This window comes from Protopterus annectens, chromosome 1.part0, assembly GCF_019279795.1.
Source record: "Protopterus annectens isolate FY-2018-M chromosome 1.part0, PAN1.0, whole genome shotgun sequence".
NCBI lineage: Eukaryota > Metazoa > Chordata > Ceratodontiformes > Protopteridae > Protopterus > Protopterus annectens.
In genome coordinates, this window is record NC_056725.1 from 1,036,568,200 (window position 1) to 1,036,640,288 (window position 72,089).

Consider the following 72,089-nt stretch of genomic DNA (forward strand, 5'->3'; position numbering starts at 1 on the left):
CAGAGGTTCACAAGTAATATCAAGTTATAACAGTGCAGTAAATGACCCCACACAAGAGTGCTAGGTCAAAGACAGAAAATATGCAAGTTTTGAGAAAAAACGATTTTAAAATTAAGTGCAAACAGGAAATTTAGTAAACAGCTTTTGGTTGTGCTCTAAATACAGCTACTAATGCAGAAATCAAGCCAGAAAATGCTCAAACGAGGCAGCTATGCAGAAAAACTTATCAAATAAACAGAGGAAAAATACTTAAAATCTCAAAAGTGGCTCCTTTCTTCTCTCAGCATTTTCTCCTCTTGGTGGGTGCTTCACCAACAGCCAACAAGCCTGAAAAGATGCCAAAACCATGAGGCAACTAGGTTTTAAGAGAGGAAGATGAAGGAGTTTTGGAAATGACCCCTTTTGGCCAATAAAACTACAGTTTCAAGTCAGTAACCACTCTATTCAGCCAATATTCATGCCCAATCAAACCCGCCCAATGGGGAATGTTGGTATACAGGGAGGTAACATCAAGGGTACATAATAACCAGTCTGACTCCAATTGTAGATCTGATATAATGCCCAAAAACTGGGTTGTATCCTGAATTTGAGCCTGTATGTGTGACAACAACAACTTTAAATGTTCAGTAAGAAATTCAGAGAGGGGTTCAGTAAGTGAACCCCTCCCAGAAACTATAGGTCTACCTGGAGGGTTGTTGGGGTCCTTGTGGATTTTAGGCAATAGATAGAGATATTGTTGTTTGGGATAGTCCACTTTAAGTTGGTATCCAATATCTTTAGAAATGATCCCTTCCTCAACTGCCTTATCCAAAAAATTGTCAATTTCCACCTTAAATTTATTGGTAGGGTCTAGGTGCATCAGTATATAGTACCTATGGTCAAGCAGTTGGTTAAGTGCTTCCTTTTGATATTTGGTCCAATCTTGGACCACAACAGCTCCTTCTTTGTCTGCCGGTAAAATTACAATGTTTTTATTAGATTTGAGTTCATCAATACTTTGCCTTTCTGCCCTAGTAATATTATCTCTCATCACATGGTCTTTGCCAAGATGCATATGTAAATCCTTTAACACCTTACTCTGAAAAGCAGAAACTACTGGAAACATAGATAGTTTAAAGATGGAGTCACGGAACTGAAATGGCCTGATATCTTCATTATTATGACCACCCTGAAAAAACAAACATAAATTAAGTAAATGACAAAAGTCAATCACATCTTGTGTAATGTTTTGTTCAGGCACAAAAAAGACTGGGCACAAAACTCAAACCTTTATTAAGAATTTTTATTTGTAGATCTAACAGCACCAATGCGGATATGTTGTGTACATTGTTGCTGCAAGTTATCTCTGAACTATCATCTTCAAGATGCCCTCTAAATCTGGAATGACCTTTGTGTTTCCTCCCCCCTCTTCTGGACCTAAATCTAAAGGGCGACCCAGATTATCTGCAGAATTATTCCTCTTAGAGATCGGTGACCTATCCACATGGCTATCTTTCCCCTCAGTATTACCTGACATAACTGAGTCTCTATTTCTTTTTTTAAGAATAGATTTTGATCTTCTAGATTTGGGATAGCCAAATTTCAGATTTGGGGTCACAAACTTAACATTCTTGTGAATGTCAAAGGGTCTCTGCCTGTCAAAATCCTCAACGTCCACAGACAAGACAAACAAGACACATACAGGGGCAGTATATGACACATGTGGGGGATAAACATCTTGATGGGGAGGGGTGTTGGGAAATCGGAAGCCCACAAGCCCCCTAGTGGTAACAGTGGGACTGAGGTCCCCACCCATGGGCAGCCACCACTGCACCTTCACAGCCCTGAAGGTGGCTGTGCTGGGGGCTGAGTTGCAGAGCCAGGCTGACTCTCTAATCATGACACATGGCCCTTGAGATGGCGTAGAACATTACCAAACTGCTCACTGATCGCTCTACACACTACGACCCTGACCTGGCGATGGGTGACAGGTGCCTGTCTGCGCCCACTCCCAGGGGGGACGAGCCCCATCCCCTGAGGCAGTACCACCCATAGATGGTGCAGGACCAATGGACAGGGAGGTCCCGGGTTGGGGCCCAGACATGCTGGTGCCTGGTGTCATGGCCAGGTGAGGTGGGGCAGATGGGTCCGCTGGGACCGGCCTTCCAAAGTGTGCTACAGTGTTTAGATTTCATCATCATTGTGGGTTAGTAATAGTCAGCACATTCCAGGGTTAGGTATGACAGCATACATAGATATCCAATTAATGCAGACACCAGATATGGAACAGTTGCATAGCAAACAGAACACATGCATATATGGGACCACAGTGGTAATAAGAACAGCATGCAGGTACATTGATGGCACTATGCCACCAATGTTGGAATAATTCAATAAAGCACATGCATGGGAATCATGAAAATATTTATAAAACAATTGGACATTATCAGAGTCATTACATACCAGTTGGGGTGGGTATGTTGATTATTGTTGGAGATAAGGTGTGGGGGAGAAAGATGCCAATTAACAAGTAGTATACTCCTGTAGTCCACATTACTTTCCTAGTCAGTGCTGTTATCTGTACCTTACAAGTCTTACTACACTACCCTATAGCCTTATTTTGGACAGTGATATGGCTGTCATCATCATTACACATGAACCAGTTTTACCTGCAGTATACACCTCTTACCTGGTATACCTGTGGAGGGAATGTTTGTTAACACTGGCTAACTGTTTGCACACATGTGCCTGGATTCTGGGTTGATGTTTTGTACTATGCTATCCAACTCTTTCTGCACAGACTCTGGCCATGTATTGACCACATGCTGGTGTGCTGGGACATATCTAGAATATTGCCCTCTTCCACCTTTATTGACCTGACACACACATATACATGCTTTCCTACACAGTTATATTATGTAGCACAGTGTGAGTGACAGTGACCAGTGATTCTTTATTATTCAGAGAAACTGCAACACTCACAATTCCTTACAATACCAGAGTGAACAGTACCAGTACAGGTTATAATGGTCTGCATTTCTCAGCACAGTGTTCGTATCCAACGTACCTGTGGCAGCAATGTTTGTTAGCACTACCTGACTGTTGCCACACAAGGTCCCTGATTACACATTAGTATTATGCACATAATCTCACTCTGTTACTGTACACACTCTGGTCACAGCTTGACAGCATGGGAGCGTAGACAGGACATACTTGAATTATTACTCTACTAACAGTTTGAGGGGTTGCTACAGTGACAGGTGTGTTCTCATGATGTTTGACAATCACTTGTATTCCCTGTTTGCTGGCTAAACATTTAGGATCATCCCACAGACTTACCAGGGGGGACAGGGGAACAGGCAGGAGATATGGGCACATATACTGGACATTCTGACCTCATGTGTACAGTTATGGTTTATGAATCTGTATGTAGTCTAATTCCACCCCCAGGATTCAGATCATGGCTGTGTCTGCTACAAATTAGACACTGTCCATCACAGTTGTGTCTGCTATATAGATATTGATGTATATCTCCTACTCCTATCTGCTTTCTGTCTTATTAATCCCCTGTCCTTTTGCATTCTGACCTTGTAGTACTACACTCCTATACAGATTTACTAGACAGTTTTATGTTGTAGGACAGTGTGGGTGACAGTGATGTGTAATACCTCATTATTCAGAGCAACTGCATATCATTCTTGTATTTCTGGCCACAGTGTTGGTATCTGACAGACCTGTGGGAGGAATGTTTATTAGCACCACCTGAATGTTCCCACACACAGTACCAGAACCCACATTAATATTATGCACATACATCTCACTCTGTTACTGTACACACTCTGACCACAGCTTGACAAGTTGGGGTGTAAATGGGACATACATGGCTTGTTAGTCACATAAGGTATTGGGGAGTTGCTTGTGTGCCAGCTTTGTTCTCATAGCTGTGTGTCAATCAGTTGTATTTCCTGTTTGCTGCCTATATGTCTGGGATCATCCCACTGATTTCCCAGGGGGACAGGTTGATAGGCAACAGATATGGGCCACTTTAATTGACATTCTGGACATACCTGTACAGTTGTGGGGTATGATTCTGTATGCAGACTACTACCACTGGCAGGATTCAAACAGTGACTGTGTGTGCTAAAAAAACAACAGTTCATATCTCAGTTGTATGTGCTGTTTGGTTTTTGTTATCTGAATTTTCCCTGTTTACTATCTATGTTTCTCTCAGTTGCACTAAATGGCCTCTGGGGTTTACACCTGTCATATACAGACATTCCCACACATTCAATATATGGTGCACGGTGTGGGTAACAGTGCTTAATACTACAGTACTATTACATGATTGCATATCTAGATTACCATATGATACCAGGATATACATGCAGTACAACAGTTAAACCTGTTTTGTCAGGCTATTACACTTTTATTGACTTACAAACAATATGAGACTCTTCCTGCCATATTCTCTAGTGTATGCAGTACTTGCCTTGAACAATACAGGTTTTATACAAGCAATTAATTTACTACTACTTTTATTTTTATTTCCTATGACAGTAAATGTATGACCATTACTGACCTGCCTCACGTTACAACCTCGCCAGGCGACTGATGTGGGCTCCTGGTTCACGGCCTGCTCCATTGCAGTTGTGGGGGACATAAGAGGAATATTTAGCCATACATATCCATGATATACCTGAGCTGGTAGTTATTACACACATACTGGGGTGATAATTACACATGGCTGGAACATCCCTTAGCATTCTAGCCTCTTGGAGCCAGTCCTCCAAGAGGTCCCCCTTACATCTCTTCAGGTCGGCATAGTGGTGCCTGACCTGCTCACCAGTTCAGGCTATGCCAGTGGCACTGTTGATGTCATGGGCGAGATGGTCCGAGGCCTCCACCTTATATTGGGAGCCCTGGTACTGGCCCTGCAGCAGTCTCTGAGCATAGTTTTTAACTAGGAGTCCTGCCATGACCTTGGACTCCTGAATGTACAAGCGCTGCGCCCGGAAGTGCTCACCTTCTCCCCTTACTGCCATACTGCCTGCAAGGGGAAGCTACAGCCAGTTATGAGATGTATTCCCACCTCTTCGGTTTAAGTAGGTCTGATTTCCTGCACTTTTCCATGATTGGCTGGTTTTGAAAAGGCTAAGCTATGGGCAAACCTGCTTACCTAGTGTTAGCATTGTTTAAAGGGGTATACCACTGGGCACAATGAGTTAGCTGGTCTACGCAGTGCTCACACCTCCTAAGCTGGCTTGTGGAATGCTTAGCATTGCTTATATTAGACTTTGCATTATAATGCATTTTTGGCATTGTGTTATTAATCATTATACCTTATATGTATGCCTGGTATCCATGATTAATGTATACGTACACTCTGTGGGGTCCTTGTGTTTTATTGGAGATTTCAACACTCTATTACTATTACACCTAACTTCTGGCCTTACTGCTGTACTCCGGTTCACATATTTATGTTATGTAGTGGGTTAAGGCACATATGTCTGTATACTGATTCCTTTCACAGGTTCAGTTTAGTTTTACTATGGTGAAGACTTGTTTGCTGATACCTCATTCTTCTGTACTTCTGTGATGGCTTGGTGGTTAACTACTGTAACTATGGTGTATAGGGTCCTGAATTCGAGACCTGCATGGCTGGTTATTTTGTTGATGGGCAGAACAAGGACCTTTGGATACAGAGTGATTAAGGCACTTTTGAACAGTTGTAAGCTTGTTTGCACAATGGTAAGCACTGCTAACCTGCCGTTACATCTGCTTACAGAGAGTTAGCTTCAAAATTGGTTAGCCAGTGTAGGCATTGCTTAATGCCATGCAAACGGGCTTAAGCCCACTTACTAGTGCTTGAATATGCTTACTACTTGTTAGCTGCTGTCCACCCAGTGGTGGATTGAGTTTTTCTTTTTTGCTGGTGCAAATAAAGCACAGACTGCATTATAACAATTTATCTGTAACTCACTGGTGAATATGAAATACCATTTTTCTATATTTTTCTATGGATAAAAAATAAGAAATATCCTAGTCTAATAACATGTTTACATATTTTGCATATCATGGAAATATGAGCGATACGGAGAATAACTAAATTTGTCACGATCAAGGATTATGGTTTGGATTAAGTTTTAGTATGGTACAGTGTAACAAATAAATTGGTAGCTAACAATAGAATACAATACGGGTGCCGGATCCATAAAGCCAAGGGGTGGGGGAGCCCCCCACTTTTACAGCTGCAAGACCTGTCGGGAAAAATTAATGAAGTGGAGTTTTCACACTAACGTGGATTTGCGTGGGGAAGTTAAACTAACTAAACTAGCTGTTCTTTTTCTCTTATTGCTCTGTGTTACAGGAATTATGCTACCGCTGTTCCATTGGTGCTGCCAGAGTCATGCCGGTAAGGAGAGTTTTGTCTTTTATTTGTAGAAGTTATGCTGCTCCAGTGTGTGTGTGTGTGTGTGTGTGTGTGTGTGTGTGTGTGTGTGTGTGTGTGTGTGTGTGTGTGTGTGTGTGTGTGTGTGTGTGTGTGTGTGTGTGTGTGTGTGCGTGTGTGTGTGTGTGTGTGTGTGTGTGTGTGTGTGTGTGTGTGTGTGTAAAATGCCCCAGTTAGGTATACCTGGTGGTTAGTGTTACTCAGGCTCAAACAAGAGCCTGAATTCTGTACCCATACTACCACTTGTGATTCAGGGAGTTCAGTCCATAGTTCTCCACTGTCCAGATTTTCACAGAATATTTGACTCATACTTTTAGTCTGTTACTCTTAAAATTTTAGTTTTTCTGGCAAATCAGTGAGAACTGAATTCACTAAATAATGCTAGCTCTTTAAGTTTCAGTCTCTCTATCTTTCAGGAAACAAATGGTAACACAAAACACTTTATTTTAGCAACTTTCTAAGATTATACAATCAATATGTAAAATGTGTCCTTAGTTTTGGGCCTTTGCCCCTTCCCCCCAAATAAATTTTGGCTTTTCCCAGATTTCTTGTGCTGCGAAGTTAAGAAATTTAGTTGATCATCAGGTGGATTTTGCAAGGAGCTGAGAGCTTCAGGGGAAGAGAAGTTTATTGCAACTTATGCTAAGTTGTTTGCATTTAGTAGCACAACAGTAAGTATACTTGCTTTTGATGCAGAAGGCTGTGGGTAGTACTCCCACAGTATGCAGATGGATTGCTGATACTGTACTGTGTTGTACTTTAACGGGAGTGGATGCTGTAGTCATAGGTTCATAGGTTCATAGGTAGGTACTAGGCTATTGGCCCAAGGGCCTACACAAGCCTAGCCAACAAGGTTCCCTGGCTTACGCCACCCAAGAAAGTTATTTTCCTATGCCATTGACAAGCAGAGACAGAGAAGTGATCCCCGGGGTGTATTTCCTATTTCCCATCCACTCATCAAGATTTTTCTTGAAGAGTGCTAATGAAGAACTTTGCTTGACAGAGATGGGTAGCCTGTTCCAGAGTATGGGAAGTCTCTGGGATAGGAATCTATCCCTCCAGCATGTCCTGCTTATTGTGGTGCCAAGGTTTAGGTCCCTAGAGCGTGTAGCTCGGAGGGATTGGGATTTCTTTAGGTGTAGCATGTCCAACAGCTCTGGGTTTGACATAGCTTTATATGTTAGGCAGAGATCACCTCTGAGTAGGTGATATGCTACAGAGTAAAGCTGGAGTTTTTTGAGGTGGTCGGTGTAGGGCATTTGTTTGAGTCCAGTAATCCTCTTTGTGAGGTACTTCTGTGGCCTTTCCGACTGCTGCAGATGTATTGTGAGGTACATTCCAAAATGGGCGTTGTACTCTATAATGGGTCTAATGAGTGATGAGTAGAGGGTAACGATGACCTCTTTTTTCCTGGATGAGAACCCTTTTATGATGAGGTGTGCCACGTAGAAGGACTTCCTGACTACTGTGGCGATGTGACTATCAAAGGAGAGACTACTGTCCACCTGGGTCCCAAGGTCTCTTATCACGCATTTGGTGTTAAGTAGATTGCTGCCTATGTGGCAGTTCATGGGTACAGAGTTTTTACCAAAGGGGATGACACTGCACTTTTTGGCAATGGGCTTGAGGCCATGACTCTGACACCAGGCATCTGTCTCAGAGAGGCCTTTCTGTAGGATGTTCACATCATTGGGGACTTGACTATGGCTCCTAGTTTGCAGTCATCTGTGAACATCATTAGCCAGAGGCCTTCTGTGTTAGCCTGTACTTCAGAGAAGTAGATACCAAACAGGAGCGGTCCCAGGACGGAACCCTGTGGTACTCCACTTGTTACTGGTTTGAGGTCAGATTTGGAGTCTGCAACTTTTACAGTGTGGGTTCTGTCAGTGAGCCAGTTGGCAACCCATCTTGTGACATAGGGATTTATGCCTAGTTTATTGAGTTTAGCTATAATTCCTGAATGGGGGATGGTGTCGAAAGCCTTGGCGAGGTCAAGATAGGCTGTGTGAACCACTTTACCCTCATCTACGGCTTTGGTGACTGCCTCAAAGAAGTCAATCAGGTTCAGGAGGCATGATCTGCCTTTCACAAACCCGAACTGGGTGGGATCCAGAGTTTGGAGGTTACCAATGTCTTTGTTTATGAGTTCCATGATGATACATTCCATGGCTTTGCAGACCAGGCTCGTCAGGCTAATAGGTCTATATTTCCCGTGATCAGTGGTGGCTCCCCCTTTGTTGAGTAGGATAACTGTTGCTGTGTGCCATTCAGTGGGCACAAAGCCTGATGCGAGGCTATTATTGAACATGGTGCTTAAGTGGGGAGCCAGTTCATTCTGAAGTTCGTGTAAAACGCAGCCTGGGATGTTGTCCGGTCCCATGGATGCTGTGTTTTTGGTTTTAGAGAATGCAGCTTTCACCTGCATAGTTGTGATTACAGGGACTCTGCATTCTTCCTGTATAGATATGTGCCCTTTAAGGGGTGAGGGGGGGGGTAAAGTTAGCACTGAACCTATCTGCCAGGATGTTGGCAATATCAGTTGGTTCTGTAATTTTCATGCCTTTGTGCTGTAACTCAGAGCAGATCTGGGTGTTGCCATTGACATTCTTGACATAGCTATAGAATGCTTTGGGGTTGTCCTTGGAATTAGTGGCAATTTTATTTTCATAGCTAGCTTTGGAGGATCTTATAAGGGATCTCAGCTTCTTACTGAGGCTGACCAGGGAGCTCCTCCACTCATGGGATTTTACTCTCTTTTGCAACAGTTTCTTCCTTCTGTTGTACAGTTTGTTTATGGCAGGGGACCACCAGAATGGCTTCCTTTTTTGGAGGATAGCGTCTTGGTTCTGTTTGGGATAGCACGATCCATGCACTCATGTAGGTGCTTATAGAGCGCATTTGTGTAGGATTCAGCAGTTATAACTGTATTGTCCATCGGCATGGGCGTCATGAAGTTCACTACTTCTGTTTTAAGAAGCATGAAGTTGGCTTTGGAGAAATTTCTTACTGTGGTTTCTTTAATGGGGGTGGGATATGGATATCAAGGGTGATTAGCTTATGGTCAGATCGGACCAACGAGGAGTTGACTTCAGGTGTGGAACACCGGTCACTCATATTGGTAATGACTAGGTCTAAGATATTGTTGCCCCTGGTGGCGGTGTGGATAAGTTGATCTAGGGCATTGGAGTTTATGAATTCCAGAAAGCTTTGCGCTAAGGAGTTAGTACATGAGTAGTTTTCCCAGTTAATGGTGGGGTAGTTGAAGTCACCCATTATTAGGGTGTTTGGTTGAACCCTAATATTTTCCAGTACATCAAGAAAAGAGGAGTGGGAATCCTGGGGCATGGTGGGGGATCTGTAGCAAGCTACAATTTGGATTGCAGGTTTGCCAAGAGTTAGTTGCACTTGGATAACCTTGGATGCATTATGCTGAGCAACTAGCCTGGAGGTGTGGGTATCCTTAATGAATATATACACACCCCCACCTTTAATGTTTCGGTCCAGGTTAGATGGCCGAAAAGTGTGGTATGAGTTATAGCCTGGTAGTGCAGGGGTGCTCTCTGGAGCCTTGAACCAGGTCTCAGTCACTGCACAGATATCGATGTTCTCCATTTTAAGGAGTGCCTCGAGTGAGTGCATTTTGAAATTTAGACTTCTAGCATTGAGTAGCATTACCCTCAGTTTTTGCTTGTCTGTTCCTGTTATGGTGGTGAATTTGTTACTTGAACCCTGCCTAAAAAGGCACTATAGGGGCAGCAAGAGCCTTAGCCAGTATCCGGAATCCTAGGGGCGACAGGTGCAGGCTATCTGTGGCAAAGCATGGTGGTCTGTCAACCATGTCATCCCAAGCAGACAGATACTGGATCCCCTTTGAATGACACCAGAAGCTTAGCCAATTGTTGAAATCAATCATTTCTTCCTTGTACTGCGGTATCATTCTGGGCGATGGCAGAATGCTACTCAGGGCTGGGGTCATACCTGCCTGGGCTACAAGATCACAGAGCTCTTTCATGTCTCTTTTCATGTAGTCTAGGGAGGTACGTCTCAGGTCATTCACACCAACATGGACAATGACAGAGTCATATTTGTACTTGTTGTGAAGTGACTTGAGTGCGTGGGTTATGTGGCGGATCCTGGCACCCGACAGACAGCTGACAGTAACCTTCTCTTTGTTTAGCCTGGTGAGTGGGACATCAGTGTGCCTGACTATAGAGTCACCTATGACTAGTGTGTTGGGTATGTTGTTTTGCCTTATTGGCTGTGTTTGAGTGGCACACTGAATCTGTGGGCTATGTGTCATTTGGGTTGTGTTGGGGAATGGAGGTTGCTTGTGTTTCTGCTTTGGAGGTCTCTGTTGCTTAGGCAGATTATTATTGAGAGCCACCGCAAATGTTTTTGAGTTTCTATGTGTAGATTTTGGTGGTGTAGACATAGTGACACTATGTTATGAGTGTGGTGTGGTGCAAATATTTACCTTCTCCTCATGACTGTCAGGTTCAGTCTTGGTTGGTGAGAGCTTTACCTCCAGTTTAGCTAGATAAGTGCATCTCTCACAGGTTGTAGTGTTGGGTGGTAGGAGCAGAGGGTTGTCTGCGTACATGAGGCAATTTCTACATTGCCTGAAGATGCCCAGATTCATCAGATAGACAGGGGAGAACACAGGGAGCTGACCCTTGGACATGCCTGAATAAAAAACTATTTTCCTCTAGATAAGTGAGGGAAGTGAGTACAAGAGCTGTTTTTCTCAACGCCAGTGAGAAAAGTAAGTACAAAAACTGTTTTCCTTTAGGTAATGAGGAAGATTGAGTGCTTTAGTAATTAGTAGCTTATTTAGTGCTTACAAGTTCTGAACAAGTGCTGAGTATGAATAAGCAAATTTAAGTGCTAAAACTAAGAATCTGTATCTGCACTAGACAAGTTACAGGACAGAAACAAGTGCAAATGCAGGCTTTCAAATCAGAAAGTTGAGAGAGATGGAAGATTGCCCAAATGGCCAATAATTACAAATTCTGGGCCAGAACCACTCCTTATGTGGTAGGCAGGTTACCTAATGCTTACCACTCCCACTGATAAGCTAGAAGGCTTCCCTCCAACACAGAAAGGCTTGGGGGGCTCAGAAGCTTACAAACAGTCCTGGATACAGCAAATCTGTATTTGAAACACTAGTTACAGGAAAGGTAGGAAACAGGCTTACAGTTGTTTTTTTAGATGCTCCTTTAGGTAACAAAAATATTTTTGGGTTTGCTGCTGCTGACCTGTTCAAGTCCCTCCAAGATAAGGGCAAAGCCTTGAAGAAACTGTAACATATTTTTATTTCTCCTATTCATAGGTTTCAGAGGAACTATCCTTCCAAGTCTGCTTTTGTTCATAGGCAATCTCACAGTCCTCCTAAGGGTAAGAAAGGTTCATAGGTTCGTAGGTTCATATGAATGTCTTCCTTTGGAGGAATTACTTAGTAAATATGGACCAGTTATCAGTTTGCCATCCATGGAGTCTGCCAAACCATCTGCTGTTCCTCCTGTTCTGTCTGCTGTTTTGGGTACCTTTTCTGCAGCTTCTGTAGCCCCTGACTCTTAGTCTCCTGCACCAAAAAAGCCAGATATGTTCTACAGGGTGCCTGAGGAGTGCAAATTATTTCAAGAATTCTCTTCTGCTGACCCTTCTGTAGTGTCACTCACTTCTGACAAGCCATCCAGGTTGTTGCCCTCCACCAAGGTTTGCTGTCTTTTGATAAGGATAATAGGGGCATAGAAAGGTTAGGCAAGAAAGTTTACACTGTTGCCACTTTGGCCAGTAACTACCAGACTCATATGACCAGGTATGTTTTGGCTGTCCATTCTCAGGTTTCTAATGTGGTTTCTTGACCTTCATAACTCTGAAGGGAAGGCTTCGGGCCCTTTCCCTGTTGGGCTCCACTTTGCAAACTGCTCGTGATTGAATCAAATGCAGTTATGATGCAGCTGCTGCCTTTGCTTCAGTCATGAGGCATTTTTCTTGGTTTCATCTTCAGGCTTTCCTGGTAACATCAAGGCTAAACGTTTAGATGCTCCTTTAGGTACCAAAAATATTTTTGGGTTTGCTGCTGCTGACCTGTTCAAGTCCCTCCAAGATAAGGGCAAAGCCTTGAAGAAACTGTAACATATTTTTGTTTCTCCTATTCGTAGGTTTCAGAGGAACTATCCTTCCAAGTCTGCTTTTGTTCATAGGCAAGCTCACCATCCTCCTAAGGGTAAGAAAGGTTCATAGGTTTATAGGTTCATAGGTTCATATGAATGTCCTCCTTTGGAGGAATTACTTAGTAACTATGGACCCATTATCAGTTTGCCATCCATTCCCCATTGCAAAATGACTAGCTTATCATTTTTTAATGTAGCATAGGCAATTTATTCTTCAAGGGCAAGAGTCACTTTATTTGTAAATGAAACAATGAAATATAAAGTTGTTTGCTAGCAGAAACATTTTCATTAGTTACAGATCCCTTTAATGTGGAATTATTTAGAAGACTTACCTCTGCAGACATTTTGCATATTTACTGATATTGGTGGATTGTAATAACAGAAGTTTGAGTGGCCTTTTATGGTTAAAATTTTCTGAAATGGGTGGTTTTGCCATTATTGGTTCATACATTTTTTTCCTTGCTCACTAGAAGACTGTTCCAAACTACAAATTTAAAACACATTCTAACAAGTGGTGCTGTATTATATGAGGAAAATAATTTAATACAATCAGGTTAATACAATCAGGAAGGTGAATCAAAGAAGGTATACATGTATGCTTGCTCACAGGATGCAGGAGATCAAAATAGGGGAAGAGACCAGTCACCAATGGTGTCCCCCAGGGTTCGGTGCTCAGACTTTTTCTGTTTGGCATATACATCTCAAAAGTAGAAGGAAATACCAAAGGGCTTTGGCCGACTAAGTTTGAGATGACTGCAAGCTAGGAGAAGATATCGAATCCCTAAATGACTTAACCATCATGCAGGAAGTTTTCTCCCAAGCAATAACTGATGCCAGAATCATGAATTGAAACTAAACTCCAAGAAACAGATTATCATATCCTTTGGGAAGTCATCTACTCCAGGGAACTGCCAAATTGACAATGCCCCTCTGAGAACTGACCCAGTTGTTTGGCATTTGGGAGCTTGTGTGTACAATGATCTAACTTTTGACCAACTTGTGCCCAAAGTCATAAGAAAGTATTTCTATATTGCAAAGCTTATAAACAAATTGATTGTGACTAGATCTAGAGATGTTATTGTCCCCATTTAAAAAGCCCTCATTAGGTCAATCATTTTGTATAATGCCCAATTTGGCATGGTATGTATCTGACCAGATGCATGCAACAATTGAAATACCCACAGAGATACCTTACTAAAAGGATACAAGTCTTAAACAATAGGTCTTGCATGGACCACCTCAAAGATTTCTCACTGTGCTCATTATCCTACAGAGTGCTTAGAGGTGATGTGTCCGGCATACAAGGCATTCACTGACCTAATACAGATAGACCTACTGAACATCAGCAAGTTAAACTGCATCAGAAATACTTAGTCCAGGTATCTAAACTGAATGTTGTGGAGAGATGGATATATATCCAGAACAGAGAATCCATTAAAGTAAAACAAAGCTTATCTCTGTCCATATTCAAATACAACTTGGATCTAAGGATAGGTAATAGAAAATGTACTCCAGGATTGCCCCTCATGCCACCAATGCATAGAGGCAGTTCCTAAATGCTGCATCCCTTACATGGGTCGCCTCAAATTATCTATAGTATGATCACATTTATTCTCACTAGGGCTAATATACAATTATCAGCCATGGGATAGGTGAGACCAATCAGAAAATGTTAATTCAAGCACCAAAATGGAAATTGGCTAAGCTTAAAATGTCCTACAAGTGAACCTATGTTGAGATAGTAAATAGTTTTAAAAATTGCCCTTTTTAGTGACTAAGTGCACTGGAGATGCGCAAGCCAGTGCATTTCTTTGTGCCGGTCCCAATCCCGGATAAATGGGGAGGGTTGTGTCAGGAAGGGCATCCAGCGTAAAACCTCTGCCAAAAATTACTGATGCGGGGAACTTTTCATAATTACATACCGGATCAGTCAAGGCCCGGGTGAACAACGACCACCACCAGTACTGTTAGCCAACAGGGTGCTGGCGGAAATTGGGCTACTGTTGGCCAAAGAAGAAGAGGAGGGGGAAGGCATGCCTAAAGGCAGGAAGAAAGGAGGAAGGTTAGGAGTATAGTACTGAGGGTAGGAACTTTGAATGTTGGCAGTATGACTGGTATAGGGAGAGAGCTAGCTGATATGATGGAGAGAAGGAAGATTTATATATTGTGAGTGCAAGAGACCAGATGGAAGGGAAGTAAGGCCAAGTGTATAGGAGGTGGGTTCAAATTGTTCTATCATGGTGTGAATGGCAGAAGAAATGGGGTAGGGGTTATCCTAATGGAACAGTATGCCAAGAGTGTTTTGGAGGTGAAGAGAGTGTCTGACAGAGTGATGTTTATGAAGCTTGAAATTGATTGTGTAATGATGAATGTTGTTAGTGCATATGCTCCACACGTTTGGTGTGTGATGGATGAGAAAGAAAAATTTTGGAGTGAGTTGGATGAAGTGGTGGTGAGTGTACCCAAGGGTGAGAGACTAGTGATTGGAGCGGACTTCAATGGGCATGTTGGTGAAGTGAGCAGAGGGGATGAGGACGTGATGGGTAGGTATGGTGTTAAGGAGAGGAATGCAGAAGGTCAGATGATTGTGGATTTTGCAAAAAGGATGGACATGGCTGTGGTGAATACATATTTTAAGAAGAGAGAGGAGCATAGGCTGACATACAAGAGTTGAGGAAGATGCACACAGGTGGATTATATCCTATGTAGGAGGGCCAGTCTGAAGGAGATTGGAGACTGTAAAGTGGTGACTGGGGAAAGTGTAGTTAAGCAGCATAGAATGGTGGTCTGCAGGATGATGTTGGTGATCAAGAAGCAGAGGAGGAGTGTGAAAGCAGTGCCAAGGATTAAATGGTGGAAGTTAAAAAAGGGTGATTGTGAGGTGGAGTTCAGGGAAGAGTTAAGACATGCACTGGGAGGCAATGAAGAGTTACCGAATAGCTGGGTAACTACAGCAGAGCTAGTAAGGGAGACTGCTAGGAAGGTGCTTGGTGTGACATCTGGACAGAGGAAGGAGGACAAGGAGACATGGTGGTGGAATGAGGAAGTACAGGTGAGTATACAGAGGAAGAGGCTGGAGAAGAAGTGGGATTGTCAAAGAGATGAAGAAAGTAGACATGAGTATAAGGAGATGAGGCGCATGGCAAAGAGAGAGGTGGGGAAGGCTAAGGATAAGGCATATAGAGAGTTGTATGAGAGATTGGACACTAAAGAGGGAGAAAAGGACCTGTACCGATTGGCTAGATAGAGGGACAGAGCTGGGAAAGATGTGCAGCAGGTAAGGGTGATAAAGGACAGTGAGGGAAATGTACTCACAAGTGAGGAGAGTGTGTTGAGTAGATGGAAAGAGTACTGTGAAGGGATGATGAATGAAGAGAATGAGAGAGAGAGAAGGTTGGATGATGTGGGGATAGTGAATCAGGAAGTGAAGCAGATTAGCAAGGAGGAAGTAAGGACAGCTATGAAGAGGATGAAGAATGGAAATGCTGTTGGCCCAGATTACATACCAGTGGAAGCATGGAGGTGCTTAGGAGAAATGGCAGTGGAATTTTTAACCAGATTGTTTAATGAAATTTTGGAAAGTCAGAGGATGCCTGAGGAATGGAGAAAAAGTGTTTTGGTACCTATCTTTAAGAATAAGGGTGATGTGCAGAGCTGCAGTAACTAAAGAGGGATAAAATTGATCAGTCACAGCTTGAAGTTATGGGAAAGAGTAGTGGAAGATACGTTAAGAAGGGAGGTGATGATTAGTGATCAGCAGTATGGTTTCATGCCAGGAAAGAGCACTACAGATGCAATATTTGCTCTGAGAGTGTTGTTGGAGAAATACAGAGAAGGTCAGAAGGAGTTGCATTGTGTCTTTGTGGACTTAGAGAAAGCATATGACAGGGTGCCTAGAGAGGAGTTGTGGTATTGTATGAGGAAGTCAGGAGTGGCAGAGAAGTATGTAAGAGTGGTACAGGATATGTACAAGGGTAGTGTGACATTGGTGAGGACTGCGGTGGGAGTGACAGATACATTTAAGGTGGAGGTGGGATTACATCAATGATCAGCTCTGAGCCCTTTCTTATTTGCAGTGGTGATGGACAGGTTGACAGATGAGATTAAACAGGAGGCCCCATGAACTATGATGTTTACAGATGACATTGTGATATGTAGTGAGAGTAGGGACCAGGTTGAGGAGACCCTGGAGAGGTGGAGATATGCTTTAGAGAGGAGAGGAATGAAGGTCAGCAGGGCTAAAACAGAATATATGTGTGTGTAAATGAGAGGGAGGGAAGAGGAATAGTGAGGATGCAGGGAGTAGAGTTGGTAAAGGTGGATGAGTTTAAGTACGTGGGATCAACAGTTCAGAGTAATGGTGAGTATGGAAGAGAGGTGAAGAAGAGAGTACAGGCAGGGTGGAATGGGTGGAGAAGAGTGTCAGGAGTGATTTGGGACAAACAGGTACCAATAAGAGTGAAAGGGAAGTCTACAAGAGGGTAGTGAGACCAGCTATGTTATATGGGTTGGAGAAGGTAGCATTGTTGAAAAGGCAGGAGTCAGAGCTGGATGTGGCAGAGTTAAAGATGTTAAGATTTGCACTGGGTGTGACTAGGATGGACACAGTATATTAGAGGGTCAGCTCAGGTTGGACCGTTTGGAGACAAAGCAAGAGAGACGAGATTGCATTGGTTTGGACATGTGCTGAGGAGGGATGATGGGTATATTGGGAAAAGGATGCTAAGGATGGAGCTGCCAGGTATGAGGAAAAGAGGAAGGCCTAAGATAAGGTTTATGGATGTGGTGAGAGAGGACATGCAGGCGGTTGGTGTGAAAGAGCATGATGCAGAGGGCAGGAAGAAATGGAAACAGATGATCCTCTGTGGCAACCCCTAACAGGAACAGCCGAAAGAAGATGATGATGATGAGTGACTAAGTGCCCCTGTCACCCCCCCCCCCCGCCCCAGTCTTCAACAGCTTCTGGCACCTCTGAATACACTACAATACAAGTGGAAGAATGACACAAAGATATTTGTGTTTTGATAAAAATAGAAAAAGAATCTTATAACACAAATTCAAGAACATTAAGGTGTACCTGTTTTACACTGATCAGACATTGTATAACTCACGGTGTCAGCTTCCAACTGTAGAAATACACGAAATAAACTGATACCCAAAGCAGCTATGGATGCACAATACAATGAAAATCAACATCTCAATAAATCTCTTCTTTAATAGACCAAACGATGTGAATGAAACAATGGTTAACAAAGATTAAGCGCTTTCATCCCCATGAAAGTGGACTTCATCAGAATGTTATTCATTAACCATGGTCTGTTATTTAAAAACTTTTTTGGTGCCAATTCCGCCATTTACAAAAAATTAAAGATACATTGTATCATAATAAATGAGCTAAGAACTCTACATATATATATATATATATATTTACAAATCAATACATATAATCTCTATATGTCATTATAAGTGTACTAAAAACTTTGCTTGTATATTTGTGCAAATCAATGCAAATAATCTCTCATATGCTCTATATCAATTTCATGACACTGTCACATTCACATTTACTAATAGTGCTGTAAAATCAACTTTGTAAATGGTGGAATTGGCGCCAAAATTTTTTAAATAACAGACCATGGTTAATGAATAACATTCTGATGAAGTCCACTTTCATGGGGATGAAAGCGCTTAATCTTTGTTAACCATTGTTTCATTCACATCACTTGCTCTATTAAAGAAGAGTTTTATCGAGATGCTGATTTTCATTGTATTGTGCATCCATAGCTGCTTTGGGTATCAGTTTATTTCGTGTATTTCTACTGATCAGACATTTAAAACCTATTTCAAATTTACAGCGAAAGCATTTGTAGCCTTTTGCTAAACAAAGTAAAATATTCTCACATTGAAAACAAAGTTAACACAAACACTCTCTTCCATTGAAACTTCCCTGTACTGAAACTGCATCTTGTAATCAATTAAACTAAAAGATCTTCTGGATTTGTAGTCAAATAACATATAGTAAAGCACTAATTAGTGGTTATGTAAAGAGTGACAGGAATTCAAAAGACAAATGTATAATGCATTTGGTGACATCCTGGGACAGCCCACTGGACACGAGTATCTCTTTTTTGAAGCAAACCAGGAGTACTTCTGGTGAAGTAACTTGGTCAGTCGCACAGAAGACAAATGAAGGTTTAGGGAATCAAACCTTGTACAACAGGAAACAGCTTGTTAGCTGCTCATTGCTTTACTCAAATACACTAAGGGCCAAAGTGTTGTAGCCTAAACACAGTATTCATAGTTAACATTAAAAGTAAACTCATAGACTTCATTTTGTCCAGTTTATTCATACATAAATAATAAACACACCATCAACATTCAACAAAACAAGGATCATTCACAAAGAACATGGTCCATATGATAATGTTTCTGTTTACTACAATTGATTCCTTCCTTTATGACATAACTACTCCAGGATACAGGAACCAATTATTTAGATGTGCGCGCGCGCGCGCACACACACACACACACACACACACACACACACACACACACACACAAACACACACACACACACACACACACACACACACACAAGAAGATTGACTAGAGCATTTTGAAAGTGAAAGTGAAACTGTGTCTGAGAACTCTGCCATTTCTAATTTTGTCTTGAATACTAGAGCATGGGTTGGCATAATGGTTAAGGTGTTTACCTTGCAGACACAAGTTGTAGGATTTGTTTTTCATATGGGATAATTGGCTAGGCTTAAAATGACATACAAAGGTGATTAGCTTAGTACTAATCTATAAGTAAGGCACAATATATGTACTAGCCTGAAACAGATGTTTTCTAATTCAGGTGGTAAATACATTTTTTTCTGAAAATTATCTGTTTGCATGTTTTATTTTCAATTCCTCATGTAAGTTCTCTATTATTAGCATACTACTCGAAAAGGAAATTATTAGACTTTTTTATTTCAAATTAAGAATGTTATTATTTAATGTTGAATGCTTGCGGCTCATGGTTTTAATTGTCTCTGGAGAATTGCCATTTATCCTAATTTTGAAAACTGTTTTCTGAGTGTCTGTTTTTATGCCTGTGTGTCTGTGTGAGTGTGTTTATGTGTATGCCCGTCTCTGTGTGTCTGTATTTGTGTGAGTGTGTGTGTGTGTGTGTGTGTGTGTGTGTGTGTGTGTGTGTGTGTGTGTGTGTGTGTGTGTGTGTGTGCATGTATATGCAATAATTCTGGTTAAGTTTCACTTACTGTTTGTAAAATTATACTGGAAGGCACTGTATTCTGTCTGAGGTTACCGTAATCCTGATTATCTAGTGCATCTGTATGTGATAAAGCTCATAACTGTATAGCAGGAGATGGCTATTATCCAAACAAACAGTTACTGTTTATATTTAAAGTAAAATAGTGATCTGCATTGCTTAGCATGCAGGGGGAGTTAATTCCAAATGTTAAAGAGACACTGGATTATAAATCTGTCTTCCCCACCATGATAAAGTTATTTGTTGGTGAACATTTAGGTCCCTGGAGCTGGTGCAGGTGGAGCCAGTGGACTTGCAGAGACAGAGAAGATACAGGACCACCTACCCTCTAATGATGTGGTAAGTGAGACAGAGCTTTCACCTCAACAGTCTGTAACACATTGAATAAAAGGATAAAGCTTCTGGCCTCTCTTATTAGCTCAGAGACATTAGACCTATGGTCTTTTTGGTTTGGAACCCTTGGGTTGTTCTAATTGTTTGACATGTTTTCGGGAGATTCATCACAAAGGAGGGTTGTGCTCAATAATTTGTGTAATTGATGTTCAGTATAAGAGAGTGATTACCTCTTTTGATCTTAATAATATTCCATTGGCAATTAGTTGTGCTAAATAAAAGGATTTTCTTACAGCAGTTATCATATAGTCTAAAGAGAGAAACTTATGTTCCCAGATCTCTGACCACATTTTCATTTTATAGTGGTGTGATGTATTTACAGTATGGAGGGCTTGTCTATAAAAATGAATGCTACTATACTTTTTCACATTTAGTTTGTATTCATTTTTATTACACCAAGAGATTACTAGAGAGAGAGAGAGAGAGAGAGTTCATTCTGGAGGTTTTGGGTGTCAGAAGGTAACTTAACTTCGCTGTTGCAGCAGAGATACATGATACGTTCAAAGATACTGAAATTTGGGACCTCAGGTTATATTTTCATTTGCATGTGATAAGATTTTTGCATCAGTCCAAGCTTCAGCTCTTTGTAAAAAAAAAAAAAGACTTCCACATAAAGTGATTAACAATGCCCACTCATGCTGGATTCATTTACCGAGAGAGCAGTATGTGTATAAGTACCCTGTGGAGCGCACACACACGGCTTTTGCTAAAATTAATAAATAAATAAATAAATAAATAAATATGTAACCCAGATCCATGACATTGACAAGTAATAATTCACTCTGCAATCTCTGCACCATGTATTTTTAGTTTTTAGGTGGATATTGTCAATGCAAGACAACAAAATGTCCTTCAGTTGTAAAACATTTATTGCATTAATGTTCATTGTTGCTGGGTTGCAAATTGCAGGAATATTAGTTTTCAAAAACTGTCTTCCTCCAGACATTTTCATGTGAGTGGTGTAAGCCTGAGAAAATATTAGAAATGTTTTTTTGTTTTGCATGCCATGGATAATTTAACTGTGCAATGATTAATAATGCCATTTGAATACATAAACATATTAAATTGCTCATAAAATAGAATAATTGGCATTGAGTTATTAACAATCCTCTTACTACATGCATACCCTTCTTAACTTCTATCTATCACTCCTGCTTCCCATTTATTCATAAATAATTTGGTTGCTTTACACATTCCCTCCATTTATGCAATATATTCCATTGGCCAGACACTGTTCCATTTGGCAAGTTGTTAGTTCTTTTTCAAGCTACAATTTATCCTCAGTTCCCAACTCCTCTGTCACCTGATTAGTCAACATTCTTCATTCTTTCCTGCCACCTTTTTCACCTTCAGGGTATATAAGTATCTGGTACGTTGATGTTTTCCTCATATCTCTATTATCCTTTCTCTGACCTTACCTTGGTTACCTTTCTCTGTATTCTTTCAATCAGGTTGTACCCTGTTATATGGGTTTCTTTTATACCTGAACTTTAAGAGCTCTCCAGTGCTTTGCACATGGTGTGTGTGGGGAGGTAAACAAATAGTCACACCTAAGTCAGCACTACATGTAATACAATCCAGCATTTGTTTGGTTTGGGTCACTACGTTCCACCCTATACTGAATGGTTTAGTCTTGGACGTGGCAAAAACAGCCATGTCTGACTTTTTCATTTCCTATGGTCCATGTAGGACTAAGTGACAGTCTATGGATCCAGTACCATAAAATGCTGTCAGTATGACAAATCTATGTATCGTCATAGTTGTACATGTATGCCTGTATTTATCTGTTTATCTGTTGTTCTCGCTATCTGCCTCTCTGTCTTTCTGTTAATCAACTTACCTATCTAACTCTGCCTGTCCAGTTATCTGTTCATTTGTTAACCATTTAAGTGGGCCAGCACAAGAATCCCTTTTGCTCATGACTACAGCCAAAGCCGAAACACATACAAGCTCTGATGAACTGAGGTATTACCAGCCATGCCAGGAGAAGTAGGACAGTGTATGTGTAACATATGCCAGCACAACTAACTGGAATTTTGTAAAGAATTATATTTCATTTGTATATCAAAATGATTTGTACAGATGCTTGTGTTGAAAATGTATTTGTATAGTTGCTTGTATTAAAATGTACCAGCAGTGGGTCCTGACTGTATTCTAACTGAATTAAATGTATGTGTTTTAACAGAGGATACTGGAAGAGAAGTTAAGCTCAGTCCCGGCTAACTTTGATAAATAGCTGAAATTGAATTAGCCCATAAAGATTGTATCTTACACTTCAGATTGCAGCCAAAGATTAAATATCTACGAGAAGCCTGGTTTAGTACCTCTGAAGAAGGAGTAGAAGTGTTAAAATTGTTTTATGACTTCCAGGAGCTGCAGCAGATCTGAGCAAACTCTATCTGTGTGCATGGTAACACATAGGTGCTAAAATCCTGGCAGCTTCTAGTGTTGGTGATAGTGTGGGAAACAGAGTCAGATGACCAGATATAATGTAACTCTGTAAGCTTTCCCAGAAATAATATTTAGATATTCTATTGAGAAGTCTCTCAGTCAGACTGAGCAATCTGTTCTTGTAATCAGACAAAGAAGGAAGACCACTCACCTACTTCATCTTGCCTTCTGCTAGTAAGTGGACCAGGGAATAGTATTCTTTAGCCAGGAAAAATAGTGAGATTAGTTAATTGCTATGTTTCTGTAACTGCGTGAACCTGTCCACTTATGTATTTTTTTATATTTCCTGTGATTGAATCTCTGGTGTTTACTGTAAATAGATATTTAGTATTTTCATGTTCATTTATCATTTATTATTAAATATATTTAAACATTTCATTGTGGCTGGTCCTTTTAGAAAATATTTAAGCTTTGAGAGTATTTGCATATATTTATTTGGTGATAATTCTGGCCACTCCTGAAAGTCTTGCTGCTGGTCAAACTACCATTTGTAATAGTATTAATTGTACATAGTATAATTGGGTACCCTTGTAAGAGCCTTAAAGTAGCTGGCAGCCTTATGTCAGATGTAGTGATAACTGCCTTATACTCTGGGCAGGAAGAAGCACAGCAGGTGAATCTGTGCCAGCTTTTCCCAGGTGTGTGTGTGTGTGTGTGTGTGTGTGTGTGTGTGTGTGTGTGTGTGTGTGTGTGTGTGTGTGTGTGTGTGTGTGTGTGTGTGTGTGTATGCAAGTCGAATCTCAAAGTGTGTGTGTGTGTCAGCTGCTTGGAGCAGGGACACAAGACAGTGGTTTCACAGAGAGGGTGCTGGGGGACTTGGCTTGGATCCCTGGCTAAGGACTCAGCTCTAAAGCTCTGCCAGTGGGGACTCTTATTGGGGGTCTAGAGAGAGAAAGAGAGGTGCCAGCCCCCAAACTAAGCATGTTCCCTGTGTGCTCTTATGGGAAATTGGGCTTGATGCAGAGAGAGATGCATCTGAAAATACTGTGTGTATATATTTTTGTCCCAAGTGAATGTCCTTCTTCAGTATCAGTGGTAGGATTCAGGCTCCTTGATTACTGGCCCAGAGTGGGGACATAACACAAGCAGTAAATTTTGTCTGTCTACCTATATATCTTCCTGTGTATCTTCTCCATATCTGTTGTTTGTCTATCTGCCTAGAAAACTATATTAATATTTTCTTTTACTAAGGAGAATATTTTCAGGACATGCCTGCTGATGATAATATACATCAATGTCAGTGACAATTCTGACTGCCCTGACAGTGAAGTGTTCATGCATCATGATGCACTGATGTTTGTGTACCTTCAATATGAAGATTGCACAACATGCCTGGCTCTGTGGCACAGATGGCTAGAGCCCTGGCTGTGACCTAAGCAAAAGGGGTTGAACAAGCAGTCCTGTCACTGAAAGAGCCAGGTAGGGACAGGGGCATACCTCTCAACTGTACAGATTTTCTCAGGATGTCCTGATTTCTACCTCTTATTTTTGGCAAGTTTTTCATAAAATTGTGTTTTTCTGTCACATTAGTGGCAAATCATTAAATATTAAAGTTAGAAAATAATGATGGCATTTCAGTTTCAGACATCTCACCCTTCTAAAAATTCATGCTAATATACAACTTGTTGTTCTTTCAACCTTAGAAATTTGTAAGAGCAATATTTAAAAACTGTCTCTATTTTTGGGCCTTTGTCCCACTTTTATTTATTTGGCCAGATTTCTTGCTCTAAGAGGTTGAGAGGTATGGACAGGGGAGTTGTGATGGTCATGGGCCTCTTGCCCATTGTGGTGTGTGGGGGGTTGTGCTCAGTCAAGGGTATATTGGCTGGTGTGATCTCTCTGGAGAAGACTGCAGAGAAAAACAACCATGCATTGAGAGGTGCTGCTTGGAGGTAAAAACTTGCAAAAGTTTGGTAATGTCCTTAGCCATCAGTGCATTGCATACCCCTGCCCACCATTTAGCTGTGAGTTTGTGTAAACTATACTGCATACCCTTCTCCAGCACTTAGATGGAAGGGTATGGGACCTGGGCATAAAAACAGAAAAGTCCTCACATTGTCCCTGAGAGATGGCTGAATGGTGGCTGCTAAAGACAAGTTCAAAAATCACAGGCAAAGCTCTGAAACACAATAGTTTATTTTCCAACTAAAACGCTTTTTGTCAAAACACATAGAGTAACTTCCTCAGAATTAAAAAACTGGAAACAGGATAACAGTTTTAAAGATTCCCGTAATTGTCATCACATGACAAGTTGAACCAATCAACTCCGTATCCCATTTAAATATATAGTAAATATTTAAAACAGTATTTAAAAAATATCTTCACAAAAAACAAGATAAAAACCTTACAAAACTTGCAACATGTAACAAGCTAATAACAGGTTCACGAGTGAACTACTACACAAAACAATATATTTAAAGTCAGTAGTAGGAAATAAATAAATGATAAAATAAACTTAATTTTTATATACAATATTTTTCACCTATTTAAACTTCTTAATTTTTAATTCTGAGGAAGTTACTCTATGTGGGGTTTTTAATTCTGAGGAAGTTACTCTATTTGGGGTGACGAAAAGCGTTTTAGTTGGGAAATAAACTAGTGTGCTTCAGAGCTTTGCCTGTGACTTTTGGACTTGTCTTTAACAGTTCCTAGTTCATTTGAATTGCTTCTTTTGATTTGAATGGTGGCTGCTCCCAGATGAACCTTGCCCAGGTGATAGGGAGGGTCTATATTATATAAGCGAACACACTGAATTGCAAATGCTATATAATCGACCAACAATCCCCTAAGGAACCCAAAGTGTCGAACACACGGATCAGCGATTTTTTCCCCAGGGAAAAAAAAAAATGCTGATCTGTAAAAAAAAAAAAAAATCAAAACACAAAATAAAGTGGTTGGCTTTGCCCCACACACCCCACCCCCCTACTTAAATATACTAACTCCAAGATCGCACCACTGTGGAGGAAATGGCCAAGTCCTGAAAATGGCCCAGTGATTTTTTTCCCTAGGAAAAAAAAAATCACTGTTCCGTGCTTTCAGTATTTTGCCATTTCGCGTAATGACATTTGACTAAACAGCATTCGCAATTCATTGCATTCGCTAAAATAATAGGGACCCAATAGGGAACAACTGCACCAGTTGGTTAGTAGGGTGCTGATGATCAACCAGGAGGGGTGAAGAGAAAAAAAATGAGACAGAAGGAGAGAGTGAGACTATACAGGATGTTTGAGGGTGGTTTATATTATATACACACTACATCTGACATAAGAGTGCATAATTACACTACCACATATATGCCTCTGAGGCCTGGCTCATACACGCATACTCAACATAATTTAGAACTCATTTAAGCTTCATACTGCATCAGTAACATTACTGAAGTATGAAGCCCTGCAGTGTTGCTCACTAATATTTGTGTGTTCAGATACCAGTAAAGTCGCACGGTATGTCAGCACATTATTTAGCTCCTGTGCCATAACAGCAATGAAAACACTGTGTAGTAAAATGATGGTAATCTCCTGTACATTTTGTGATGTGTGTGTGTGTGTGTGTGTGTGTGTGTGTGTGTGTGTGTGTGTGTGTGTGTACATTTGTGTGGTGTCTGTGTCCAAGTGTGCTTCCAGGATTTGAAAACTGGATAAAATGTTCAGTGTTACAACTGCAACACTAATGGGATAACAAGCCATGCTCCTATAGGAGCATAATAGACTCCCCTCCTGCTAGATTTCCTCCAAAATACTGATACAATGGAGTTTCTGTAACTGCCTTATTATGCTGGAACACTTTTTCTGAGTTAAGTTAGCACTCCCATTAGCTTGACAAGTCTGATCTGTAAAGCCATGGAGCATATTATTATGGACCTCATAAACAAGGACATAGGCAATCTCCAGCATTTGACCCCACCCAGTTCGGATTCGTCAAGGGCAGATCTTGCCGGTTGAACCTGGTTGACTTTTTTGAGACTGTCACCAAGGCACTGGATGAGGGAAAGTCAGTACACACAGCTTACTTTGACTTGGCCAAAGCCTTTGACACAATCCTCCACTCAGGCATCATGGAAAAGCTAACAGAATTTGGTGTAAACCCTTATCTCATCAGGGGGGTAGCCAACTAGCTCACTGATAGGACCCACAAGGTCAAAATAGGTGCTACTTCCTCTGATACTAGACCTGTCACTAATGATGCCCCCCAGGGATCTGTCCTGGGGCCCCTATTGTTTGGCATCTACTTCTCAGAAGTCCAGGCAAAGACAAAAGGCCTGTGGCTGACCAAGTTTGTGGACAACTGTAAGTTGTGTGCTATCATTGACTCCCCAAATGATGTTAGCATACTTCATGAGGGTCTCACAGCAACAAATGACTGGTGCCAAATAATGGATTTAAGTTAAATGCAAAAAAAATGTATTATCATACCATCTGGCAAAAACACAGCCCCTGCTGATTACCACATTAGTGGCAATCACCTAAGCACACAACCTGTGATGAGAGACCTGGGTGCACAAGTTGACAATAATCTCACATTTGAACATCATATATGGCAGTGGTCAGAAAAGCCTTTTACTTCATTCATCTCATAAGTAAAGGGATTGCAACCAGAAAAAAAAAGGATATTATTACCTCTCTGTACTCCTCCCTCATTAGGCCAATAATTGAGTACAAAGCCCCATTTGGTATGTACCTCTCCAAACACCTGCACCAACTGGAAAGGCCACAGAAATATCTCACAAAGAGAATCCATGGCCTCCAACATCTGTCCTATGTGGACTGGCTCAAATCACTATTACTCTACTCTTAATTGTACAGATTGCTCAGAGGTGACCTAACTCTCACCAGCAAGGTAATCTCTGACCCTTCTCTACTAGAGATGCTCCATATCCATAAGTCTAACTCCTCATGTAATACCCGATCAAAAGGCTTAAATATAATATCTGACATTAGCAAAACTTGCTGGAGAGACAGGTTTGTCTCCCAGAGGCTGTCCCATCACTGGAATAGGCTCCCCATACATGTCAAGCAAAGTACGTTGCTGACCCACTTCAAATCCAACCTTGATGAGTGGATGGGCAACCACAAAGTTGTCCCAGGGGTTCCACCTGTGTTCCTCATTGACAGGGGTGACAGGTGCTGATTGTGGTTTCTTTTCTGGGGTAAACTCTTGGCTAGGCTTGTAAGGACCCCAGAACTATTAGCCTAGTAATCTTTTATGATCCTATGTTATTCAACTACTGTAGCTATTTGCATCTCTGTTCCATAACTATTGACTGCTAAGTGTGTAGTAACATCACTTCTGTAGCTTTTCCACAAAGTTCTCTTTACATGTGAGATTTATAGGCTGTGTTCAGGAAACTGGCCCAACACAGACTATACTGTGTATACCTTTCAACTGTCCAGATTTTTGTCTTATATTTTTGGTATGTTTTCTGGCAACTCAATGAGGGCTGAAGTCACTAAATAGTGACAGATATATTCTGACCATATGCTTCAGGAAATGCATGCTAATTCAAAACCTGTTATTTTATCAGCTTTCTTTGATAAGAGCAATATTTAAAATGTCACTCATTTCTGGGCCTTTGTCCCCCATTATTTTTGTATTTGTTCAGATGTTTTCTACTAAGAGGATGAGAGATATGACTGTGACATATCTGCATCATGAACATAAAAAAAGCAAAACAAAATTCTGTGCAAGTTGGGAAAAGATTTGTAATGTATGATCACATCAGCATCCATGGTTCATAGCTGCATGAAAAATAAACTGCAATGACTTGACTTATTGGTTGATATTAAGCCATCCATCACAGAAAGCTTTTTAAAATCCTGTCACATTTAAATTCAGTAAGCCAGCCATAACTCTCATAAACTGATATGCTGAGTTTAAGCTGTTCATAAAAAATGATAAGTCATTTTGCTTACTTGGAATTCCTGACATTGATTTTGCTTTACTATACATTCATGCACCTATGACATAAATTCTCTGATCAGACACTACCTTGTGGCAGAAATACAGCTATATTCAACAGCTGAACTGGAGTCTACTAGCTTGTGTTTAGTCGTATTTATGTCACAAGTTATTAAACTTTCATCTCCTAATTGATTTAAAGCATTGCATCTTGAATGCTTCAGTTTAATTGTCTTAAGAATCACTTTCATAAATGTTGCATATTATATCGTCATCGTAAAAACCTAGTTAAGTTATGTAGCTCAGACTCATAGCCTGGTTCTCATTTTAGTATTGTTAGCTACATCAATTTGATATTAATAATACAAACATTACAGGGACTGGAAAATGATGTAGTTAATATATATGGGTTACTTGAAGCATTTAGTGTATTGTGCTGGAATTTAGAGAGGGACATCAAATGTGAAAAATAAAAGCTAATGAGCAGTAGAAACACGCCCTGGGATTCAAGAAGCTCTGTGCAAGGATGGTTTTAGCTTTGGTCGAGCATCCTCACTACAGATGGCACAGCAGTGCCATATGAATAGGTATGAGGGTGCACCGCTGCACCCTCGACGTGCACAGGAAATGTGTGTGAGTGCAGGGGGCGTGTACAAGTGCTCTATGGAAGCGTAAATATGCCCCGACACTTGCAAAACCTACTATGTCTACTAGTAGAGCCCACCCCTAATAGTAAGTCAGTAATTCAGTGTCCGTGGATACCGAAATGTATGCTAAGCATACAAGAGTGTCCACGAACAGTGAAATAAAATCGAAGTAGTAAACACACAAGCACGTAGTGGAATGTTGAGCCCTGTCCCTAGACCTTTCACAATTAGATTCCCTGGGTCCCTATTATACATTTGAATTGCTGCAATATCGAAGGGGTAAGTAAAGCGCAACATGTCTGCACGTTGCTGCCCTCTGCCAAGCGTAGCTTACACATCATATTCATTCAAATAGAGAAAAACATGTGGAATCAACATAAATGTCAATAGTGTAGTGTTTAGAGCATCTGTATGAATGAATACAATTAATAAATTAATATACATATTTATTAGTATGGATGTATTAATTAATTTATATTTAGGAAACATGATTTTTTAATTTTTATTTTTAACAATGTGATTTACAAATTTATTATGATCAATTAATATTTAGTAGTTTTTAAAGCTAAATATTTGAAACACAAGAATATTCATTATATTTATTATATTCAATATTATTATTCATTGTATTTAATAAAATAGAATTTTAATAAGAAATTTTAAAAAACAGTTTTAGTTAAAATGCAAAGATGACAAAAGATACTTAAGAAGTTCGTTTCTTTATAGATTGTTTTGCTGCTGCTGTATTCTCTGTTTCTGCTATTGTTATCAATAACAATTCTGTACCTTTAAATAACAGGAGACTATGAATTAATGGGATTGCTCTAAATAATTAATTGTATAATTGATTATATGAGTGGTGAAGTTATAAATTGAATGCACATTGATCATGAATTTGTCTTGTTTACTTGTGGATTTTACATTTAAAGTTTAGAGCATCTGCCTAACAAACAGGCATTCACAGTTCAAGCCCAACAATAGCTCATATCATTTTCCATGTGGAATGAATGTTGTTTTGCCGTAAAACCGACATAAGAGTATCACATGAGACATTTAACTTAAATATCATTCAAGCAAGGTGGCACTGTCATAATGAATAAGGTACTAGTAAGCAGGTGTAAGCAGAAATAAGCAGCAGTAAACACATATAAGTACCAGTAAGCAAGTCTGAGTGCACTTGCGCGGGTCTAAGCAGTGCCCAGCATAGGAAATGTATATAAGTATATACAGCTATATAATATATATATATATACATATGTATATACATATATATATATATATATATATATATATATATATGTATATATATATATATATATATATATATATATATATATAAGAGAAGGGAATCAACAGCAACCCCAATATTATATAGCACTGTCAGCATATGTCATATTCAGCTGGACAGGAGTGAGCAAAGCACTGCTACTCACACCACAGGCAGGATATTACTAGTGGGATTAACATTGTTGATTTGCTAAGTCTACTTTACACAGAGAGGGTAGTCCCTGGTGGGACTATCCAAAAATTTATAGACCATTTGGCCATCCGACCATTGCACAAGCAAGTGCAGGTATGTTCAAGGACTAAATGGTGGGAGAGCCTGAGAATACATGGGGTGGGACAACATACATGTAGGGCCCCTAATGCTTGGGAGAGGGCAATGTGTGGAGGTGTGTCATGGCTGTGATAACAAGTGGACAATGGATGGTATGCGTGCATTTTGAACAAGGGGTGGAGGAACTATGGGTATGAAATTATGGAGCCAGGCATGCCAGGGTTGGATGGGATGGTTCTAATTGGACCGCCCCATGGAGGTCAGTGTGTTCATTATAAGTATATATGCATACACACATACAGACATCAATATGTAGAAGTACATTCTCTGTAACACATTCATTCCATTTGCAGGCATAAATAACATGAATGTACCCTTACAAACCTCAAACAGTAGATAGAATAATAGGTTGTGCAGAAGAGGGACAGGACAAAACTGCTAAAATGCAGAAGTGTGCACAATATTCAAAGTCAGTGCTGTGCTGAAAATAATCAAATGTGAGGACTTTCCCACACATGGAATCATTCCAGTGATCTGCCTGCTATGGTAACGCCAGTTACTAAACCGGTCTATTTGTAAAAGAAATACTCCAAACACGTACATAATTAAGCTCTCATGTGTTACGTGTGCGTTACCACATAGCCATACTTATTAATTTATTGTAGAGTCATGTTAACGGGAGTAAGGATGTAATGAAGTATAGAGTCTAATCTTGACATAACCACATGCGTGTCCCATGTGGGACAACTCAAAAATTGTGAATAGTATTCTTTTGGTCGCTCATGTCACCAATGTTTGTGGACTAAATGTTTGGGAGTTCTGATGATACGTGGAGTGAGTCAACCGATGGGATGGGTCTATAGGAGCAGGGAGTGGCCAATGTGTAGTGGTGTGGATACACTGCAAATCCAACTGGAGAATGGATGACTGCAGTGTTAGTGAGGCATTGGGGTGTGTGTTTGGGGAACCAGGAGCCATGGGTATATGGGTATATATGCAAATTAAGCAGCACAGTAATAGTGTATTGGTTAGAGCAACCACCTAACGAACAGATATTCCCATACCAAATCCCACTGCATCACATACCATTTACCATCGGTAATCTGTACATGAACATATTGCGACATCTGTCCGCTGTATAACCTGCAAAATATAAATTAAAAGTTAATTGGAGTGAAGTGTCAGTGCCATAATGAATAAGGCACTAGTAAGCAGGTTCAAGCATATATAAACGCCAGTAAGTATGTGTAAGTGCGTTTGACGGGGTATGCATTGCTTTACAGACACACACACACACACACACACACAGACACACACACACACACATATATATATATATATATATATATATATATATATATATATATATATATATATATATATATATATAAATATATATACATATATATATATATATATATATATATATATATATATATATATATATATATATATATATATATATATATATATATATATATATATATATATATGTATATATATATATATATATATATATATATATATATATATATATATATATATATATATATATATATATATGGTTGCAGACATATACATATATATATATATATATATATATATATATATATATATGTGTGTGTGTGTGTGTGTGTGTGTGTGTGTGTGTGTGCGTAGATATACACAGATATACAGCTATGATAGGAAACAGCACACAAGAATGACATATGTTCACAGGCTATGCCAATGGAAGTGAGAAGCCCAAGCAAGAAAGATGAAGCACATAACATGACCTTCCACCCCTCCAGCCGGACATGGGAAACATACACACAAACAATGTAAAGAGTCCACTGCTCCCCAGACCACAGGCAGGATATATCTGGGGGGGTACACAGTGCACCCGTGAATTCTAATCTTGGAACAAAGACAGGAGGGTCCCTTGCGGGACACCCCAAAAACTGGCAAGACCAAAAGAAGGTGATAGACCGAACATTCTGGCTGGGGTGTATACATACTCGGAATACAAGGGTGGGAAATCCTGATGACCCATGGGCCGAGACAATTGTATGAAATGGGTACCATGAAGTGGAGAGTGGGCAGTGTGTAGAGGTGTGTCCAGAACAGACCTGGACCCAGAGTAAGGATGGGTGCTGTTGAGGAGGTGCAGGTGGGGGAACTATAGGTAGCTACTTATGGGTCTAGGTGTGCAGGTGATGGCTGATGTGGGCCTATATGGACAGCCCTAGGGATGTAAGCAAATGTGTTCATTGGGCAGAGGCATCACCCAACGAGCAGCCACACCCACTACGAGTCCCATTGTAGCAAAGTGTAATCTATATGGCAAGAAACGGAATAACCAGATGTAGATGTATATATGTAGAGGTATGTGTGTGTATATCTACCCATAGCAACATACAGATAAGCCTCTCCCGCTCTGTAGTACAAATGTGTACATACAGAGACAGAATACAGTTACATACCCACATATAAATATATGGGTCCCCTTCACATGGTCGACAGTTCATTTGATCGACTTTGATTTGGTCGACAATTCATATGGTCGACAGGCAGATTTGCCCCCCTCCCCAATGTTGTGCGACCCTGGAGTTGATATATTTAGTTAGGGGGGGTGTGGGGGGTGAAGCCCCCCACATAAAACTGCTTGTCGATCAAATGAATTGTCGACCAAATGAAAGTCGATCAAATGAACTGTCGACCATGTGAAGTAGACCCAAATATATACATATGCAGACACCCATAGAGCCATATGTTGTGAGATATTTTTATATATATCTATATATATATATATATATATATATATATATATATATATATATATATATATATATATATATATATATATACAGACAGCAGAATATAAATATACATGTATGCATACATATACAGATATATCTGTATATAGTAATGTAAATATATATATATATATATATGTGACTGTAAATATATACATGTATATAACTAGGATATGATACAGCAGTTATGAGTTACATATGTTCACAGGCTGTGCATATGGGGGTGAGGGGGTCCAATAAACAAACGTGTGACATGTAGCATCAACTCCCCTACCACCCAGCTAGGCCGGTAAGATATACAGACATACAATAAAGGTAAACACACCACTGCTTCCCAGACTACCGGCAGGATATTATCAGTGGGAGAAACCTGCCAGGTCTAATCTTGAAACATTGATATCGTTGTCCCTTGTGGGACACCAAAAATTAATGATCATCTGTGGCAGTCCCAGTAATGACTTATCAAACCAGGCTGTAGATGTACATGGACCATTAGGTTGTGCAAGCCTGATAACCCATGGGTCGACACAACATATGACATGTGTCCCGACACAGGGAGAGTGGTCAGTAGGTAGTGGTGTGTTTATACCCCACTTGCACCTACAGTAAGGATGAGTGCTGTAGAGGAGTGGCAGGTCGGGGAACTATGGGTATGCAATTATGGGCCTAGGCATGCAGGTGTTGGCTGGCGCAGTTGTATTAGGACTGCCCCGTGGATGTAAGCAATATTCCGAAATGGGCATAGCTGACGCCCATACCTCTCAACCCCTAAGAGCACATCCAGTGGACAGGACATAAACCATTGGGGGAACAAATAGGGACCATATCTCTGAACTGTCCCAGATTTCCAGGGATGTCCCTGATTTTGACTCAATTTCTAACTCTGTCCCACTTAATCCCTCCTAAAACTAGTGACATTTGGAGGAAAGGTGGTGAATTACATGTAATGAATAACGACAACAATTAAGAGTTATAAACATCATTTACCTCAGAAAATGTGTATGAATTCATATGCTCTGAGTCTGTCAATGTGTCAGGTTAATAGCACCAATAATTTAAATGTGTCCCTGATGTTGTTATGCCATGACCCTGATTCAATTTGTATTTTTCCTCAATCGTATGAGAGGTCTGATAGGGACAGAAAGCACATATTCCACTGACAATATTAGAAAGATGATAGAATATTAGGTATGCAGTAGCATGACTCGGCTGAAGGATGTGGGTTCCAAAACCCAATTACTTGTTTGTCTTGAAGAGTGTTAGTTCCCATGTATTAGCTAGATGGGTGCAGATTGTAAGAGGAACACACCAATAATATGAATCAAACTCTGGACAGGCTGCGGATTCCGTACAGTCGAACGGCATGCTGTTGCGTAATGGGCAGCCATTCCCAATACTGTAGGCATGTAATCCGATATAATAGACATCACAAGGTAATATCGTAGTCCTCACTCCCACCCAGTGGTGTGAGTGCCAGATGCAAACACCAAATGCAGTGCATTTGCAAGTGTGGGAGCAAGTGGGTGTAAGCCTGTTTGGCCGCCAGTATGCGAGTAATACACTGGTAAAGAAATGTAGAGGCTAACTGAGTGTTAGAAACTGTAACTGAAGGTTAGCAGTGCTTAGCTCCACACAGACCCACGGACACCTGCTCACAACTGCTTTAATGTGCCTTAATCACTCCGTATCCAATGGCCTTGTTCTGCACAGCAACAAAATAACCTTATCACAAACATATCATCCAGCGCAGTCATTCAACAGTATAGGAAATGTATTCCCTCACACACAGCTATGTGTGAGTGTTTATCTCCAACTATAGATACATATATATATATATATATATATATATATATATATATATATATATATATATCTATATATATATATATATATATATATATATATATATATATATATATATATATATATATATATATATATATATATATATATATATATATATATATATATATATCAGGAACACCCCATGTGACGACAAAACATTACAAAGGAATGAAAAGGGAAACACCAGCAATGCCTGTATTATGTAGTGGTGTTGTCCTATGTAATATCAAGACTCTCTCAGACAGACATATGTCATTCATACACGCAAACATTTGTACATTGGCCATATACATCACTCTGTGTATGTTATTTACATTAACACAACAGTGCCTGTCCAATCATTATGTGAGAGCAGTACTCTTGCAAGGTGCTGTGTGCAACATCATCATCATGATAAAGGTAAATGGGGTAACCATAGAGGGACCGGTAGTGTTGCATGTACAATGGGGTTGTCCTCATCTTGTGTACCTGGACCATGTAGGAGTGATGTGCATACCAGGATCGTGCACCTGAAAGACAGGGGTGAGGACAACTGGAGTATGTTGTGATGCATATTAAAAGGGTTACTTGTGTCCAGTGGATACATGTGTGAAATGGACAGCTATGTATGGGGCAAATGTTGTTCTAGGAACTGATTGGCCTTTTGTTTCCATAGGGTGAGAGTGGGATGTGGGGGAAGGAGAGTAGGTATGCTCGTAGAGGATATGTAGGGTAGGATGACAGACAAGACAGCATACAGGGTTGGTATATGACACATATGGGGGGATACACCTCGGACGGGGAGGGGTGTTTGGCAGTCACAAGCCCATGAACCCCCAGATGGAAACAGTGAGACGGAGGTCCCCAGCCATGGGCAGCCACCACTGCACCAAAACAGCTGCAAAGGTGGCAGTGCAGGGGGCTGTCTAGGAGGAGCAGCCTCACCCTGCAAATGTGACACTCTGCCCTTGAGCTGGCATATCTGACCTCAAAACCCCTTAGTGAGCCCCCTAAAAACCATGTCTGGGACTGTACGACAGCGGACATGTTCCTCTCTGGACCTGCTCCCAAGAGGGACAAGCCCCATCCTCAGTGGCAGTACCACCAGAAGGTTGTGCAGAGCCAGCAGAGGTGGAAGTCCAAGGCTGGACTCCAGATGTGCTGGTGCCCAGTGCCATTGCCTGCTGAAGTGGGTCAAACTCATACAGCCTATGATGTTGCAGTTTAAACACAGATAAGACATAGTAATAGTCAACAGCATTCAGGATTACTTATAACAGCATGCATAGATATGACCATCAACCCAACACAACAGATGGTATACATTTGCAGAGGGAGCACAACACATGCATATGAACTGCTTGACATCTGTACAAGTGTAGAAGACTTGTGACTGCAGCTATGAACAGTGGCCCATTAATGGCATGTCACTGAGAACATCAAAAAAGAAGAAAGACCAGCATACAGTGGCACCAAAAAATACTTTATTAAAAGTATTCTTAAAAAAACAAACCGCTTTTGGCTGTATAGTTACATAGCCTTCATCAGTGTGAGTAACAGCAAATTAAGAAATACTTTAAATACATAATTCAGAGGGCATGTGATCAATTAAAGATGCTCATTAAGCCCTGGTTTAAAGAGACTTCCCAGTTTAACAATTCATTTTTTTCTCCATAGTGTTTAACAAATCATGCCAACCCAATTTATTATTTTTGGGTCTCATGATTTTATCTATGATAGTGAAATTAAAAATGACATTTTTATGTATCAGGGTATGCTTATAAGGGCATTCGTTTCTTTATGGTGTTTTATCTCGCTAAGGTGTCCAGATATTCTGAATTTAAGAGGTCTGGAAGTTTGCCCTATATAGAATGCTGGACAGTTGCACCTAACTAGGTAAATCACCCAATCAGAAGTGCAATTAGCAAAAAAATTGAATATCATAGACTTGAGGGGTATTTTGACTACTGAAGCTTTTAGTTTTTAATATCCTGGGACAGTGAACGCAATGGCCACAAAGGTGGCAACCAGTTAAGGGGTCATCTAAGAAGGTAGCTTGGGTTAATTTTATATTAGGAGGTTGCCCATGTTTGAAATGGCTAAAAAATGCAGCAAGATTTTTACCTTTCCTAAATGAGAAATGACATCTATCACCCAACAATTCACTCAGTCTGGTTTCACATGTCAAGATGTTCCAGTGATGTTGTAAAATATTTATTAGTACTTTGGTGTTGCATCCATAAGTGGTTATTAATCTGGGTGGCCCACCCCCTATCACCCTTTTCTGTGTAAAGAAGAAGGTTCTCATGCTCCATATTATCTACCACGTTTCTTATGTAAAACATGACCCATTTTGTAACCTCTGTCCCTAAATCTAAGAACTAAATCATCCCTAAAGTGTATATTGGTGTTTCTATTGGAACAAATGTGTTTCATTCTCATGAACTGAGATTTAGGGATGTTCTTACAGATATGGGGTGGATGGAAGCTGGTGGCATGGAGAAGCAAATTATTTTCGGGAAATTTCCGATAGACTTTAGTGGTCAACGTGTGGTCAGGTGCTCTAGAGACCAAAACATCCCAAAAAAATAATTTTGTTTTCATCACAGTTGACCGTGAATTCAATTCCCCATTTATTCTCATTTAAATATTTGATGAATTCCAAAAGGTATTCCGTATCCGATCTCCACACCAACCAGTAATCATCCAGATATCTCCTCCAGATGTCCATTTCTTCTATATATAAGTTATGGGAGTTATCATAAATAATTTGTTCTTCAATATAAGCCATAAATAAGTTGGCATATATTGGTGCAAAAGATGCTCCCATAGTTGTACCCTTTATCTGTAAGAAGCATTTGTCCCGATAGAAAAAGATGTTCTTCATGAGCACATGTTCAGTCAGAGACAGTAGCAGTGTACTGAAACCTGGTTTGTACATTTCTGTTTTATTTAACCAATATTCTAAGGCTTCTAACCCTGCCCAGTGTGGAATATTGGTATAAAGAGATGTGACATCTAATGTGAACATCAACCAATCTGGTTCTAATTGTGCCTCAGAAATAATCTGAAGACATTCTGTGGTGTCTCTGATACGTGCTCTAACACATTTGAGAAGCGGTTGCAAGTATTTGGTAAGGAAAAGGGACAGAGGTTCAGTGAGTGAATTCCTGCCAGAGACAACAGGTCTATCAGGGGGTGATTTTGGGTCTTTATGTCTTTTAGGCAGACAATATATGTATTGTGGGCATGGGTTGGTTATGGTCAATTGTGTTTTGGTATTATTACTAATAATACCCTCTTCTACTGCTAAAGAAAGGAAATCATCAATTTTTTGTTTAAAGAAGCGGGTGGGGTCGATACTAAGGTGAGTAAAATACCATGCATCAGACAGCTGTCTATTAGCTCCCTTATCGTACTGATGCCAATCTTGTACAACTACAGCCCCTCCCTTGTCTGCCCCTATGATAACTAACTCATTGGCTAACTTGATGTTATACATAGATGTTTTGGATATATTGTTCGCTGAGGGACTATGATTCCTAAACTGAAAGTGAAGATCCTTTATAATAGCATTGTGAAATAAGAACACATTCTGATTCATAGGGGGTATAAAGGAAGACTTATGATATTTAAAGTCATCAGTGATCTTTGAGGTTGTCTGTTCCTGAAAAAATAATTTAAGATTAAGATTCCTGCAAAAATAAAGTATATCATTAACAAAAGTTTCTTCAGAAACAAAAAAAAACAGGTAATGATAGTCCTTTATTCATAATTTCAACATCTGAGGCAATGAGGGTATATGTAGAAATGTTAGTTATATTCACATTTGTTCCTTGTGTACAAACATTTGGAGCAAAGTCTCCATATTGTCTACTTCCACGGTGTTTCCTGCCCCCTCCTAGGTGTAAATCCTGCAGGGCAGTAGCATTCCTCCTTTTCATAGCAGGGGAGCCAGTGGCACCCATTGAGTCAGTCTCTAAGCCAGAGGATGATTCCTCGCCTGATGTATCTGTGTTATGTATGAAGTCCTTTTTTAAAATAGATTTAGTGCATTTCCTTTTAAAAGGTGTCCTATTATGTTGTGTAAATCGAACATATTTGTCCTTACCAATGTTAAAAGGGTCCCCTTTATCATAATCACCTACATCCCTCAGGAACTTCTTTTTCTTTCGTTTCTTGAGCTGGGTTTCCAGGGCAATCAACTCTTTACCAAGATTCTTGATACTACTATGATATATCGGTTGCCCTTCATACTTTTTGGCCATATCACATAACTGGGTGATGGATTCTATCTCTTTGTCTATGATCCTATTGTGGTGATTAGCTAGTATCTCAACAAATTTCAGAGAAGCCTGCTGTTGCACTTCCCCCACTGTTTGATTAAAATGTCATCAGGGTTACTGACCAGTGGTTGTGCGCGAATACGTAAACCACATGGTGTTATGCCTTTGGCTAAATAAGCCTGAAAAAGCTTGTAGTGCCAAACATTATTGTGTAATGAATGCATATGTTTATTCAAATTCAAAAACATTGCCTCACAACTTTCAAAATTGGGGCCAGCATCAGTGTCTTCCACCATCTCTCCAAGCTTCCCTAGTCCAAAGACTGTTAAGTCATCCCTGTCAGAAGCAAGGCCCTTTAATAAATTGTCCAATTCCATAGTGTATTGAGAAAGTATAATAAAATATTGAATAAATGGGCCCAGAATCAGTAATAGACTCAAAAATATTTGAAAAACAGAACCCAAAACTCCTTGAAATATTAATAGACAAAAACGCCACTGTGTTATTATAGCTGAAAACAATGTATCTTTTTGTGTTTTTATGTTTTTATGTATAGAAAGACCCGGCAGAGTCATACATAAATCAATAACACTAGGCCCAGAATAATATGGTCACAAAGATATCATCAGAGTGCAATACAACCCATAATACTGTATCATATAAAATAATAGGCCATAAGCCGATCATTGTGTGAACCAATAAGCCCAAGTTCTATAGAAAAGACATTTAAAATCCAAATATAATATTATACAAATTGTTTCCATTGTGTTCACTCTCCCAGGATATTAAAAACTAAAAGCTTCAGTAGTCAAAACACCCATCAAGTCTATGATATTCGATTTTTTGCTAATTGCATTTCTGATTGGGTGACTTACCTAGCTAGTTGCAACTGTTAAGCATTCTATATAGGGCAAACTTACGGACCCCTTAAATTCAAAATATCTGAACACCTTAGTGAGATAAAACACCATAAAGAAACTAATGCCCTTTATAAGCATACCCTGATACATAAAAATGCCATTTTTAATTTCACTATCATTGATAAAATCATGAGACCCAGAAATAATAAATTGGGTTGGCATGATTTGTTAAACACTATGGAGAAAAAATTTGTTAAACTGGGAAGTCTCTTTAAACCAGGGCTTAATGAGCATCTTTAATTGATCACATGTCCTCTGAATTATGTATTTAAAGTATTTCTTAATTTGCTGTTACTCACACTGATGAAGGCTATGTAACTATACAGCCGAAACTGGTTTGTTTTTTTAAGAATACTTTTAATAAAGTATTTTTTGGTGCCACTGTATGCTGGTCTTTCTACTTTTTTGATGTGCATTTACCTTTATTGAGACCGTGCAGCTGCCGTACTCACAGAGCTTTCTGTTGTTTCAGTTCCTTGCTTTTCTCTGCGGTTGACCTGTGGCACTTACTGAATTGAGGATGTAGCTCCTGTGGTCTTATTCGCTCTCCTGGGGACCCCAATTGGAATATTATACCATTTTCTCCATAAGCTGAAGGAGTTGGATTCTATTTACCAACTAATAACATTTGGATGTTTTCCCCATTCTATGGCATTTTGCGGTATGTGGTGGCCGTTTCACTTACATCTTCTTTTCAAGAAATATTAATTTCGATCTTGCTACAGCCATTCCAGTTTGGATTATATCAGCTTGAACATATTGGGAACACATTCCTGGGATTCTATGCATTTTTTGGGACACACTTACCTTTCTGGTAACATTTCTGCTTGGACTTTTTGGTTTCTTTTAGTTGAAACGCCATTATTGGATTTTTGGTAACTAATTTATTTGTTTACTTTTGGTAGCTGTGTGCATAACTATTGGTGTCATTCTTTGGACCCACTATTCTTGGAAGACTTTTTCATCAGATCAGGACAAGGGCGATGATTTTTTTAGATTTTTTTACATTTCTTACACTACCAATGGGGCTAGTACATTCAAACAGTAGCTCAGCATGAGCAATGTAACTAAGGCAGACTGTGTTTGTGATTCCATCTTAAACATGTGATTGTAGACATAAATATACTTTTGGATCTACAAAATTATTCGCCTTTTCGATCTATGTCTTCAGTTTGGTAACTTTGTTTATTTACTACAACAAGAATTTGTTCGGAAGAAACAAGTGTGGTCAACAGTGCATTTTATAGACTGGTGGATTTGATTCATTTTGAAATTGGTTTTCTAATGTGCAGTGCCTAATCGATCACAGGCTGCTATATTTTTTTTGCAATAATGGATTTTGTTTAACATCTTGTACCTTTGAATATTTTTTGAATATAACATTATTCCATCCTATTTGATTAGTTAGATATTTTGTTTTTTTTTTCACTTTTTTACAGACACTGTTTATGCTGTCAGTTCTATAAGCATTGCTTATTTACTTGAGATATTCAGGGATTCTAGTCTTTTGGTTGGATATACCAATGATTTGGATTTATTCTTACAGTTATGCATAGATGGCTAGACCTAGAGGATCATGCTATTTTTTGTCTTACATTTAGACATAATTATATTTCATGTTTATGATTACATTTCTCGAATGTTGATCAATATCAACATATAAGCTAAGCTCCTTATGGTCCTCTATTGAAAAGCTTGTATTTGACTACATTATTGTTCGTCTTTTAGCCTAGCTCCATGACTTTTGACTTTGGTGCTCAGCATTAGTGGGTCCCTTCATTCATTTCCTGTTGATGGTCCCATTTTCATCCCTATACTAATCACTGTTGATTATTGATTCTGGAAGCAATTTGTTTAATATTATATTTGGATTTTGGATGTCTTTTCTATAGACCTTGGGATTATTGGTTCACACAATGATCGGTTTATGGCCTATTATTTTATATGATGCAATATTATGGGTTGTATCACACTCTGGTGATATCTTTGTGACCATATTATTCTGGGCCTAGTGCTTATTGATCTATGTATGAATTGACTGGGATCTTTCTATACATAAAAACATAAAAACATAAAATGATACATTGTTTTCAGCTATAATAACACAGTGGCCTTTTTGTTTATTAATATTTCAAGGACTTTTGGGTTCTGTTTTTCAAACATTTTGGAGTCTATTACTGATTCTGGGCCCATTTAGTCAATATTTTATTATACCTTTCTCAGTACACTATGCAACTGGGCAATTTATTAAAGGGCCTTGCTTCTGACAGGGATGACGTAATAGTCTTTGGACTAGGGATACTTGGAGAGATGGAGGAAGGCATTGATGCTGGCCCCACTTTTGAAAGTTATGAGGCAATGTTTTTGAAATTAAATAAACATATGCGTTCATTACACAATAAAGTTTGGCACTACAAGCTTTTTCAGGCTTATTTAGCCAAAGGCATAACACCATGTGGTTTACGTATTCGCACAAAACCACTGGTCAGTAACCCTGATGACATTTTAATCAAACAGTGGGGGGAAGTGCAACAGCGGGCTTCTCTGAAATTTGTTGAGGTACTAGCTAATCACCACAATAGGATCATAGACAAAGATATAGAATCCATCACCCAGTTATGTGATATGGCCAAAAAGTATGAAGGGCAACCCATATATCAAGAATCAAGAATCTCAAGTCTCAAGAATCTTGGTAAAGAGTTGATTACCCTGGAAACCCAGTTCAAGGAACGAAGAAAAAAGAAGATCCTGAGGGACTTAGGTGATTATGATAAAGGGGACCCTTTTAACATTGGTAAGGACAAACATGTTCGATTTACACAACACAATAGGACACCTTTTAAAAGGAAATGCACTAAATCTATTTTAAAAAAGGGCTCCATACATAACACAGATACATCAGGCGAGGAATCATCCTCTGGCTTAGAGACTGACTCAATGGGTGCCACAGGTCCCCCGCTATGAAAAGGGGGAATTCTACTGCCCTACAGGATTTACACCTAGGAGGAGGAGGGGGGGCAGGAAACACAGTGGAAGTAGACAATATGGAGACTTTGCTCCAAATGGTTGTACACAAGGAACTAATGTGAATATAACTAATATTTCTACACATACCCTCACTGCCTCAGATGTTAAAATTTTGAAAAAAGGATTATCATTCATACCTGTTTTTTTTTGTTTTTGAAAAAAATTTTGTTAATGATATACTTTCTTTTTGCAGGAATCTTAAATTATTTTTTCAGGAACAGACAACCTCAAAGATCACTGATGTCTTTAAATATCATAAGTCTTCCTTTATACCCCCTATGAATCAGAATGTGTTCTTATTTCACAATGCTATTATAAAGGATCTTCACTTTCAGTTTAGGAATCATAGTCCCTCGGCGAACAATATATCCAAAACATCTATGTATAACATCATCAAGTTAGCCAATGAGTTAGTTATCATAGGGGCCGACAAGGGGGTGGGCTGTAGTTGTACAAGATTGGCATCAGTATGATAAGGGAGCTAATAGACAGCTGTCTGATGCATGGTATTTTACTCACCTTAGTATCGACCCCACCCGCTTCTTTAAACAAAAAATTGATGATTTCCTTTCTTTAGCAGTAGAAGAGGGTATTATTAGTAATAATACCAAAACACAATTGACCATAACCAACCCATGCCCACAATACATATATTGTCTGCCTAAAAGACATAAAGACCCAAAAACACCCCCTGATAGACCTGTTGTCTCTGGCAGGAATTCACTCACTGAACCTCTGTCCCTTTTCCTTACCAAATACTTGCAACCACTTCTCAAATGTGTTAGAGCACGTATCAGAGACACCACAGAATTTCCTCAGATTATTTCTGAGGTACAATTAGAACCAGATTGGGTGATGTGCACATTAGATGTCACATCTCTTTATACCAATATTCCACACTGGGCAGGGTTAGAAGCCTTAGAATATTGGTTAAATAAAACAAAAATGTACAAATCAGGTTTCAGTACACTGCTACTGTCTCTGACTGAACAAGTGCTCATGAAGAACATCTTTTTCTGTTGGGACAAATGCTTCTTACAGATAAAGGGTACAGCTATGGGAGCATCTTTTGCACCAATATATGCCGACTTATTTATGGCTTATATTGAAGAACAGATTATTTATAACTCCCATAACTTATCGATAGAAGAAATGGACACCTGGAGGAGATATCTGGATGATTGCTGGTTGGTGTGGAGATCGGATACGGAACACCTTTTGGAATTCATCACATATTTAAATGAGAACAAATGGGGAATTTAATTCATGGTCAACTATGACAAAAACAAAATTATTTTTTTGAATGTTTTGGTCTCTAGAGAACCTGACCACACATTGATCACTGAAGTCTATCGTAAATTTGCCGAAAATAATTTGCTTCTCCATGCCACCAGCTTCCATCCACCCCATATCTGTAAGAACATCCCCAAATCTCAATTCATGAGAATGAAACGCATTTGTTCTGATAGAAACACCAATATACACTTTAGGGATGATTTAGTTCTTAGATTTAGGGACAGAGGTTACAAAATGAGTCATGTTTTACATACAAAACATGTGGTAGATAATATGAAGCGTGAGAACCTTCTTCTTTACAAAGAAAAGGGTGATAGAGGGGGTGGGCCCCCCAGATTAATAATCACTTATGGACGCAACACCAAGGTACTAATGAATATTGTACAACATCACTGGAACATCTTGACATGTGAAACTAGACTGAGTGAATTGTTGGGTGATAGATGTCTTTTTTCATTTAGGAAAGGTAAAAACCTTACTGCATTTTTTAACAATTGCAAACATGGGCAACCTCCTAATATAAAATCAACCCAAGCTACCTTGTTAGGTGACCCCTTAACTGGTTGCCACCCTTGTGGCCATTGCATTCAGTGTCACAGGATATTAAAAACTAAAAGCTTCAGTAGTCAAAATACCCCTCAAGTCCATGATACTCGATTTTTTGCTAGTTGCACTTCTGACTGGGTGATTTACCTAGCTAGTTGCAACTGTTCAGCATTCTATATAGGGCAAACTTCCAGACCCCTTAAATTCAGAATATCTGAACACCTTAGTGAGATAAAACACCATAAAGAAACTAATGCCCTTTATAAGCATACCCTGATACATAAAAATGCCATTTTTAATTTCACTATCATTGATAAAATCATGAGACCCAGAAATAATAAATTGGGTTGGCATGATTTGTTAAACACTATGGAGAAAAAATGGATTGTTAAACTGGGAGGTCTCTTTAAACCAGGGCTTAATGAGCATCTTTAATTGATCACATGTCCTCTGAATTATGTATTTAAAGTATTTCTTAATTTGCTGTTACTCACACTGATGAAGGCTATGTAACTATACAGCCGAAACCGGTTTGTTTTTTTAAGAATACTTTTAATAAAGTATTTTTTGGTGCCACTGTATGCTGGTCTTTCTACTTTTTTGATGTGCATTTACCTTTATTGAGACTGTGCAGCTGCCATACCTGCTGAGCTTTCTGTTGTTTCATGTCACTGAGAACCCCAGACAGTGTCTGTCATACAACTGTTTCATGTGACATATGTCCAGTCAGGGATGCAATGGCAGTAATTCATCACTATCACCATGTACTGGCTGCAATCCTCACACTATGCTCTTGCAGTTCACAGATGTGTGTTCAGTGAGTAACACAGGAAACAAATGGTTCCACACACTGACCAGTCCACTGATGGCCCTACAGATGGCGGTCCCTCACAAACAGAGCACTGTCTTGTCAGTTTTAAAACATGCAGAATAGCCATTACCACACACAACTTGTTAAACAGGCAGTAGTCTCAATGAAGCATGAATACACTTACATGCTGTAGTCATGTCTGGCACATCACCCTCCTGTCTTTAGGTTATTTCCCACTGTGTATGTAGTTTCAGGAACATCCCGATATCATCTGTGATGCTTTTTACCAAACACCAGATCCAGGTATCACTCACAGCGACTGTCATGGGCAAACACCAACATGATGTTCCTAGATATTGTACTGTGTTTTTCATGCAAATGGCTATGGGAACAACATCACAGCTGTTCCACATGCAATCAGCTAGAGGAGGACTGCAATAGGTGCAGAGGCCATCACCTAATCATGACCATCACTTACAATACACAGGCTGCTGCTGAGTAGGTGTACACCTCCACATCCACCAGAGAGTGTGTGGGAGGGACAGACAGAAGCAAAGTACATCAGAGAAGGGCTTGGAGACTAAAGCCTAAGCATCGTCTGTCACACACCTACCAGTACAGAGGTTCAAACCCCTGATTGACTAGTCATTAGTATTACAAGTGCATGCAGTTACTCCATGTGCCAAAAAGCTGACATGTTGGTGTGCTGTAAGAACATATATGTGTGCTGGTGAGCGACATCTGCAACAGAGATATAGTAGACATACATTAGGTGTAGCACACATGGCTGTCCACATGAACGGATGTCATTGTCAACACAACCACACTCTCTAATGGACTCACATTGACACTGTTTGCCACACCCACAGATACACTTCCAAACTACTTAGTTTGCCACACTGCAGTAATGCACAGGTACTACATGCACCACAGGGGATATCTGGAGGTTCTATGGGCTAGGGCATGCAAATGTGTTTGACATCTGTCAATATGCCAATGGGAGTTATACTGGGAGTGACTCTGGATGGGAGCATCATATCCCACATGAAGACACAAGGTGCCAGTACTGGCATGCATGTGTGCATTGCTTCATTGGTGTGTAGTGGTTGGCTGTGCAAGATGGCTGTACAAAGCTGGGTGAGGGGTAATCCTTGGCATCACACCACCCGACAATGGTGTGCAGTGTGGTACAAGGGTGTAGTGTCTGCAATGTCCCACACAGATGGGTATTGTATGAACTGTCCTGACATCCTGGTTACCATTGTGTATGGCCATAGCTTTGCAATGCATGCCATGTCTGTGTTTGATAGTCCTTGACATGGACATTGCCTGGGATGTGCATGTCCCACAATAATGCACAGTGACATGTACAGGTGTACCTGGTTTGGCTGGCACATGTTGTGTACACAGACTATCCTCTGATATGCCAATACTGGCGTGGTGTGGCAGGGCCTGCTTATAGTCAGCAGGTTGACCCTGCACCTGCATTGATAGCATGATACAGGTATTCCCTGGTGTCAGTTGCATCGGTCCATACAGGGCACATGTGTAAGGCATTGTATGGCCTCTGTGGATCACATTTGATGGCACCACATATGTTACAGGCATCCAGTGGGGAATATAGTGAAGGCACATTGTCCACAATTATGTGCCTATTGTACTGCTGTACAGGGTGCCATACCCTCTGCACTTCACTGCAATCACACCATGCCTACTATCTGTCATCAATGTGCAGAGTACTAACAACATAGTGGGATATTCTAGGCAAGTGTGTTTGTGTATGACAAATGGGTTCAGGATGTATTCCGGGTAATAGTAGGGTTGCATACTTTGTTCACCATGCCTTTTGCCAACTGTAGGGGTATGGCTTGCCAACACAGTCCCTTGGCTGACTGACATCTGTACTCCTCATGAGGTGGACATTATGACATATAAGATGGACACCATATAGGAAAACTTCAAAATCTGCTTCCTAACATGTCCAATGGTTAGACACTCGCAGCCGCCTCCACACAGGCTCTGACAGTCAAACACACACACACACACACACACACACACTTGGCATGTCTTGGAATAGAACCCCTATCTAACAAGTGTATCACACTACAGCATTATGCAGTTATAGCATGTGCTACGCAGATTACTGGGTTACAGCCATCCCAGAGGTGTATGTCTAGGTGGGTGACATCAGTAGGATTGCCAAAGGTGGTCATGTGCATTGTAAAGAGTGTGCATACTCTAAAAGGCATTGTTACTTCCTCAGGCAGACACACACACACACAGTTGGTCTCTCTTGGAATAGAACCCCTACCTAACTAGTTTATCACACTACAGCAATACGCAATTACAGCACGCGCTACAGAGAATACTGGGTTGCAGCAGTCCCAGAGGCGTATTCATAGGTGGGTGACATCAGCAGGATTGCCAAAGGTGGTCATGTGAATTGTAAAGAGTGTGCATACTCTAAAAGCATCAGGCAGACACACACTTGACCTGTCTGGAATTAGAACACCTACCAAACTAGTTTAACACACTACAGCATTATGCAGTTACAGCACGCACCATGGAGAATACTGGGTTAGAGCAGTCCCATAGTTGTATTTGTAGGTGGGTGACATCAGCAGGATTGCCAAAGAAGGGCATTCCAAGTGTTCTGTGGGTTGTACATGTCTGTTATCTGCGTATACCTGCTGCTTACTGTCACAAAAATACATTTACACCTGCTTACAACTTCTTAAAAGTGTCTTATGCAGTCCTAATTGACAGTATCAACAAAGCTTGCAGGTCTTGAACCCTGGACCATGCACACTGATGTCATTGGATGTACCACTAAGCCATCTGGCTTGTACACATGTTGCATGTTGTCTGTATATCCTACTACAGGTATTCCACAGTACTGAAAACAAATGGGACAGTCCCTTTGTGTACATATGTACAGTACCCGTGAATGTACTGTACTTTGTGGAACAACAAAGACAAGTCTACATCTGTACAACTGTCATAACTACATATATATATATATATATATATATATATATATATATATATATATATATGCACCTACGGGATGTGTACACACACACACACACACACACACACACACACACACACACACACACATATATATATATATATATATATATATATATATATATATATATATACATACAGACACAGCCATAGCTATATATATATATATATATATATATATATATATATATATGTATACACACACACGTCTGAATGCCCTTTGTGGCACAGAAGGGTTCCAAAGGAACTGACGTGTACACAAAACAGAGGCATCTCTTATGTTATAACATTTAAATCATAAACAGTTCACCAGAGAAGAGATGGTTGTTATGTATGTGGAGTTTGGGGTTGGGAATGATGGCTAATGTAATCTACTCTGGGGATTGTGGAGTTAGGGTGGGGGAATGATGGGTATGGACCTACACCCCAGCAACCTCTTCCGTGTCACTGCTCGACAGTGGCACAGGAAAATAACATACCCAACTGTAGTCATGCTTGATCATGTATTCTTTACCATTCCTATGTAATACTTTGTAGACACTGGTCACCACAGATGGCTACCATGGTGTGCTAAAAGACATTACACATGTGTATGCCTGGCTACAGGGTAGTTAAACACACAAACATGCACGCACTTGCCAGTATTGTGCATACACGTCTTGCCTATGTAAAGATAACTAGTACAGTGGTATGCAGTTGGGTATGTGCCACAGAACACATACAATTGCACTTACTGATTCCATGGCTGTGCTGGGTGACATCACAGGACCGATTACTTGCAGTGGGGAGGGGGAAAGAGAGAGGTTTAGTGGTTGGCAAGGATAAAGGCCAGTGCAAAAGGAGGTATCTCTTTGAATGCAGAAAAGTCCACTGCCATGACTGGATGCAGACACAAATACACACACTCAAGCATTTGCTGACACACACAAACACACTCAGGCATTTGCTGTCACATACACAAACAGATGCCAGTGGTGAGATCAGAACTTCTGCCTATCTAAAGAACACTATTACACTACTACACAGTTATGAGATGCACCACAGAGATTACACATTCCAAGGCAGTCAGACTGCCCTTCTACAATTGAGGACAACAACAGGGAGACTGACAGTCACAAAGTACATAACTTTAGACCTGTGTATTTAAAGTAGGTGTCCATTACAACCTGTATGCACAAACAAGACACATCATCCACAGGTAGGCCTGAGAGGTATAGTTGTAGCACAACAGGAACCTGAACTGGAGTATGGCCATCTGCAGAATGGACAACTACTATCACTATACAGAGTTACAGTGGGCATGCTCATACACTTAATAGCACAGGGCTGTTTGGGATGCACTATGACTACAACTGCACAAAGTTATACTGGGCATGCTCATACACTTAGTAACAAAGGGCTTGTTGGATGCACTGACTCAAATTACACAAGATGGCAGTGGGTATGCTCATACACTTAGTAGCACAGGGCTGTTTGGGATGCACTCCGATTCTAACCACCGAAGGCCACAGTATGCATGCTTAAACACTTACATGCACAGAACATGTTTTAATGGACTCCTATTGTAAACACACAGGTTTACAGCTAGGTACATCTTACCTATCAGTATATATGCACATAATACTGGTTTACTACCTGATACCTGTATGTGGCCAGTAAATAATATATCTGTGTCTATGCTTTGTGATACACATGCATACATGTACATGAAGTACTGACATACATATGTTACATATACACATTCATGCATGTGTGGACGTGACAGACAGGTTACTGGTGTCGCACAGGTGGATGCTACCTACAGCATGTGTCACACACCTTGCTGCCCTGAAAGGCATACATTGATAGCAAGTTGTGGACAGTGCCATTATACATGGAACAGTGGCATGTGCAAGCATAATGTGTGAGTCACCTTGTGTAATGGTACTGAGGTGCAGGTGTCAAGATGACCTCTCCCGGCTGTGTTAGTAGTTGTCATTATTAGCTGGACTGCTTCCCTAAGTATATCTTACATTGGTCATTTACACAAGTTCTGTCGCTGTCCATCACCTTACATGAGGCATTTTCTACCAAGCACATTAATGCCATGTGCAGTGATGTCATGGTATGGGTGGCAACTGCTAGACCAAAACAATGAGCCAATGTCCTGCTGTTATTATGAGGTTTTCCAGTGTCTGTCATTCCGGACTGTCATGACCGAACGACGAGCCTTAAACACAGAGCACATGCATCCATGTTGCACGTGTGTGTGGCTAATACCTAGGTTGTATTTACCCATACAGCCGCATTCCAAGGCAAATGTCCTAGACACAGAAGTAACACCCTGACATCTACATGACAATTGCATTGGATGCTTATACAAACAGTGCTAGATGTGTGGCTTTAGTAATCCATTTGCTCAATGTAGAACCTACAATGGGGAATACTGACATCTGTGCAGTGAGGAACACCTGGCTGAAGGCTCTGTAGTGCACAATTGCACTACCACCATATAACTCAGATCCAGACATGTGGGCCATAACAGTGGTATGGACCATTCCAGGTGGTGGTGTACACATATTCATAAAGGCTACTCACATGTAAAGACCACTACTCCAACATAACACATCACAGATGAGTCAGGTACAGGTGACAGTGGCAAATGCTGCATTCTAGGTTGTCTCCTCATATACATCCAACACCTTGCTTCCAGACTACCAACACACATCCATATGTGGTATGACATAGTATGGTAGACCACCAGATAACCCTCGATTGGAGGACTGTACCTAGGCCTACATCAATTGTGCAAACTACCCATGTACAGACACAGCTGCATAATGTGTTATGCAATGCAATAATACCACTGTTTGTAACCAGCTCAGTTGTACACATACCAGGGTCCCTCGGATGTTGTCAGCATTAACACTGTCAACTGTTGCTGTAAACCAGTAAACAACACCCTCATGGTTGGATATGACCTAACCATACCTGCCCTGGATATGTACATCCCACACTCATACAGCATAAATTATATTACCAAAGCTTTCGTTTTCCTTTCTACATACAGGTGGCTACTGTCATTACACACATGCACATGGCAGATAGCATGCTAACAGTACATAAGGTCCGATATCTATGTTGACAGAGGTAATATCCCCTCTCTACTGGTCACCCATGACACCTATCATATCATACAACACCCCATGTGGCATGTATGTTGTTAGAAAAATATGTATTAATGTGTGTATGCTTAAAGCCAATTAATAATCAAGTATTTTAATACGCTTTTCATTCTATTTTTCATGCACTATATTTTATACAAATTGAGTTTCATATGAGACTGGAAAAGATGCTTTTTGAAAACTGCAGTATGCTTTCTGAAACTTGCAAGTTGCCCTCTGACCTAGTAACTGCTAGCACAGCAATAGTCATGTTTATGCCTTTTGGAAATGTACTTGAGAAGCAGGTGCTTATCTGCCAGGTCAGGAATGAATGAATGAACAATACTATATTCTGTAAATGTAATGATTTTGGACAATCTGCTCTGTTTGAGCCATGGGAACATGTGCAGCTGCAGTAACTTAGAGATAAAATAGACAAAGGATTATTAGAGAAATGAACTGCTAGCATTATGCTTGAATTAGCCATAGTACCTTGAATGGTAACATAACATGTATCTAACTGGTAATAATCAAGGCCATGTTGTTTTCCTCAGGAAGTTTCACATAAAAATTGATAAATCAGCAGAAATTCATGGGAATGATAGTCAACAGATGATGATGAAAAAGGTGGTAATCTGTTACGTCAGGTTGGTAGGTCATGACTAGTTATAGAATGTATAAAAATGAAAGTATTTCCTGTTTCTAGTTAGACAAACTCTGTATTAGCACGTTTTTGTCTCCTTGCTGCAAAATTAAAGTGTCTTAACCTGAACCTACCGTGTTATGATCATTTTTAAAGTATATTTTTCCTTTGACAGTTTGGTCCTTCAGACCGGAAAGTACCTCTCGCTCTAGGCCTAGGTCAGAATTGGGCCTGGTGGCATGCATCCGTATGGAGAAGAGGCCAAATTGGCTCTTCTGTTTTGAAAGACCTCCGACTGAATTGTCGTTCGAAAGAGGCCAGCCACTGTTTCTGATCTGGGATTGGAGGACGAGTCAACGATCCGGTGGATCAACTCATGGAGGGTCAGGTAAGGAGGAATTACCTTATTTCTGTTTTAAGATCAGGGACTAATTACAGAACTGTTTTTTGTCAGGTAGATTTGCATGTGCAGATCAGGGACAGAAAAAGGGGTTACTGTTTTTGTCATAGATCAGGGAAACAGAATAGGTAGGCAGTTATTCTAGATAAACTGTGAAAAGGTATAGAACTGTGGTACCACATGATAAAAAGGGTTACGTAACAATTTACAGCTTAGCTAAGGCAACAAAGGGAAATCAGTGTACAAAAAGTTCCAGAGACACGCCCCTAACTGAAGACGCGAAGTATATGCAATTACAGCGTGCCGACAATGTTAAGTACTATACAAAATGGGTTGATAAGTATAAATTCGATGGTAATTTAGATAAACTTGCACTTATGAAACTTGTTAGGCAACTAAAAACAGACACGAAAGGTCAACTAAAAAAAGCAACGACAATTAGGAGTCCCTCAGGCGCATAGGTGGCTTGAGGAAGCAAATCGCAGGGAACAGAAAATAAAGAATTCAAAAACAATGTTCTTAGACAAAGAAGACAATAACTTGGTAATAGCAACATCCCCTCCTTTGCCCCCTCCACTTCCTTTACCAGAATATGAAGCGAGTGGACAACACCGATCCACCTCCGCTATATCCAGCTGTTTCTACAGCATCAAAACCTTTTGTTAGGGATCCTATCGAGACAAGGTCTCGAACACGCGACTTGAGGAGGGAGATTGAATTATGTGAAATAAATAGAAAATCACAGGCTATGAGTGAAAAAGAGATATGTCCACTCATAGAAGTACCAAATCCTCAGGCAGGACAGGCAGGACAGGATCCAACTCTTTTAGTTTATAGACCGTGGACACCAGAGGATATCCGGAAAGCCACAGAAGGAATTCCCCATCCAAAAGTGAATTTTCGAAAATTTTTAGAAGACTTACAGGGTATGAGATTAAGTTACCGTTTGAATGGAGAAGAAGTAGAAAAAGTAGTTAGACAAATTGTAGGTCCAGATTGGCACATGATTAGTGGTGACTGGAATCCTCGTGACGCACAGCTTAGACCACTCCCACATACTAATGCAGAATTGGATGGCAGAGTGAAAGGTCTGACAGACCGAATCTCTGAAAAGTGGAAGTCTAGGGTTGATTGGACTTGCATTAATCAGTGCATTCAACAGGAAGGTGAAACAGTTGATAAATATTATGCTAGACTGTTAGAATGTTTTAATAACCACTGCGGAATGCAGATACCAGAAAACCAGACACAAGATTCCCCATATGAACAACAGCTAAAGAATCCATTCTTGAAGGGTAGTATAACTCCCATTAGCAGCTTTATTACAAAACACATGGTAGATCATCGTACAAGTAGACTACAGCCATTACTTGAATATGCTAGACATGCAGAGAGACATTTTAATAGTAAAAAGAAAAAGAAAACTCAAGTATTTTCAGCAGAAGATGGGTCAGAAGTATTTGTAGTACAAACTGGGAGAAAGGGTAAGAAAAATGCCCAGGGAAATAAGCAATCTGACAAGCGATCAGAAGATTTTGAAGAAAGAAAGAAAAAAGGTGAATGTTTTAAGTGCGGGAAAAAAGGACATTTAGCAAGGGATTGCAGGCTAAATAAGAAGGTGACTACAGAAAATAAGGAAGATGAGGAATGACTATATGATAGTCAGGAATCACTGAATGAAAATAAGCAGGAAAAGACAAGTACAAATGTGATAGCAAGAGTAGAGGATGTGACAGAAGGGGTAGAGGATGTACATGCATTAGCAGACATTGAAGAGAATGAAATTTTGGACTTAGCTTTATTGAGCTTAGAGCTATACTTAGCAGACACAAAACCAGAAGTGACGCTTCTGGTAGAGGGGAGGGAAGTCAAATTTTTGTGTGACTCAGGGGCCTCACGGACCCTGATACACCCTTCCAAATTACCGGAAGATTCAGAATCACCAGATTATATACTAGTGTAGGCAGCTAATGGACAGGTGTATTGGGAGCCACTCTCCCATGACATAGCGATAACAGACGCTGTTTCAGGGATGACCCAGAGAAGTAAAATTGTAGTTTCTGCAAAATGCCCAGTAAACCTTTTGGGTAGAGACTTAATGCAGATATTTGGCATAGCCGTAGTTCCAACCATGCAGGGTATGGAAGCACAGCGACAAATGGATACTTTTGTGGTGCGACCAGAGGGTGAGACATATTATTGGTACAGCCAGGACTTAGTTACGACTGGTCCAGGGACAGTAACCGAAGAACTGATGAATGTAGCCATCAGTAAGTCCCCCTCCCTCGACACTGACAAACAGCATTTGTTGCATTGTACTCTATATTACTGTAATAGACCAGGACCTGATAAAGATTATGAGCAGGAATTGTTTCAGAACCACGCAAACAGACTAGTGCTACGAAATTTGTACTGGGACACAGAAGGAAACAGTGTAGTAAGCTGTTCATTGCCCCAGGAATTTTTAGCACTTTACAAATCTAATCAATTGCCACATGTTAGCTTAACTAAGAATAGAAATTTGAAATGGGCAGACTTAGGTGAAAAAGTCACAAGGTGGGAAAAGCAGACAGAATTAGAGCTCTCCGAACAAGGAGTACAGAAACAGAAACTGAATTGGATTACACAGACACACCCAGCTGTGCACTCACAGGCTAGTGAGAATAGCTGAGTATTACTCTTAGTAGAAGAAGAGGAAAAAGCCTTGCGAAGCATACCAGGCATTCTCTGGTCAACAGGGAAATCAGATGTAGGACTTATACGAACAGCAGGACCAGTTACTATTACACCAAAGTCAGCATTTAGACCCCAGAAAAGACAGTATCCCTTGAGAAAGGATGCACAGATAGGAATCAAATCTATAATAGCAGCCTTACTTAAGGAAGGAGTCTTAATAGAATCTCCTGATTCACCATGTAATACACCCTTATTTCCTGTCAGGAAAGCAAACGCGGAATGGCGTATGGTCCAAGATTTACAAGCTGTAAATAATGCGGTTATACCCAGGGCACTGATGGTGCCAGACCCACACACCTTACTGAATGATTTAAAGCCTGAGCAAAAATATTTTTCTGTGGTAGATATTAGTAATGCATTTTTCTTGATACCGATACACCCTGACAGCCAATATTGGTTTGCATTTACATTTCAGGGAAAGCGGTATACATATACAAGATTACCACAGGGATACTGTGAAAGTCCAACAATATTTGCACAAGAAATGGCAAGCAACCTGGCGGGATTTATCCCACCGAGAGGTAGTCAGATTTTACTTTATGTAGACGACATTCTGCTGGCAGCCCCCACCCAGCAAGAATGCAAAGAGGACACAATAGCATTATTTCAGTTTTTAGCTACTCAAGGTCACAAAGTAAACAAAGACAAGCTACAACTTTGGAGAAAACAAGTTAAGTACTTGGGATATGTAATATCCAAGGAAGGTAGAATATTAGACGAAGATAGAAAAACATCAATATTACAGGCACCTAGACCAACTACCAAGAAGGAAATGATGTCCTTCCTGGGAACAACTAATTTTTGTCGAAGCTGGATACCAAATTATGCTTTGGAATCTGCTCCGCTGGCCGATTTAATATTCAAAAAGCCGATGGCAGCACAGGATTTATTACAATGGACACCAGAAGCAGAAGCAGCTTTCTACAAGCTGAAACAACTGATAGCATCATCCTTAGTTTTAGGATTGCCAAACTATCATAAGCGATTTATTCAAACTGTAGACTGTAAGCAGGGTTATATGATATCAGTATTGACACAGCAACATGGGGACAAGCAACGCCCCATAGCTTACTACTCATCACAGTTAGACCCAGTGGCATGGTCCCTGCCCCACTGTGTACAAGCAGTAGTTGCAGCTGCAATGGCAGTGCAGGCTTCGGCCTCAGTAGTGTTATTCCACCCTCTCACATTGAGAGTGCCTCATGCAGTCACAATTATTTTACTGCAAGAAAAAGTAGCATATCTTTCTCCTGCTAGACATCTTTCCTGTATGACTATACTGTTGAGCCAACCTCATATGACAACTGAATGATGCACAACTTTGAATCCGTCAACCTTGCTCCCAACCCCTGTGGATGGCAAACCGCACTGCTGCCTGCAGGAGATTGAGCAAAAGACATTACCTAGACAAGACCTTACGGATGTTCCCTTGGATGATGCCGAGGTGACATACTATGTGGAAGGCTCGTGCAGGAGGGGTCCTACAGGACAGATCCTAGTGGGGTATGCAGTCATTTCTGATACTGAAACTTTAGAAGCGAAATCTTTACCACACAATTTATCTGCACAAGCGGCAGAGTTGATTGCCTTGACAAGGGCATGCACCTTAGCAAAAGGTAAGAAAGTGAACATTTATACTGATAGTCAGTATGCTTTTTCTACTGTACATGTTTTTGCGCAGCAGTGGAAAAATAGAGGAATGATAACATCTACTGGTAAACCAATTAACCATGTGCAATTTATTTTAGATCTATTAGACTCTATTCAGTTACCTCAAAAAGTAGCTATTTGCAAATGCGTAGCTCATACCAAGCAACAGGATAAGATTTCAAAAGGTAATGCGCGGGCTGATACAGCTGTGAAGCAAGCAGCTTCAGTCTCAGAAGCTTTTCTTTTGAGTGAGGAATTACAACCCTCTGAGACCTTAGATTTAGAAATGTTAAAAACAATGCAGACACTTACTACAAATGTAGAAAAACAGAAGTGGATAAAACGAGGAGCAATCCTTGAAAAGGGACTGTACATCTCCAAGGAGAAGAAACCAATTTTGCCATCTAATTTGTTTAGATATGCAGCTTTGTTGAGCCATGGGCAGAGCCATGTCTCAACAGGGGGGATGGTACAGTTAATGAATTGAGTATTTACAACCTATGGATTTACAAATTACACAAAACATTTCTGTGCAGCATGCAATGTTTGTAACAAGCATCATGCACAAGGGGCATTGAAGCCTAACAAGGGAGTTTCCCTACACCACCATATCCGTTTCATACTATTTGTATGGATTTTATAGAATTGAATAAATGCGAGAATAAAAGGTATTGCCTTATCATTATAGATATGTTTTCCAAATGGGTAGAAGCTTTTCCGACTAAAAATCCAGATGCATCCACTGTTGCAAAGGTTCTTGTTAAAGAAATTATACCCAGATTTGGCATGACGGAAAAGATTTATAGTGATAACGGTACACATTTCATGAACCAAACAGTACAGCAACTTAGTCGTTATTTTGGGATATCGTTAAAACATCACTGCGCTTACCACCCCCAATCTGCAGGGTTAGTAGAGAGGCACAATGGGGTGTTGAAGAACAAGCTTAGGAAGTTAATGACCGAGACACAGAAGAACTGGGTGCACTGTTTGCCTTTAGCACTGTTGAGCATGAGAACTGTTCCAAATGCAAAGGGATTAACTCCCTTTGAAACTTTGTTTGGGAGGGCATATTATACACCTCAGTGGAAACCTCTCATGTCTGCAGAGCAGGAGGCTGACTGTTCACTTGCAGGGCATATGAGGCGATTTTTGAATAACAAACTTTTGCAGTTAAATTCTGTTTCAGATAAAGAACAACCAAAATCGGAAGCACCAGTAGCCCCAGGCACCTGGGTCTGGGTGAAGATTGTGAAGCGAAAGAATTGGAGTTCTCCAAAGTGGGAAGGACCATACCAGGTACTACTGTCAACACCCACTGCAGTCAAGATCATAGAGCGAGCTTCCTGGATTCATTTGACACACTGTAAACTGGTTAAGAACTTTGAATTGGACAAAAACTTTGTTACTGTTGTACAACGAGAACATAATGGCCAGGTACAGAGTGAACAGAGACATTGAGCAACCTCAGAAAACTTGTATGATCATTTTAATAGCCATGCTAATCACACTGTTCTTTTTGTTGTGGCTGCCCCGTTTTCCTGCCACAAAAGTTGAACTGATTAGACGTAATGAACCAAACATAGACTGGCATCCGAACTTTAACACTTATCAGGCAATTACATGTGTGTATGCTGAGACTTTTAATGTTTCGAACTGCTGAGTCTGTACGGCCATACCAACACCATACAGGGGTTTATTGATGACTGCTATCCCCCTAGGGGTCAAGGAGTCCTGGGAAAATCTTTTTTTTAACACAGTTGCTATTAAAGCACATGATAAAGTAGCACTGTATTTGCCTGTGACACAAAAAGGAATTGTATGTTTTTACAAAAATGACACCATCCAAGTGGGATGGAGTAAGTGTAATGTTACAGTACAGTATAAATGTTATAGAAAACCAAACGATTTGAGTGGATCTTGTAGTACAGATTATGACTTGTTTTTGAAATCTATGCATAAGACTCTTGATCAGGTACAATGCAATCCTGTACTTTTTAAACAGTTATCTGTAATAGATAGGAAAATGTTTCATGCAGGGCAATCATTTCATAACAAAGTAACAACTAAGGTAGAGGACTGTTATTTTGTGTGTGGTAAAAAAGCATATAAATGGATACCTGAGAATTGGTCTGACAGTTGTTTTTTGGGGTACCTGGTTCCGGCCATCCGACACACTACAGTTTTGCCTCAGGGAAACATTCAAAATACCCGAGATGTGACCAAAAAGGCTGTTAAGAAACCTGAGAATCCAGTGGGACGGATCGAAGCGGGCTGGAAAGACCATCGTGATGTGGGAACCAAACTTGCACACATGGACTTGAGTGATGCTGTCATATCCTGGGCAGGTATATTACCTGCATATGGTGCAGTTAAATCGATATGGGAGCTGTGAAAACTGTCGAAACTTCTCAAAGTAATGAGTAATGTGACTTTTTCTGCTCTTGAACTGATAACTGATGAACTGAATGCCATGAGAACTGTAGTACTCCAAAACCGAATGGCTCTTGACTTCACCCTAGTGGCGAGGGGTGGGACGTGCGCTTTAGTCAAAGAAGAATGCTGTGCGTTTATTCCTGACCATCAGCATGAAATTAATGACCATCTCGAGGTGATTCAGCAAGTGTCGGCCATGACCAAGCCAGGCCCAAACCCTCTTACAGACTTTTTCCAGAGTGTATTTGGGGGGTGGGGTTCTATCTTTATGAACATATTGATTGCCATTGGGGTAGGATTACTCCTAATAGGAGTTTGTGTTTGTTGTGGAATCCACTGCATGAAGAAATTAATCAAAGAATTCATAGATATATCAGTATCTGAGACTATGTATCAAAGTAATGAATTTGAAGAGCTGCTAGAATGTGAAACACTTTCATAAAAGTTTAAACTGAATGACTTTCTTAACTGAAAATCCTGGGCGGAAGAGGTTAGAAAAAGAAGCAAACTGTTTATTCTTTTGTTGAAAATAGAATTAAAAAGTATTAACAGGAGGGAAATGTTAGAAAAATATGTATTAATGTGTGTATGCTTAAAGCCAATTAATAATCAAGTATTTTAATATGCTTTTCATTCTATTTTTCATGCACTATATTTTATACAAATTGAGTTTCATATGAGACTGGAAAAGATGCTTTTTGAAAACTGCAGTATGCTTTCTGAAACTTGCAAGTTGCCCTCTGACCTAGTAACTGCTAGCACAGCAATAGTCATGTTTATGCCTTTTGGAAATGTACTTGAGAAGCAGGTGCTTATCTGCTGGGTCAGGAACGAATGAATGAACAATACTATATTCTGTAAATGTAATGATTTTAGACAATCAGCTCTGTTCCAACCATGGGAACATGTGCAGCTGCAGTAACTTAGAGATAAAATAGACAAAGGATTATTAGAGAAATGAACCGCTAGCATTATGCTTGAATTAGCCATAGTACCCTGAATGGTAACATAACATGTATCTAACTGGTAGTAATCAAGGCCATGTTGTTTTCATCAGGAAGTTTCACATAAAAATTGATAAATCAGCAGAAATTCATGGGAATGATGGTCAACAGATGATGATGAAAAAGGTGGTAATCTGTTACGTCAGCTTGGTAGGCCATGACTAGTTATAGAATGTATAAAAATGAAAGTATTTCCTGTTTCTAGTTAGACAAACTCTGCATTAGCACATTTTTGTCTCCTTGCTGCAAGATTAAAGTGCCTTAACCTGAACCTACCATGTTTTGATAATTTTTAAAGTATATTTTTCCTTTGACGTATGTCTTTAGACATGTCCACCTAATTTAATGCCTACACACATACCCAAATAATAGGACCATAAGACCTACACAAGGCCTGTATTGACAGACTCAGGGAAATCCAGCTCTGCTCTGTATGTTCCTTAGTAGTCACAGGTGATATGTTCATGACATGTACAGCCATGTGTGGCCACAGCTCCTATATATACCCCATGTCAACAGTTGTAAGCCATGCATGCTGTTTGCTGTATGGACATTAGCCTTAGTACCACAACAGCCAGTACATGCTGGGGTGAGATGTTTACAAGCCACAGAACTCACACATGTTTGAATGAGTGTACTGCCTAGCTCTAACAGAGCACATTGCTGGCACTGTTCCAGTACACATGTGATGTGTGCAGCAAATATGATATGCTCACTGTTGACCATTACAGTGCCCTGGCTTCACCATGGCACTGTCAAGTAACAGTTTGTAGGAGCATGACATGAAATAATGCTGGGTGTGTCATGCTGATTTGTGCTGTTGTAATATATGTACACTTGGCTACTCGGTGAAAGTGGTAGTGTCCCACCAGTACATGAATACAACATCCATTATGGTGTAATGCTCGGCTATGTTTCACACATGGCATGGGGAAGGTGTGGAATGTATCCTCTTGACCTGCTAGTGCATGTACTGATGTAGACCCCATATGTGTACATGTATTGATATTTGTGTAGATTCCATGTGTGTGCAGTGTCTGATGTCTGAAGGTGACTGTTGTTTTAGTACATCATGCTGTTGCAATACAGCCTCAACATTGCCAACTGTATATGGTGATATACGCTAAGTACAGTAAGCCGTACATGAGGTATGGACATATGTTTGGACATGACTACTAAGTGGTGGGACTTCTTTGCAGATAAATGATTAATGAGGACAGCTCACGGGTGTGTTACAACCAGTCTTACAATAACCTACTGTGTACCTGCTAAGGTCAGGTTTTGTTAATTGAAGTGGAAGACAGACAATGTAGAATGTTGTAAGGGTGACACTGAAGGCAAACCTCATGACACATGTAACAGTAATACATCCCCTATGCATATACTGTGCATATATCAGCACAGTTGTCAAAGGAAAGAGTCAGTAAGCATTGTACCAGGTATGATAGTGCTGTACTTCTGTAGAACCTATCATGAGATAGGCAGGTGTTTGATTCACAGTACTGGCATGTGTGGGTGTGTATGTCCATATATGTCACGTATGGTTGGGAATACATCCCACATGCTATCACTCTCCTGAACACTGTTGTTGACACCAGTACAGAGTGAAGTGTAGAAAGAAAGGCATAGGCAGGTGGCTAAACCTCACACATGTAAAGTGTCTGTATGCGTGTGGCATAGGTGTATATCTTTGTGAATGCCAGTATGTGTGTGTGTGTGTGTGTGTGTGTGTGTGTGTGTGTGTGTGTGTGTGTGTGTGTGTGTGTGTGTGTGTGTGTGTGTGTGTGTGTGTGTGTGTGTGTGTGTGTGTATGGCTGTCCATGTGTGTGGCTGTCCGGTTCCTGGAGTGAGGCTGTATTTTACCATAGTGAAATGTTAATGCCCCCTTTCCCCATCCACTCAATGCAATCTAGCATCCTTGTTGACATCATCAATCATAGACGGGCATACTAACCGCCCCTGTTAACATGTACACCCTGGGGTGTGACCTGTTGTTACATAGCCTACTTGTACCCCCCTCCCCACATACACTCACTGCTCTGTAGTATCCCTGTCGATGTCCTCAATCTTAGGCCATTCCAACTACCTGTACATGTGTAATCTCTGTGGTGTGTCTTGTAATTACATAGTACTATAATGATGATATGCACATAGGCAGAGGTTCTCATCCAAACACTGGCAACTGTGTGTGTGTGTGTGTGTGTGTGTGTGTGTGTGTGTGTGTGTGTGTGTGTGTGTGTGTGTGTGTGTGTCAGAGTGTGTGTTACTGTGTCTGTGAATTCCTGAGTGTGTGGATGTGTCTGTGTTTCCATGCTGTCATGGCAGTGGGTATTACTGCTTTCCAATGAGAAGCCATTATTTTTACTGGCCTTTACTCTTGTCATTCGGCATTCCACTCTTTTACCCACTCCGCTCTCCAGGTAACTATACCTGTGATGTCAACCACTATGGATATGACGGCTCTGAACACAGTAGCTTACTACACAGCTATCATGCTCTTGGAACATTAGCACAGTAAACATAATTGAAACATGGGAGAATATAACTGTGATATGGAAGCTACAAAGTGCATGCAGGTATTGTCATACCGACCTGTGGGTAGTCCTGTGGGACTCCCGCAAACACCAACATCCCCCGGCACATGCAACTACACCTGAAAGAGGAAGGCAGAACGTCAAGATCAACATGCTATTAGTGTTTTTACACATGATACATACTGTCAAACGTACAAAATGCATTCTATAACTGCAATACATGGTATGTCTGCTGCCTGTCAACCCTACTCAACAATATTAATCTACAAACATCTACCTAGTATGTTCACCCTGTGCATCAGACCATATGAACATGTCCCTGCACCGATGGTGTGGATGACAGGGATGCGGCACAGACATCATCATATGCACAGGGTGATAATGTTTGCCAGAGGCCTAGGCTGTGCCATTGGATGACATCATGTGTGTTTTAGGGCCTGTGATATCATTGGGAGTGTGTGGATTTCATGTGTGTGTGTGTTGAGGTGCCCTACATTTGTTTCCAGTGTGTGTGTATGCATGCACACAGGTCTGGCATGTGGCTGGCCCACACAGGGGTAATATTGACAGCTGCAGACTATACAAGGCAGGTCTCATAGTTCACAGTGCTCAGCCACAGCCACGTGACCTGCGCCTGCCAGGGGTTGCACAAGCACTACCAGGCAGAGGTCCAGATTGGGTACCATCTGATGACACATGTCCACTGGAATCATGTCCCTGTTGGGACCATCCTGGACCATGTGCACATGACCTGCTATGTCCTGGTGTGGACTGCACAGCACCAGATGCACTGCTGCTGCTACCGCCACTATGGGAGTGGGCATGTGCAGTAGCATGTTCATGTAGACCTTCAACAGGTGATGTAGCTGACCTACGTCCATGTGCCCAATGCCTCACTCCCACCAGATGTTCCAGCACAGACATTCCACGCTCATGGATTGACATGCCATGGTCAAGGACTCCCACCATGTCACCCAATCATGTATCCAAAACATCTGCAAGATGATGGTGAGCATTTGCAAGTGCCTGGATGTTGTCAGTTAACTCATTCCCTCCAGTAGAGCTCTTTTGAGAGTTTAACCCTTTAACTCAAGTGGTGGATAGCCTGAAAAGCCTTTAAATCACCACACAAAAAATAACAATTAATTAACAAATAGTAATTGACAGAATTAATGTATATGTGTACAGTTGTGTTTAAGATAAAATAGCTTCAAAAATATGTATTCACCTTTGTATTATGTAGCAATGCAAAAAAATTATGACACCATATGAACAGCAAGGAGGTGTAGACGAGGCACAGAGCAGCACAAGGTATCTGCAGATGGACTGAGTTAATGAATGGACAGCAGCCCTCTGAAGCCTCAGACCTTCTCTGTTGTGCCATTCAGCACATGCCTGTGCATTCATTACAGCCCAAAATGTGCGTCTGGTGACTCCAGGTGATGTGCTTTGTCTCGCAGGAGCATGTTGGCCAGTGGTCCTCTTACGAGCAGCGCTAGGCACATGCCTGTGTGGGACATCACCAGTCTGTTAACTGGGATCATGGTGTGCAGGCACACCTTCTATAGTCACCACACTTCCCTATTCCATGCTAATACCCTCCAACTGTCCTTCCTTTATGGCCTGTGGAAATGGGGTATGTGCAGGCAGGGGAACTGTGTGCGAGGATGAGGGGGGAGACAGGTGGAATGGCAACCAATGTCACAGATTCAGCCCCTGACAACTCTGCCTGTGCCTCAATCATACTATCATCATCACTGTTAGAGTCTGTGGGGACACTAACATCAGGTGGACCACAGGAGGTCAACGCACCTACATCAACACCTGTGAGGGGAAGACAAGAACTGTACATTGCAAGTTATGCCAGACACACAGACAGAGAGAGACACACACACACACACACACACACACACACACACACACACACACACACACACACACACACACACACACACACACACACACACACACACACACACACACACACACACACACACACACACACACACACACAGGCACACACAGACACACACTGACACATGCTGACACACACTGACATACACTGACACACACAGAGACACACTGACTCACATGCTACATGCAGGTGATATGGCAGATGGCATTCAGCTTAGACAATTATAGTTTCAGCTTAGGCAATTATACTGGTAGTTATCATATATCCTTGAGTTGCACACAACAGCATGCATGTGTTATAGCAGACGGCATGCATCTTACACAATTATAGTGGTGGTTAGCATACATACCTGTATTGCACCATTTGTGTTAGTAGCCTATGCTCCATACCTGCAACATAATGCATGCACTTTTCACCATTGCACCGCACTGCCATGGTGTGTGCACCATACACCACATGTTAACAGACCATTGCTAACCTTTGTACATCTGCCACTGATGTTTTGTGTTGGCCACTACCCCTATGTGTGAGGATATGAGCAGTAGGATATGTCGACTGCATACTATGTTTGCCTGAGCCCTAGCTTGCATATCTCCCCCAAAGCAGTGTATGTCTGTTCAACATTATTCCACCTACCTCTGAGCTGAGTGTAGACATTGTGCATGTGGCTCTCCACACATGTTTGACATGGCTGTCCCTACTTTGCAGTGGTGACACAGACCAGCACAGGTTTACAGTACACCATCCTGCTGTGTGGCATTTGACCTTGCCAATCACATGTAGTATGACATTCTTCTGCTGACGTGTTGAATGACATGCATACATGTGTAACACAATGGTGTCCTTTCCAATCTACAGTATGGTAATGGTGTCCCAGTGCAGGGACGTGTTATACTAACATGGGCCTTCAGCTGATGCAATGTTGTCTGTCCACCCTACAAATATGCAGGGACATACTGCACATTGAGCTGATGTGCATAGCCATTGCAGGGCATCATGTGGCTTCACAATTGCTATACAGTGTGAGCTACTGACACAGTTCATAGCCATGACTATGTTCACATACAATACCTATCTAATGTGGAATATGACCCACGTCACTGAGGTGTATACACAATAAACTCTAATCTGGAATGTGTGATACAGGTCACAGAAGAGAATATGGATGACACCCCTGCACATCTGCAACCATATTACTGATACCTGGCAACTATGCCCACACATGGCTAACTTACAAGTACTCTATGTCCTACATGCCATCTGTTTACCTCACACACATGAGGAGCAGGCATGACAGTGATGTCTGACACCAGCAAGGTGAATGTACTGTATTTGTGGCTTGATGCGGATGTATGAGTATGTTGTGCAACACATGTATGTATTTGGATACTGTATAGGTGAATGCTTCCATGTCGTGACACACTCAAGATGTTCAAGACATGTTATGTGGTGGTTTCATGTTATGCCTACACAAGCTGTGCACAGGTCTGTATGATGTTTAGTGTTTCACATCTGCAATATCACAATTACACAAAGGACATTGTTGTATTGTGTCAAACCAATGTACAACAGGGTGTTCACACATGTACATCACTTCTACTGTGTGTGTGTTGCTTCATGTCTCTGGCCAGCCTCCATGGTCATGTATACACATCTTCAGTCCAATGGTTGTGATGCCCGTCTTATTTCACGTTAGTGTTATCCCATATGACATACACCCATAGATGTCATATGCTCCACTGAGGACAGGGTCATGCAGACAAAGGGTGGTATGTATGGGATGTGAGACATGTTTTTCAGGATTGTTGAGCAGTGTTGCAGTCAGCCCACTGCATGCCATGGACATGTTTGATAGCACATGGCATTGTGTGACATTCATAGCAAGGGTATATTCCACAAGGGTGTATCCTGTGGGCCGGGCATACTGCAGCTCCAACACATTTAGAGTGTGTGCACACATATGCTCTCTGTATAGTACTGTTCGTACTCCCAACATGTGTATTGCTGATATGTAGTACCTGTCTTTACAGTGGAACACACCTCCACCATTCTATTCACGGTTGTCCACACAACTGGCAATGACAGTTTGGAAGGTTTAGTGTAGGTGTTTCATATAGTCTTCAATTGTTTCACATAGGTAAACAGTGTGATGCATTGCATGTCTGACCAGTGTCCATCAACAGGACCACCATACATTATGTGTACGTGTGTTATGACAGATAGCATGCAATTAATATGTTCCATGCATTATCAAGCCTGGTAAATAATAACATTCCCACCTGACACAGGCTGCTGTTGCTGCAAAACACCAGAGGTACCTAAACAGGAGTGTCACAGCAGTAAGATCATTATCCACACCTGTGTGATAGCTACAGGGTGCAATGTCCATGTTAGCACATAAGCCAGTACAATACACTATACTATGGAGTATGTACATCTGTGCATACATAGAGTAGCAGACTATAGTATGCGGCATGTGTGCATACATGCCTTGCATATAATGTTATATTACATATTGTACAGTAACACATGTAACTATGTGATATATAGTTGTGTTTTATGTGCAGTAGTGACTTACCAGGCAACTCCAGGCTCAGTGGTTGAGAGATACCCACCTCCATAATACCAGCTAAAGCTTGTGGATGGAGGTCTGCAGGTGTCCCCAGGTTGGCGAGTAACTCCTCCATACATGTGAGTGGGGGCTGGGTGAGTGGTCCCCCACCTGCTGCACCTTGTCCCTGGCAATTGCATTAGCATGCTGTTTCACCCGTCTTATCAGGGCAGTGCAGTGTCAGTGCACCTGCTGATAGGTGCGATTGTGACTGCCAATATCATTTACCCTTCTGCAGAATTCCTCCCACAGGGCATCCCGCTGCTGTGCATCCTGTGGCAATTGGCTTAAGAGCGTTGTGTAGTTGTTGAGGAGGTATTGGATGAGGACCTCATCCTCCAAGCAGCTGTACACCAGCAGTCTGCTATGTGGCATACCTGGAAGACATAACGATGGAGACAGGTCACAGTAACTCACAGAGAAGTACAGCAGTGCAGCTGAACATATATGTGTATCACATTTATTAAGATTACAAACATCTCTCAGCTAGAGCGTCTTCTGTGTGCAGACATACGTGAATGGGGCATGCCTTCTTTGAAGGTTGTGCATCAGGGCTGGTAACCCAGTACGTAAAGATCCACTATCAATCATTAGCAGGCCGGAGTTTTGCTGTGGCGACCCTTAACCGGGAAAAGCCGAAAGACACAAACAACAAATATGTCTTTGTAAATCTGCATGACACTAACATCACTGACATGTATAAGTCACACACATTTGACACCTAATGGTGATGTGATGTTTTCGCCATATAATGACATTGCTCATACACCATGTGGATGTTGTCTTGATGTGGGCATGTCTATTTGCCTGCAGTGGTGTCTTTACCTATCAGCACATGCCTGGATGTGTTCACATTAATGCAATCAACCTTAATGCTGTGTATATGCCACATATATAGTCATACATAGCCATTAGGGACATGACCTGTGACCCTGCAGACTTGCAAGCATGTATGTGTTTTGCCATATACATCTACATGGCACTGTACAGCTGTGTAGCATCCTACCATGTATTGCATGTGTTGCACATGTGTAACACATGGGACAATAGCTATCCTGATGGTATTTGCAGGGTTGGATATCAACTATAACATGTATGGTCATAGTGATCTAGTAGGCTATATGCCCTGGGCCATTTATGAGCCTAGGCAGAAAGGTTACCTAGCTGTAGACAACAGACAGGTAAGTTACAGTGGCCAGTTCAAGCAGTGCCACAGAACTGATACACATGGTTACTGATATAGTTGGCATGCGGTCATCACACCATGTCACAGAGAGGGGCGATGTGCAGCTTCGTTGGCAGGGATGCATCGTATGGCAAGAGTATGTTAAGTGTATGGGACAGGGATTTGTCAGGCATGTTGTGATCCTTGTACTAGAAATGTAGATGTCCATGATGTATGTGTTTATTTGGGATCAGGATGTGTTACGTGTAGCATGTCCAACACCTCTGGGTTGGACAAGGCTTTATTCAGGGTAGGCTGCATTCTAATTAGTGCAGCTAGGGATTGTGAAGGGCAGTGTAGGCCATCTACACATGGGCAATAACCCTTAAAGGAAATATATGATCTATTACGGGTCTCATGGGTGTTGAGTATGGCTGAGCAGTTATCTCTATATTCCTGGATGGCACCCTGTCATGATTAGGGGTACTGCATATGATTACCTGTCTTTTGTGGTGATGTAACTATCAAAGGGAAGTACTGTCCTGCTGCATCCCATACACACAGTTGCCATTGTGTTGACTACTGCATAGGTGGTAGTTAGTGGGTACGGGGTTTGTAACATAGGGGATGACAATGCGATACTTAGCTGTCAGGTTGTGGCCATATATCACCACCACACATCTGACACACTAAGGCCCTTCTGTATATTGAACACAGCACACAATGAGTCAACTATTGCTCCTAGTTCATAGTCATTTGCAAACATCAATAGGCTGATGCCTTCTGTTTTAGTCTGTGTGGTACAGATAACAAAGAGGAGGAATACCAGGAATGACCCCTGTATTACTGTGGCTGGCACTGGTTTGATGTGCGTGTATTCGTCAGATACTTTCTGTAGTGTGGGTTCTGACAGCAGTCCAGTTGCCAACCACTCCTGTGACATAGGAATATACACCTAGTTTACTGAGTGTAGCTGGAACACAGTATGGTTGATGGTGTCCTATGACCTGGCAAGGTCATGATATGCAGTGTGAATCAACCCTACTGTTATCTATATCTGTACAGAGTACATCAATTATGTTGACCACGGTTCATGGCCATACAGACCAGACTCAGCAGGGTAGTTGTGCACTATGTCCCATTATCAATGGTGTCTCACCCTTTGTGGGGTGTGATAACTGTTGCTGTGCACCATTCAGTGTGTACACAGCCTGACATGGAGCTATGATTGAACATGATGTGTATGTGGATAGCTGAATGTTCTTACATTTGTGTAGGATACACCCTGGGATGTTGACAGGTCCCATGAAAGCTGTATGTATGGCTTTAGAGAGTGCAGCTTGTACCTGCATAGTCGTTAGTACAGGGGCCTTGTAGTGTACATCAATATATTACTAAGTGTCCCTGTTTGTTGGTGGGGGGGGTGGGAGTGGGTTTAGGTGCTCCGAGACCCTATCTGGATGAACGGGTGCTATTTCTGTAGGTGCAATACTTCCCATGCCATAGTGCTGTGTAGCATGGCAGGTCTTGTCATTGCCATTACGATTAATGACACAGCTATAGAATTCTCTGTGGTTGGCCTCATAATATGTGGCTGATTAGTTTCACAGTAGCTTTGCATGGTTTTATATGGTGTATCTGCATCTTACTGAGGCTGACCAGGGATCACCTACACTCATGTGTGTTCACTCTTGCAGCAGTTACTACCTTCTGTGGTACAGTTTAAAGCATGGTACCACCAGTTAGTCTACTTGTTTGTGTTGGGTTGAATCCTGGTTATGTTTCAATGGCACAAACACTGCACATATGTGACTGCTTAAGTTTCATTTGTGTAGGATTCAACATTTGCACATGCATTGTCCATTTGCATGGGTGCCATGACACTCACCACTCTGTTCTTAGGAAACATAACATTGGCATTGGAGACTACTATGTGTAGCATACTGTTAGCCCTGTTTATGTGACTACTGTGATCCAGGTCAGTGGGGTCGATGGAATCCAACATGCATTGAACACAGGTGTTGGTACATGAGGAGTCATCCCAGTTCATAATGGAATAGTTGAGAGTAGCCATTATTATGGTTCTGTCTCAGACCTAATCTTTTCCCATTACAGCACATTATGACAGTTGGGAAGTCTGCGGCCTGGTGGGTGATCTGTCTCAAGGTGCATTTTGAATTCCACTTTGGCACAAAGGTAGCTGCTCAGCATAATGCATCTGATGTTATGCAAGTGCAATTAGCATGGGGTGTACATATCCTTCAGGAATATGGACACACCTGCGGCCCGTGTGTTCCAATAAAGGATAATGGGCAAGAAGTGAGGTATGTGATATAACATGGTCATGCAGGTGTGCTCTCAGGAGCATTGAAACATGTCTCAGCCACTGTACAGATATGTTCTCCATGTTAGGGATTGACATATGTGTGTCTGTATAGTGTTTCTAACATGTATCCTTGTGTAGCAAAACCTGCAGTTTATAGCTTTGTTGCCCCTG